At 38.1% G+C, this 72089-nt stretch overlaps 1 pseudogene; it reads right to left on the bottom strand.

Moving 5' to 3' along the window:
• Nucleotides 1–49456: 49456 nt before the first annotated feature.
• LOC111897942 (peroxisomal acyl-coenzyme A oxidase 1-like) lies at nucleotides 49457–54083 on the bottom strand (annotated as a pseudogene).
• Between the last annotated feature and the right edge of the window lie 18006 nt (nucleotides 54084–72089).

Raw genomic sequence — 72089 nt, 5'->3', positions numbered from 1 at the left:
AGGTACGGATAGATGTGGAAGGTAGTATGGGCACATACTACTGAAAGCAGAGGATCCGTACCCGAATTAAGGAAGGATGAGACAAGACCAGGGAACTTGTAGTGGATGTGATCCCTCTAGAGGTATCGATATCACTAACGGTTGGTATTATGTCTTGCAGAATGGTGGTACTACGACAGAGGCTAATAGTTGGCAGTTCAGGAGAGGAATCGGGCTCGGGATCAGGTTTCGAGCCAGCAGATGAGAGGCTATGTGAGTTCATTGCGTTAGAGATCACCAGAGGAATCCTTGAGTCGACCCCCATCACCTTCGGGTCGATCAAGGAAGGGATCGTTGAGCTGATGGAGGATCGCCTCAGGGCGTTCAGGAGTGATATGGCATCTGGCCAGTCAGGATCCCGTACACTGTCCTTTAAGGACTTTAGCGGCAGTGGTGTACTGAATTTCCATGGGGTGGAGAACCCGATTGCTGCCAGACGATGGATTACAGACATTGAGTCTGCGCAGTTGACCAGCTTCTGCCCCGAGGGGTCGAAAGTGAGATATGCAGCAGGGTGTTTGAGAGACAAAGCTAGAGACTGGTGGGAGTTTGTTGGTGAATCATTAGGAGCCTCGACTGTGGAGGCTATGACCTGGTCAGACTTTGTGACCAGATTCAGGGCGGAGTTTGCGCCAGCTGTAGAGCTTCAGCAGCTAGCCAGAGAGTTTTTGGACATGGGATAGACTTCGGAGACTGTGGCGGAGATCACCGCCAAGTTCCGGAAGAGGGCATTGCTGGTGCCCCAGTATGCAGGAGATGAGGATATGAGGAGGGCCCGCTACCATGATATGCTACGAGCCGACATTCAAGAGCATGTTAGTTTTTTAGCTTGCCCTACCCTGGATTCCATGATTGCCAGGGCTAGGGAGAGGGAGATTGATCTGGAGCATGTCCGGAAGAGGAAGACTGAGGAGGGTTAGACGACTGGGGATTCGGGGAAGAAGCCCAAGGGATCAGATGGTAGGCCGAAAGGCCAGTCAGGACCAGGCCGCTGCAGAAAATGCGGCAGGCCACATGAGGAAGCATGTAGATTGGGATCGTCGGGCTGTTACAAGTGCGGCAAGACGGGGCACTTCAGCAGGGACTGTACTACCCCTGCACCGGTTGTTCAGACGCCTGAGTTGCTATGTTTCCACTGCAACCAACGGGGCCACAAGAAGGCCAACTGCCCCCAGTTGACAGCAGCATCAGCGCCAGTGAAGGCGCCAGCTCCAGCAACCCTGTGGATCACTAACGCGCTGCACCCGATGTGGTGACAGGTATGACTTCTTATTTATGATATTATGATATGTTGTTGTGATTTTCATATGTTATGTATGTGCTCTATTTAGGATCGTTCCATGTGACGGTATCCCAATTCAGATATTATTTGATTCGAGGGCTACCCGATCATTTGTCTCTCTTGCGCTTAGCAAGAAGTTCCCTAAGTCCTCGGGCATGTTGGATTGCCCTTTAGAGGTAGAGATTGCAGATGACTGATCGGTGCGAGCATCGACGGTATTCCGAGACTTTGTGCAGAGAATATTCGAGGAGCGTTATCTGGTAGACCTGGTTCCTATTTCGTTGAGAGGGAACAAGGTGATTATAAGCATAGATTGGTTGAGCCCCAATAGGGCAGTGATAGATTGCGCATAGCAGTTGGTTCGGATCAGGACTCCAAGTGGGGGAGAGTTGGTAGTTCAGGGCAAAAGGCCACAGTACGGACCAGCGGTATGTTCAGCAGCAAGGGCTAAGCATTGCCTTCAGCAGGGTTGCGCATGATATGTCACTTATGTCATGGACACCCGGAAGACGGGTAGGGCGACAATGGATGATGTGCCCATGGTGCGAGAGTTTACGGATGTATTCACCGAGGAACCAGGGATACCTCTGGCGAGGCAGGTGGAGTTCAGGATCGACCTAGTCCCTGGTGCGGCTCCAATAGCCAAGGCACCGTATCGGTTGGCTCTTCCTGAGATGCAGGAGTTGTCTACACAGCTACAGGATCTGTTAGACAAGAGATTCATTAGACTGAGTAGTTCTCCCTGAGGAGCCCCGATTCTGTTTGTGAGGAAGAAGGACGGGTCACATCGAATGTGTATAGATTATCGGGAGCTGAACAAGGTAACTGTGAAGAACCGTTACCCACTCCCGAGGATTGATGACCTCTTTGACCAGCTGCAGGGAGCATCTTGGTTCTCCAAGATTGATTTACGCTTAGGATATCATCAGATGAGGGTCAGAGAGGAGGATGTACAGAAGACTGTGTTTCGGATGCGCTATGGCCACTACGAGTTTGTGGTGATGCCCTTCGGGCTCACCAATGCTCTTGCCGCGTTCATGGACCTCATGAACCGCATGTGTAAACCGATCTTAGACCGTTCGGTGATAGTATTTATTGATGATATATTGGTTTATTCCAAGACACGCGAGGAGCACCTGCGGGAGGTGCTGGAGACTTTGAGGAGGGAGAACTTGTATGTTAAGTTCTCTAAGTGTGAGTTTTGGTTGCGCGAGGTGCGGTTCCTTGGGCACCTCGTCAACCAGAATGGGATTTTGGTGGACCCGGCCAAAGTGGAGGCCGTGATGAGATGGGAGGTTCCGAAGTCTCCATCTGAAATTCGGAGTTTCCTAGGATTAGTCGGCTACTATCGGAGATTCATCCAGGATTTCTCCAAGATAGCCGTACCCCTGACCAGGCTAACAAGGAAGGCTGTGGTCTTTCGTTGGGGGCCTGAGCAGCAGGCTGCGTTCGAGACACTGAGACAGAGATTGTGCGAGGCACCAATCTTAGCCCTGCCAGAGGGCATGGAGGATCTTGTTGTGTACTGTGATGCGTCCATCTCAGGGTTGGGTGCAGTATTGATGCAGAGAGGGCATGTCATCGCCTACGCGTCGAGGCAGTTAAAGCCTCACGAGGCGAACTACCCGACACATGATTTGGAGCTGGGGGCTGTTGTATTCGCCCTCAAGATTTAGCCTCATTACCTCTATGGGGTTCGCTATACCATCTACATGGACCATAAGAGTTTGAGGTATCTCATGGATCAACCGAATCTAAACATGAGTTAGCGTTGGTGGATGGACGTGGTAAAGGATTACGATTTCGAGATCCTTTATCAATCGGGGAAGGTCAATGTGGTGGCTGACGCACTTAGCCACAAGGCAGCGCCGATCAGGGATATCTGCCTGAGGATGACAGTGGTGACTACGCTGTTGGAGCGGATTCGGGAGGCCCAACAGGAGGCCATGAAGGAGGAACATCGAAAGAGTGAGCGGATTGTGGGGCGAGTTTACTCCTTAAACTATGACAGCCGAGGATTACTGACACTACACCGTAGGGTGTGGGTGCCGTACCTCGGGGGTGTGTGCCAGGTTCTGATGGAGGAGGCGCACAAATCTCGATTCTCCATTCATCCCGGGGCAACGAAGATGTATAGGGATCTTTGTCTAGACTATTAGTGGCCCTGCATGAAGCGGAATGTAACATGGTACGTGGAGTGGTGCTTGACCTGCAGGAAGGTCAAGGCTGAGCACCAGAGGCCACATGGAAAGATGCAGCCGTTGGATATTCCACTGTGGAAATGGGAAGACATTACGATGGATTTTATCACAAAGCTTCCCAGGACCATGCAGGGAGTGGATTCGATTTGGGTCATCGTCGATCGATTGACCAAGAGCGCCCATTTTATCCCGATTCAGGAGAGTATTTCGGCCGAAAGGTTGGCCGATATCTATATTAGGGAGGTAGTGGCGAGGCACGGGGTGCTAGTATCGGTGATTTCAGACAGGTATGTGCGGTTCACTTCCAGGTTTTGGAAGAAGTTTTATGACGAGCTGGGTACTCGTCTACATTTTAACACCGCCTTTCACCCGCAGACGGATGGTCAGAGAGAGCGGACCATCCAGACCCTAAAGGATATGTTGCGAGCTTGCGTGTTAGACTTCGGAGGTAGCTGGGATACCTACCTTCCATTGGCAGAGTTCTCTTATAACAATAGTTATCATGCGAGCATTGATCGTCCTCCCTTCGAGATGCTATATGGGAGGAAGTGCAGGACCCCGATATGTTGGGGCGAGGTTGGCCAAAGGGTGATGAGGAGCATTGAGGTAGTGCTCAAGACGACATAGAAGATTCAGCAGGTCCGGAGCAGGCTTCAGACTGCTCATAGTCGACAGAAAAGCTATGCCGATAAGCAAATGTTTGAAGTTGTAGGAGAATCAGGTGAGAAAATGTTTGATCAATGAATTGCATATCACTAAATGTCCGTGGCATTGGGGTGGAGGCGAAAGTCAACTGGGTGAGGAAACTAATAAACCTACACAAGGCCGATTTTGTGGGTTTGCAGGAAACTCAATTAAAAGACCATGAAAGAATTGACATTCAGGGGTGTTGGGGTTCTCAAGATTTCGATCATGAAGGTGTAAATTCTAATGGACGATCTGGTGGCCTAGTATCAATGTGGAACACACTATGCTTTCAGAAAAAAGAAATTATAAAATCAAGACATTATATCATTGTTATAGGCAAATGGATCGGAATCGATGGCGATACAGTCTTCGCAAACATTTATGGCCCACACAATCTTGTTGATCAAAAGAACCTATGGCAAGAGCTACTATAAATCATGGGTATAAAACCAGGCAATTGGGTCGTATTTGGCGACTTTAATGTAGTAAGAAGACAGGAAGAGAGATTGAATTCACACTTTTTTCCGACAAGTGCATTTTGTTTTAATGAGTTCATTCAAGAGGCGGAACTACATGATTTCAGAATGGGTGGTGAAGCATACACGTATATGTCCAGAGTTAGCGCAAAACTTAGTAAACTAGATAGGTTTTTGACATGTTCAAACTTCCTATCTGCCTTTCCTTCCCTTGTTGTGACAGCACACCCCCGTGAAACCTCAGACCATTGTCCCATCACCCTAAAATCCTCCAACGCAGACTATGGCCCTCCCCCATTTAAACTATTCAATTCATGGCTTCTAAAAGATGGATTCGACTCCATTGTTAAGGAGGCGTGGGAGAAGTTCTCTGGGTGCGGTTACCCAGACGCATATCTTGCCAATAAGCTCAAATTCTTGAAAGATGAGATCAAGCAATGGAAGAAAAGGACCGCCTTAGAAGAACATCAAGATGTAACTAAAATCAAATGGGAAATTGCACAGATTGAGAAAGTGGCTGAAGTGAGATCCTTAATAAATCATGAAATAGAATCACGAAGTCAGGGCCTTCAAAAACTCTTCGAACTTGAGAAACTTTTCGTGTTAGATTTAAAACAGAAATCTAGGGTGAAATGGAATGTAGAAGGGGACGAGAACACAAAATTTTTTCATGGGCTTATCAATAGCAGGAATGGGAAGAATAGAATTAACGGCATAATGGTGAATGGTAAATGGACATGTGCAGTGGATGAAGTAAAAGGGGAAGCTCTCCGTTTCTTTAAAAGCAAGTTCACTGAGACTAAGACTTCGAGGCCTAAACTCATCAGCCCACTGTTCAAGTCTTTATCCATGATGGAGGCAATTAAACTTGAATTTCCATCTACGCTTGAAGAAGTAAAACCAGCGGTCTGGGCATGCGGCAGTGACAAGTCCCCTGGGCCCGACGGACTAACTTTTAAACTCATCAAGACCTACTGGGATTTATTTAAAGTAGATGTGATGAATTTTGTTATTCACTTCGACAAATGCGGGACTTTAGCGAAGGGGTACAATTCATCATTCATCACTCTTGCTCCAAAGATTAAAGATCCCATCTCGCTCACAGATTATTGACCAATTAGTCTCATCGGTTGTATGTATAAAATAATCTCCAAGATCCTAGCGTTGCGTCTCAAAAAGGTCATTGGTGGGCTTATAGGTGATGTGCAATCCGCATACGTGGAAGGTAGAAGTATTCTTGACAGACCATTGGTGATAAATGAGTTGCTGTCATGGGCTAAGAAAGTGCAAAAGAAGGTGTTGATGTTCAAAGTAGACTTCGATAAAGCATTCGATTCTTTAAACTGGCAGTACCTTGACTCCATTCTCGTCCAAATGGGTTTCGGCAACAAGTGGCGATCATGGATCCACGGGTGTCTTACTTCCATGCGTACATCGGTAATTATAAACGGATCTCCCACAGAAGAATTCGAAGTTTCCAAATGGGTCAGACAAGGTGATCCATTGTCGCCATTCCTCTTCATCATAGCAATGGAAGGTCTTAATGTTGCATTGGAGGCGGCTAGAGACAAAGGAATCTTCAAAGGTATTCAAATCCCGAACAACGGTCCTATTTTATCACATCTTTTCTATGCGGACGTTGCCTTAATTGTCGGTGAATGGTCTAGAACCAATCTTAAAAATTTATCAGGGATCCTCAAATGCTTCAACACCTCCTCAGGTCTCAAAGTCAATTTCCACAAATCTAGGGTATTCGGTATCGGGGATTCGGAGCGAGAGTCCGTAAATTGGGCTAGCATCCTTGTTTGTGAAGCAGGCACATTTCCATTCAATTATCTCGGTGTGCCGGTGAGTGCAAATATGAACTTAATAAAAAATTGGAAACCGATTTTAGATAAATTTCAGTCAAAACTTTCTGCCTGCAAAGCAAAGACGTTGTCCTTCGGTGGGCGGTTGACCCTAATTACCTCAGTTTTGGGGAATCTCCCGACCTATTTCTTCTCGTTGTTTAAGGCACCAATGGCAGTCACTGACGCTTTGGAGAAGATTCGTCGAAGGTTTTTATGGGGTGGTGATGAAAATAATAGAAAGATCCATTGGGTATCGTGGGATAAAATTGTGGACCCTAAATCTGAGGGTGGTCTAGGCGTGGGATCAATCTGTACCCTAAATACAAGCTTATTAGTTAAGTGGTGGTGGAGACTGAAAGTGGAAAAAAATTCAATCTGGAGCTGACTATAAAAGGGATTCATAATATCCATGACAAACCACACGACTATTTATCAAGCAGGAACGTTCCTGGTGTTTGGAAGAATATTGCTGCAGCAAGGACCGATCTCAAAAAACATGAGTTAGAGTTTGAAGACATCTTTAAAGTGCATATAAAATCAGGTGACAACTCTCTGTTCTGGTTTGATAGATGGCTAGGTACGGTGCCCTTAAAAGTCAAGTACCCATCACTGTATGAGCTTGAATTAAGAAAGAACTGTTTGGTGGCTGATAGATTTTTTGAGGGTACTTTTGAAGAGCACTTGTCCATTCGAGTAGATGACACAGGTGAATCCAACAACTTGATCAATTTACATAGGGATCTTGATCTAGTTAGGCTGGTACCAGGTGAGGATCAATGGCGTTGTATCCTAGGTAATAGCGGGACATTCTCGGTGAGTACCATGCGGAAAAAGATTGCTTCAAAATTGTCCCCATCCCCCTCTTGCGCCTCCACCAGCTTTGTCTTCAAATCGAATAAGGTATATCCTAATAAAGTCAACTGTATTATTTGGCAGGCATTACAAAAGAAGATCCCTTCAGCGGTGGCGTTACGATCTCGCGGTATTGATCTCACGACGATTACATGCGGTGCATGCATCAATGAATCCGAGTGTGCTGATCACATACTACTTCAATGCCCATTTGCTCGTTTTGTTACTGATAAAATCCTTTCTTGGTGTGGTGTGCAACATAACTCATTCACCTCGGTGGGTGAACTGTTGGAATATGCAAACGGATGGGGTCGGAATTTGAAGACAAGAAAGAGATTTGTCACCATATGTCACGGACTTATCTGGAACTTATGGAAACTCAGGAATGACCGTGTGTTTAAAGGAGTATTCGCAAAGCCGGGAACTAGTGTTGAAGCAGTAAAACAATGGTGTATTTTTGGTTAAAATGTTGGGATAAACAAGTAATGTGCACTTGGGAAGAATGGTCAACATATCCGTTTGGGTGATGTCTTTAATTTTCGTTTGTCGTTCAGTTCTATTTACTTTAGTTTGAATAATGTTTCCGTCTGTTGGTTTGCTCCTTTGCTAGTTTCTTGCTAGTTGTTGGTTCTTTTTATAAAAGTTGCCGTTTCCAATATATATATATATATATATATATATATATATATATATATATATATATATATATATATATATATATATATATATATATATATATATATATATATATATATATAACACTCATAAATCCTTTAAGAGAGACAAGAAAGGTTTGCAAACTTTAAAGTGCGTATTAAAGATACTTAAATTGACGTCTAGGGGGTGTTTGAAATTGATTATTTTAAGTTTATTTTAGTTGGTCACCGTTAATAAGGTTTTTTTTTTTTTTTTTTTTTTTTTTTTTTTTTTTTTTTTTGTTTTGTTTTGTGTTTGGCTAAGAAAATTTCATAAATATTTGTTGTACTTACTTATTGACTTATTTAAGGTGCTTTTGATAAATTTTTATTATTTCATATAAAATAAAAATTTGTCAAAACATTAAAGATAACTTATCAATTTATTTGGTTTTGATGCAGAATAAACTAATTCAAACATTTTTACAAAACAAAACAAAAAAAAAAAAAAAAAAAAAAAAAAAAAAAAAAAAAAAAAACTCTAATTTGACACATGATAAACTAATAAAAACTTTTACCAGTTGTTGTAAATAAACAATCTCAAAACCCACTAATTGGGATTATTATTACTTAAAACAACACACTTACAATTAAAAAAAGTTATCAAATAGAGTGTACCTCACATGAAATACAGCAAACAAATAATTTTCGAACACACATTATTATAAATAATAAAAATAAATTTGAATTGTAGGGATGATGCATTTAAACAACAAGAAGAGTAAACAGTAAACACAAGCAAACAAATAATTACAGCCTATGGTTAATTCGCAGTTTGTTTTGTTAAAATCAATGGATGATTCTTTCACATGTGGAGAATTTGTTGTTAGTTCCGTTGAAATCGGCAAAGGATTACATATTAACCCATGATCTTAACAATATTTAATTTTATGATATTTAAACATTGTTCCCATAATATAAACTTTCAAGGTCTTCCTTCATTTTACCGACTTATACATATTTTACACCTATATATGTATGTGTGTGTGAAGACTGAAGAGTAAAACTCCAAAATTTGATACAAACTTTTAAATATTTATACGTACGAATACGCAAACATCCGACAAAACATCAATGTATTGGCCATCATTTTTTGTGTTTTTTTTTTGCGAGTAACCTTTAACATACATATTAAACGTACTTAAACTGATGTTTAATTAGTCTTCTTTACAAAACAATATATATATATATATATATATATATATATATATATATATATATATATATATATATATATATATATATATATATATATATATATATATATATATATATAATTCACTACTAGAAACAAGGGTTTCAGAGACGGACCAATTCGTCGCTATTCCGTTGCTAATGGTTGTTTGCAACAGATCAGCGACATATAGACTCCATAGCTAGTTTAATGGTGGCTAATGTGTCAGTGAGGGATTTTGCGACAGACTAGTTTTTCCTAACGATGATTTAGCGACAGATTATCTATCGCAAATAATCACACACTACACTTATTTAGGACATCAGCGACAAAATGTAATAACAATATTCCGTCGCTGATCTGTCTCAAAGTTCCATATTTGTTTTTTTGTAGTTCGTTGCTGATCTGTTGCAAATGAATGATGCCAGATTTTTGTCGTCTGTCACTAATCTGTCGCAAAATTTATGATACCAGATTTTTGTAGTTTGTCGCTGATCCCTCGCAAATGTGTGATACCAAATTTTTTTTAGTCCCTTAATAATCCCCCGCAAATTTAATAACATAATAACAATTTTTTGTTTATTTATTACCAATCTAAAATAAAAATACCAAAAACCATCAAATATATTATATATTGCCAAAACAAAGATTAACATTTAACTATCCAAAGCATTAATAACTATACTCTTACGGTGATCATTTTCTTTAAAATATCAAAAGCATCAACTATCAAAGTTTACCAAAACATCCTAAAAACATCAAATATCAAAGTTTATCGTTAACCGATATTTGATTTGAAAGTTTATATTTTGCATTGCTACAACTTTTACATCAATTTTCACAATCTAAAGAGCTTCGTCGGTGAAGAACCATTACAGGTGTCCTCTGCAAAACTTTCTGCAACACCCAAGGAATTTACGGTTTAAAAATACAAGCAATAGCAACATACTTACATTTATTTTTTTTAATTGTTATAGTACCTTAGTATTTTATTTTAATTTTACAATGTTGTATTTTGAAAAATACATATAACTACAGGTACGTTACTAAAATACAAAACATGTTCCAATTATATAATTAGCTCAATTATTAAAAGTATAATGTGATAATAATAAAAACATATATAATGTTCATAAGTAATAATAGATATTTTCAAGGGCCCACATATAACTTACCAAGTCCTTGAGCAATGTCACAGCTTCCACATCATCATCACTAATAGGCCAGATATCCACACCAAAACAACATATTGTTTATGTTTCCAAAAGCATTTCACAAGAGGAAATACACATGTTTAGGGCTAAATACAAGAAATACCAATCTACTTTCATTTATTTGTTTATTATATTATAGCATCATACTTTCAAATTTTCATTTATTTGAATATGAAAGTATTTATTCATTTAAACTTAAGTATCAATTACCTGATTTTCTGCTTCTCCTTCACGCATTAAGCTTCATCCTTGACTCCTTACAACCTTGAGATGTCTTACTCTAACCTAGGTACACAATGTACTCAGTATAGATCCAATTGTTTAATGTTAGTCTATGAAAAAGACATAAATGCCCTCCTCAATCATTTCATACAAAACAACCCTAAAAAGTTTGTCCATTGTAACAGACACAACCTATTAAATCCAAATTAAGGTGAACTCACCAGGTTACTTTCCCAACTATTTATCTTGTTTTCCATTTCCTTGATGGATACTTCAGAAGGGACAAAACGGGTATTTTTTATCTCACCTGAAAAGTACATAACTTTCATGATCAGATAACCTTTTAGTGGAAAAAAAAAGTCTAAAAAATATACACTGAGTAAAAAATCTATATCCTCTCTCCCAGTAGCATGAAACTTGTAGCTATCACCATTACACATGAAGAATGTTCCCACCAATAAGGTCCTAAAAAGTTAGCCAATCTTTTTAACAATTAAAAAAAAATTAAAAATGACTTGTTTTGCAAAATGAAAATTAAGCGAATACTACCTCAACAGATGCCTCTCCCTTCCTTTCTTCATCAATTATCCAACAGGTTTGACTCATGTTTCATGAGAACTAATAAGAAAAAGGAGCAGACTTGTTAGTAATATTAAGTATGTATATCATTGAATTAAGTCAACAAACAACATTCACATGTAATCCAACACTTAGTGTAAATTAAAGGTCTTAGTAGTTTCCAGAATAATGTAAGAGTGTTCTTTATGCATCAACCTGTGATATAGTGAAAGTTCATGTAAAAAAGCATTTGGATATTTCTCAATATGAAAAATAAAAGATGAAAATGACAAATTTGTAATGGAGATAAGATACCTTGTCAGGGTTATTTTTTGGTAACTACAACACCAACTGCTCCACTAAAGACAACTATTTGAGAAGTGTCAATGTCTGTCCTCTTGATGAGATGATCTAGAGCAGCCTAGTTGAAATGAATGTGATTGAGTTTTAATAAATTAAATAATAAAAAGAAAACAGAAAAAGAAAATCATTTTAATGGATTATGGCTAGAATGAAACCTGAGCATCCCTAATGATCCCTTGTTGAGAAGGATAACCATCACTAGCACCATATCTATTTATTGCAACAAGATATAGATTAGAATTAATTGCATCTAGAATTGACTCCAATCTCTACAAGTGATTATCCATCTTTTTGTTTAAACGACTTCCTTTAGTTTTATGGTTAATTATTATTTAACACCATATTCAATTAATTTTGGATCCAAAACATGAAACTTACTTGACCTAAAACATAATTATTATCCCCGTGGATGAGATCCCTTTCTCAATACTGTACAGTTTAGTGTTCAAGTTGAATTTATAGGAACAAAATGAACTCTCATATGAATCATTTAGGTAAGTTAAAAATTAAATTACCTTCAAATATCGACCGCCAATAAAGTTAAGAGCCCTAGAACAAACCAGTGTCACCTGACAAGGTTGATCAACCTAAGAGAAAAGAGAATAAGATAAGATAATGTTTTCTAGTTGCCTCTCATGTTTATGAATATACAATCTAAAAAAGATATGACATTGTATTTTTAACTTAGTTAATTAAATTTATACCTTCTCTTCTAATCCAATAACTTCAAAAGCCAATAGCTTGGAACGTTCATCAATTGCACTACATTCTAACTGATGATTTCCATACCCTGCACTCATAGCCTCAAGTCCCAAGTCCCAACTAATCACATAAATAAATAAATAAATATTTCAAAATTCAATCACCAAGTTAATGTTTATTGCATCTTATTATATACGATACTAACCAGTTGAGCCTTAATTTCTTCCTACAATCTCACCATATCCAACTTTAACTAGTTCACAATGCCTCCCTGCAAAAGAAACAAAAAAGATTTAAAATAATTAAAATTTTCTTTATCTAAATGATTATCTTATAAAATCAACAACATGTTGGTTATAAATGTCAGTAAGTTCTCAATGGTTAAAGACTCTGCAAGAACCCTAAGGCCTCAAGAGCTCGTTGCAAAGAAAACTTTTATTGTGTCAGATCTTCAATATGTTGTTCCAAAGCAGCAAAATATTCATTTTTTTGTAGAAATAAAAATTGGTGTTCCTTTCCATAAAGAATTCACCAACAACATTAACAATAGAAGAAGGGTTAGGGTTGATGAAACCTTGAGTAACAGGAGAGATCATCAACAAGGTATTCATTCTGTTATTGCCTAAATACTGTTTGATTTTACTATGAGCATTATTTCCAGTTTAATGTTTAGTATAACTACAAAAATGACCTCTTGATGATGGATTTCAGACGACCATATCCTGAAAAGACTACTATATAAGTGGATAGAAACATGTGACAATACATACCAGTTACATCTTTCTATCTTGCATTTGCAACCATGCAACAAAGTCTTTGTATATATTTTATTTATTGGTTTGAAGTAGACTTGGCAATGGGGCAGGTTTGGAGCGAATCGACCTTGATCCAAACCCTTTTAACAAATTTTAAAATCCGATCCAAACCCGCTCCGTAACCCGCACGGTTTTGAATAATCAAACCCATACCCTTATCCACCGAATCAGTAGATATCAAAACCCGCCCCGTAACCCGTAGGATTTTTGAATAATCAAACACATTTTACTTAAATCATAAAATCACATTTATTAAGTAAAACTAAGTGTTGATTTAGAAAACGTATTATGTACTCGAGGACTTTCTATTGCAATTAAAATTATTATTTTAGTTACCTCTGATTAGTTTTTAACTGTCGATTGCATTGATAGGGAATACAAATTACAAACTTTCTTCCGGTTGATAAATGCCCTTATTGATTTATGTGACATCCCCTAATTTCTCGGCCAGAAAAGACCGATTTAATTTATGCCTTTTAAAATAAAATCAGAGAAATCTTTTTAAAAGATGTTGCGGAATTGGTCCCCAAACAAAATATGATAAAAGTTTATCAAAACCCTTCATTAAGAAGGTATATGTTTTCCATATATATATCAAAACCTCGGGATGTCATGTTCCGATACTGATCAAAAGTATAAACAAGACATTATAAGCCTTTCAACAGTTATTTACAACTACTGGCCTATAATCCAAAAATCTCTCGTTGTCCTCCGACTATGCTCGGGGTCCACTACCAGTAACATAAAAAGCTGAGTGGGTCAGGCTTGGGAGCCTGGTGAGCATATAGGGTTTTCAACCCACAATAATAATAAACTTACTAAGTTCATCAATCAACAATAACCCTGATTACCCATTCCTGTTATCCTCACTTTATGTCCCTAAACACTTGTCACAAGGGACCTAGCTTAAAGAATATCATCGGGATGGACACTACTGCTAAGGGGTTTCCCCAGCCATACATGTCCTAAAGGCAACCATGAGGAGGATGAAGTACAGCGAATGAACACCCAAGTTCATTAACACCTACAGGTTGCGGACCTGCTAATGTTTCCCACTGGACCATCTAGAACATCCGTGGTCGTCATCCAAACTCCGCTATATGACTTGATCTCAAAACACGTCGAGGCCTCTCCTCAATTTTATTTGATCACACATCACTATCTATCCATATTTTACCCAACATATTTGTAGATAAAAATACTTATATAGTTTAAAACTTGTATAAAATGTTAACTCAACAGTCACCTCAAATAAACAATTAATATATCTACACATAGCACGTATTATAAGGTAAATACTTTATATCTATGTGTAAAATGAAAGTGACTATACACTCACTTGATTTGATGATAATCGGGCAGCAATTCGTTTCCTAAAACGATCGTTTCTAATAAAACCGAGAGTTTTATTGAGAAACCGGGCTTTGCAAAAGTCGGGCTTCGAAACTGAAAAAATAAATTTTACGGGCTTCTCGGGAACTTCGTGGCGTATTCTGGGCTTTACAATCGATACCGGGGCTTTGCGGGATGTTAATATGAAAGAAATATGAGATTTAGGGTGAAAAGTGCCAAATTTCCAAAGTTAGCCGGGAAGGCTCGCAACCTTCTATTTATAGGGTAGAGCTTCTGATCGGATGGCTGAGAAGGAGCCACACCTCGCAGATCCGAGGGTTCGTAGGGAAGGCTCACACGAGGGTTGCGCGTGCAAAGGGCTCGGTGGTAGCTTCTGATTGGACCGCGGTCTACTGGTGCACATGCGAGGTTCGGAGGCTAGTTAGTGCGAGGCTCAGTCCAGCTACGAGCTTCGGATTGGGCCTCCCTTCGGTCGAATCAGAAGAGGACACGGGGCGACACGGGGCAGTCTCGCATGCGAGGGAAGGCAACACGTCTTTCTAGGTGGCTTCGGTGACTCAGCAGAATTCAGATACGTGGCACATGCGAGGTGAGGGTGATGTGGCACTTCTGGGTGAAGCCTATCTATGCGAAATTTCTCGAATTTTGTGCCAAAATCTTCTAAAATTCATAACTTTCGCATACGAGCTCCGTTTTTTACGTTCTTTATATGCATGCGTAGCTAAAATTACGCTCTACAACTTCCGTTTAGACTTCGTCGGCTAATTCTGAATTTACATTTTATATTATTATTTTTAACAGACCGGGACAGGAAATCCGTTAAAAATTCATAACTTCTTCATCTGAAGTCCGTTTTCGTCAGACTTTTTACCGTTGTGCTCCTAATGATGAGACCTTCAATTCTCATTTAGGTTGTGTCGGCTAAAGATCACTTGATCTAAAATTCGAGTTTTTAGCTGTCTACTGCTAAGCTGAAACTTCGAAAAATCATAACTTCCTCATACGAAGTCAGATTTGGGCGTTCTTTTTATCGAACTTCTCGGTTTAACGAATTCTATGACTTTTGCTTAGATTACTAAGGCTAAAAAGTAGTTTATCAAAAACTCACTTTTTACGACATTCAGCACCGTGCCGGTTTTGTCGTGAAACTTCGACAGGTCATAACTTGTTCGTTATAACTCGGATTTTGGTATTCTTTATATCCCTGAAATCCTTGTTTCGACCACTACAAATTTATGTAAAGATATCGGGCTTATCTTAAACTTTAATTTTGATGCTTATTTTTATTCTTAATTAATTAAGCCCTAATAATTAAGCATAAATCACATAATTCACATAATATTTACATAATTCCTTTTCATTTCTTCAAAATGAGTTACAAAGTTTAATCTAGACCATTATGTCAATATTAATGCCTAGCCTAGAAACACGGGCTTTACAATTTATAAATGAAATTAGTGATTACATGATGATATATAAATGAAATGAAATCGTGGCCATTTCTTTGGACTTTCGATTAGAATTTAATGTAAATTTTATGAAATATAAAATATAAATATATAATTCTAAAATCCATATGGGGCAGGTTATAAACGAAGCGGATTGGTGATGATCCATACCGACCCTTTTAATAAAAGGGTTAGCGGGTAAGGGTCGTTAACGGGTAAACGGATCAAAAACTATGCTCCAAACCCGTATAATTGTTAAGGGTTTGGATCGGATCAGGGTCAAAATCCTCTCCATTGCCAGGCCTAGTTTGAAGTATGCAGAGTATGCTCTGCTAAAAAAAAAAAGAAACAGTTGGTTGCTAAAGAGCCACATTCAACTTTTTTTTTTCAGCAACTATGTTCAACAAACAGTAAATTGCTACTTGTTTTCTTTTACGTACTATTTACTTCATCAATTGTAACATCAATTTGCAGCTAGTACTATCATCAAACACATAACATTGGCCTAAAATTATGCATATCATCAACAAGGTTCAAAATTACCTCTTAATTTAATCAATTTTGTAATAAGAAGATCTCGGATGGGATAACCACCACAGTTTTCAAGCAACCAATAGATCAAACTATGTTGGCAGGAAACATCGAGTCGACAGGAAAGGAAACAGACCAAGAGGAAAGCCAACGAGAATGTTCTTTAGCGTTCCTTTAAGTAAACTTCAAAGAGGGGAGACACAGGTAAGAGAGGCGATGCAGGAGGATGGTGGTGGAGGTTATTTCTAAGGGGAGGAGGGAATTGAGTCGACGTATTATGGTTTAGGGTTTTCGGAGGAAATCGTGTTTAGGGCTTTTGGGAGGAAATACCAGAGAGAATGAAAATAAAACGAGGGAACCAAGAGAAAAATAGTGCGGAACGAAAAAAAAAGGGAGTGGGCCTTTCAGCGACTGGTTGGCGAGGCCCAGGAAAAAAAATCCTCCGCTTTTAAGAAACCGGTCGCTGTTTTCTAGCTGAAGATCTTTAATTTTGCGACAGATTAGCAAGGGATTCCTTTTGTTGAAAAAAAAATAGATCAATCTTTCTCTAAGCCCTTGGTAACCCCTCACTAAAATTCTGAATTTAATTTTGTTGAAGTATTTGTGAAATCTGTCGCTGATTCCGTCACTGGAAGTCAGGTTTCTAGTAGTGTGTGTGTGTGTGTATATATATATATATATATATATATATATATATATATATATATATATATATATATATATATATATATATATATATATATATATATATATGGTTGAGATCGGTGAAGAACTCATAGTTTTCCGATAACTAAAAGTGGAGCGTTAGATCAAAACTAACTCATAAAGAGCATGATCGTCATCTTACCGAACTCATTTAATGTTTAATTATTTTGCTATTGGAAATATTATTAAAATGTTCTAAAAATTAACATAATAAATCAAATTTTGGATTTTTTTTAAAAAAACATAATTTTAGATTTTTCTAAAAAAATGGAGATTTTTTAATTTTTTTCAGAAAACATGAATTTAAAAAAAAATTTTGAAAAAATAGTTTTTTAAAAAAACCTACAACTTTTTTTTTTAAAAAAAAGTTGCATTTTTATTCAAAAAACTACATTTTTTTTTTCAAAAATCTAAAATTTTTTCAAAAAAACTGCGTTTTTTTTAATAAAACTGAATTTAAAAAAAACCGTAATTTTTTTAAAAACTGTATTTTTAAATAAAAATGCAATTTTTTTAAAGAAAACTGCATTAAAAAAAGCTGCAATTTTTTAAAAAAAAAAACTGCATTTAAAAAAACTATAATTTTCTAAAAAAACTACATTTTTTAAAAAGTAAATTTTTAAAAATCTATAAAAATACTATAATATTCGTAAATAAATCATAAAAAAATCTCATTTTTATTAATTAATCTATAAACATAATAGTATAAGTATTTCATTCAATACAAAATAAAATATAAAAATAAAAAATGCTACAAATTTTAAAGCGTTTTCACGTCTTTGTGTTAATATTTCCTTATTTTCTTCAATTTATCATTTTTCACCTCTTCAATATTCACCACAACTTCTTCCAAATCTACAAGAATATTGAAAAAAAATTGATTAATGAAACAACACTCACAAAAATACATATGTTATTTTCATGTGATTAACATATGAATCACATATGATTCATATAAAAATCACATGCGATTCCCATATAAATCACATTTACATATGACATCATATGTTAATCACATGTGATTCACATGTAAATCACATGTGAATCATATGATTTACATGTGAATCTCACATGATTTACATATGAATCACATGTGAATCAAATGTGATTAATAGTTGTAACGTCCGTAGATCCAGGCTAGTCAATTTAGAGACGATAAGCATCAATGACTTTTTGATGGAAGATTATTTATAAGGAATAATCTTAACTTAGTTGTAGTATATGTCACAAGGATTCCGTACATATAAAGAACGATGAAATTCGAGTTATAACGAAGAAGTTATGACATGCCGAAGTTTCGCGACAGAACCAACACGACACAGCGCGACATAAATAGTGAATTTACGTTAGAGAAATATTTGGCCTTAGCGATATAAATGTAAGTCGTATAATACGTTAAACTAAGAGCATGCATAAAAAGAATGTCTAAATCTGACTTCGTATGAGGAAGTTATGATTTTTCAAAGTTTCAGCATTAGCAGTATGCAGCCCGAAACTCGAGATTGAGGTCGAGTGATATTTAGCCAAAACTTTCTAAATGAGAATTGAAGATCTCATCAATAGTATTCCAACGATAAAAAGACAGACGAAAATGGAGTTCAGATGAAGGAGTTATGAATTTCGAATGGAGTTTCCTGTCCCGGCCTACTAAAAATAATATATTAATAATATATTGAAATTAAAGTCAAAATTTTCCAACGGAGTCTAAACGAGAGTTCTATATCATAATCTCACCTTCGCGTGGATATAAAGAACGTCGACAACGGAGTTGGTATGCGAAAGTTATGAATTTCTGAAGTTCGGGCGCGAAACCCCAAAACTGTCAGGGTTCACGACGTGAAAACAATGTTCACGACGTTTATTGACTTCTGACGCCTTCTGGAGCCTCCAGAGCAAGTGGACGAGTGACGAACGCAGTGACCTACTGTGCTCACGACGTGAACACTTAAAAATCACGACGTGAGTGCAGAAATTTCACCCTATAAATAGTATATCAAGGGTCAGTCGATTTTGGTTGCTTCGACTCTTCTCTCTCACTCCCAATACTCTCTCTAAGCCCTATTTTAACCCCCCGAAGCCCCAATATCATCCCGAGACCCGAATCGAGTCCCAAAGCCCCGAAGATCCCGAGGAGAAAGGAGTTTCCTAGCTGAAGCTCTGCGTGCGAGAAGCCATGTATTTGAAGATATTCTAGTTTCACCGAAGAATACTACTTCTACAAGCCGTAGTGCTGTCCGATCATCTTCTGATTAAGTGAGTGTGTGGTTACTTTTTTCTAACACATAAATATTAAGTATTTACTATGAAATACGTGTTATGTGTTTATATATTGTTGTTTATATGTGTGAGTGTATAGTGCCTTTCATAAACACGATTTTAATACGAAGTATTCTTTATAAAAAACTTGCTATGTGTTTATGCGTAATGGGTTATTTGAAATGAGTATTGATTGAATGTTTTATACATGTTTTATGTTGTGTGTGTGTGTGTGTGTGTGTATATATATATATATATATATATGTATAATCTACAAAGATTTTGGGTAGAACATGGGTAGATAGTGGATGTATGATGAAATAAAATGATGAGGTGCCTATTGTAACGCCCATAGATCCAGGCTAGTCAATTTAGAGATAATAAGCGTCAAAAATGACTTTTTGGTAGAAAATTATTTAGGGTGGATAATCTTAACTAATTTGTAGTGGTCGTGACAAAGATTCAGGAGATATAAAGAACGCCGAAATCCGAGTTATAACGAAGAAGTTATGACCTGCCGAAGTTTCGCGACAGAACCGGCACGACGCTGAATGACATAAAAAGTGAATTTACGTTAGAGTGATATTTATCCTTAGTGATCTACACAAAAGTCGTAGAGTTTGTTAAACTGAGAGCGTGCATAGAAAGAACGCCCAAATCTGACTTCGTATGAGGAAGTTATGATTTTCCGAAGTTTCGACTTAGCGGTATGCAGCCCGAATACTCGATTTGAGATCGAGCGGTTTTTTAGCCGAAAAAATCTAAACGAGATTCGAAGATCTCGTCGATAGTAGTCCAACTACCAAAAAGACAGACAAAAATGGAGTTCAAATGAAGGAGTTATGAATTTTGAACGGAGTTTTCCTGTCCCGGCCTACTAAAAATAATATATAAGTAATATATTTTTAATATACTAAAAATAACGCCAAAATTAGCCAACAGAGTCTAAACGAGAGTTGTAGAGCATAATCTCACCTACGTGTCGATATAAAGAACGTCGAAAACGGAGTTCGTATGCGAAAGTTATGAATTTCTGAAGTTCGGGGCGTGAAACCCCAAAACTGTCAGATACCACGACGTGGCAAGCAGTGCCACGACGTGGCAAGTCTTATGACACCTCCTGGAGTCCCCCAGACGCAACTTGCGATGAAACATGCAGTGACGACCAAGCCCACGATGTGGAAAACGTGCCACGACGTGGCAAGGGAAAATTTTGCCCTATAAATAGATTTGAAGGGCCAGCCAATTATGGTTGCTCCATCCCTTCTCTCCCACTTCTGATACACCCTCTAAGCCCTATTTTAACCCCCTGAAGCCTCGATATCATCCCAAGACCTGAAGCAAGTCCCGATGTCCGAAGATTCCGAGAAGAAAAGAGTTTCCGAGCCAAAGCTCTACCCGCGAGAAACGCGGTGTGTGACGTGATCCCGGTTTCACCGAAGAATACTACCATTGCAAGTCGTAGTGTTGTCCGATCATCTTCTGATCAAGTGAGTGTGTAGTTACTTTCTTCTAACACATTAATATTAAGTATCTGCTATGAAATACGTGCTATGTGTGTATATATATATTGTTGTTTATTTGAGATGTTTGTGGGATGGATAAATTATATAGGTTTTAATGAGTTAAACTGTATATGTATTTTGTATCTGCAAATATGTTGGGTATAACATGGGTAGATAAGATTGTTGGTATGTGATAAAAGATGACTTGGATCATAAGATAAAAGGATAAAGAGATAAACTTGTTTTAGATCTGGATGTATGGATCAGATCAGGAGGTTAGTTTTAGATCCAAGAGTATGGATCAGATCAAGAGGTTAGTTTTAGATCCGGGAATATGGATTAGGTAATGAGGAAAATATAAGATCCGGGATTAAGGATTATGTATTTTTAAACTACGTGTTCTTTCGATAAGGTATCATGAGTATAGTCCCTTTTAGGAACATGATTTTAATACGAGTATTGATTAAAGTATGAAATATACATATGTATGTGAAGTATTTGTTGTTGTCCGAAATACTTGTTAGATATATTTGATGATATACAACGTGCGAATCAGTTATGGCTCAATATGTGTTAAGATGTGAATATATGATATTATTACTTAAAACTCTGTGTTAAGTGTACACTAGTTAGCATTGCCTAAACGGAGTTAGTATCGAAAATTGATTATAAGCGTTGTAGGCTTGCCTAGTGATGGGTTAAGACTTAAATAGGGATGTTTAGTTCCATTAAGTTTGGACATTGGGTAGCCTCATATTAAGAGTACGTGTGTTGTGAGAATGATGATCGGTGGAGTACGTCCTACGTATAGAATTACATTTTATGTACGAAGTCCTTTTCAAAGCTCTATGTCTTGGGTGCTGCTTGTGCCAGGGTACTATTATGTTCTCGGGTACGAGTCTTTCGTATACTAGAGTACTATAATGTGCCAGAAGTACTTTCATGTACAATGACTTTTTGACAATTTTGTGTGTCGATTACGGAAGCATACGGGAGTACTCTAGTAGTATTTCCCCATACTTTTATTTTGAGAGAGCTTTGGAGTTAGCGTTTCTTTTATGAAGTGATCGACCGAGCTTCATATGTCAGCGTTTTCTTTCACGAAGTAATTAAGGGAACTTCATAGACTGGCTAATAAAGTGTGTCGGTAACAGGCCACTGCTAGGTATGTCTGGTGTTATATTGTTGGATAGGGTGCGTCTGGGGGTGAAATACCTCATGTATTCAGGCCACTTCTAGGCAAAGTTCGATGATGGGATAGGTAGAGTCTGGGGGTATAATACCTCAAGATAGTCAGATCACGCCTAGGCATTGTTATCTAGATAACTACCCCTGACTTAAAATGTCTTGTGGTTCTTTCTTTTATGAACGAAGTTTCGTGCTGAAACTTATTCCATTCCCCTCATTTGATGTCATTATAGATCCTCGTTTGCTGCAAGGGAATTTCCGAAGCAGCTTCGTCAGTTTGTGGTTCATATCGATTCTTAGGCTAGATCTCATAAGATCATTGTATAAGGTCAGTGTGAGGGGATCGACAAGATGGGATATATTGTTTTAGAAATATGATTTATATGTGTTTATAATATTAGTGGTTTTGCAGGATCGAGATGTAGATTATTATTACATTGTTTGAACTAAGAGCTTTTGTACTCTGTAATCCTTAGGTGATTGGGTTCACCAGGGATATTCGAACTAAGTTTTCATTAGATATTTGAACTTAGTGTTCATCAGAGATATTTGAACTAAGCGTTCATTAAGTGTTTTTGAACTAGGTGTTCATTGGGTAGTATTTGAACTAAGCGTTCATTAAGTGTTTTTGAACTACGTGTTCACTGGGTAATATTGGAACTAAGTGTCTATTAGGTGTTCTTAAACTAGGTATTCATTAATTATTGTGAACTGCGTGTTCACCAGAGGTAATCTAAGAACCTTGGCAGCAGTAGACTTTGTGCCAGTTCCTTAGGGCAATCCTTAGGAATGAATGGGAGAAGGGTAATCGGTTCTTAGGATAAATATTTAAGAAATAAATGGAGATAAATGGGGTGTGTAATTGGATTGATTATTTGATAATTAAATAAATTAGTTATATTATTGTGGATTGAAAACCCTATATGCTCACCAGGCTCCCAATCCTGACCCTCTCAGTTTTCTTTGTATTACAGGTTATGGCACGAGAGCATAGGTTGGCTGACATAACGAGAGATTTTGGATTATAGGCCAGTAGTTATGAATAAATGTTGTAACGTCTATTTTGTTCTCTTTATGATTTTGGTATGTATTGAACATGACATCCCGAGATTTTGTTATAAAATGAAAATACATTTCTTTAAAGAAATGCTTTGATAAATCTTTATCATATTTTGGGAACAAATTCTGCAACTGTTTTCTTTAAAAGATCACTCTGATTTTAAAAACAAAGCATAAACAAATCGGTCTTTTCTGGCCGTGAAATTGGGGATGTCACACCTATCGAGTAAACCTTGGAGACGATGTGACTTCGTGCCTATCAAGTAAACCTTGGTGACGATGTGACTTCGTGCCTATTGAGTAAACCCTGACGACTATGCGACTTAGTGCCTATTGAGTAAACCCTGGCGACTATGCGACTTAGTGCCTATCGAGTAAACCCTGGCGACCAGTACTAGAAAAACAGCCTTTTACAACGCTCATTGCGCGTCGTAAAAGGCTTAGACGACGCACAAATGCGTGTCAAGAAAGGCCCTGTCATAAAGAGAGATGACGTGCTTTTGCGCGTCGTCTATAGACGGCGCACATTTATGACGCTCATTTACGACGCGCAATTACGACGCGCGTTTACGACACGCAATGCGTATCAAGGAAGGCCCTGTCATAAAGGAAGACGACACACATTCGCGTGTCGTAACCTTACGACGCGTGTGTTAATGACACGCAATGCGTATCAAGAAAGCCCCTGTCAAGAAAGGCCATGTCATAAATGAAGATGACACACATTTTTGCGTATCATAAATTTAAATATTTAAAAAAAATAAGTTTATATATTTATTAATTTTTAAATTAAATTTGCATTTAATTTCTCATAATAGAAATAAAATACCATATACAAAAAATACAATCCATTGCATAATATAAAATAAAATTTCATACTCAAAAAATAAAATAAATTGCACAAATTATAATGTTATACAAAGAATCATTCAAATGTTAAACAAAAATAATACATTGCTAACATGGGTTATACATTCCTATAAAACTAACAAATAATCATAAAACTCTATTTCTTACTGGAAAGGAATGCCAAACATGATTACAAGTCTCCCTTAATCTTAATTACTCACCTGCTTAAGTAGAATGCTGTTGTTGAGAAGGTTACCTAGCAACAGAGAAAAACACAACACCTCTCCCACAATCACAACATCATTTACAGAGAAAGGGTTGTCAATTACTTTCATTAATACTTTCATTCAATCACAAAAGTATTAAATAAAAGGGTGAAAAAGTAACTTACTTTTGATAATTTGATCTCCCTTAGAGCAAACACAGCTAAAGCATCGAACAAGACCCTATTTCAAAATTTTATAAATACACAAATCATGATACCTGATATTGGAATACACACTTTGAGACATGAATTAATACGAGTAGATTAACCTGGATACATAGGAAGTAAAGATGGAAGGTTCCAGAACTCCGAGGGCATTGGGTTGGTTCCTTCCCACTCGCACACACCAAGCCAGAACTCCACTTAATCCAGCACCAAAATAAGTCTGCATTCAGAAAGCTGCAGGGGTGAGTCAAAATTCAAGAATCTGTTAAAATTTGAGGAATAACATGTTCAACCAAAACAATATTAGAAAACAGGGTTAAATGTGAAACATAGCAATGTAATAATTATCAAGGTGCTGGAATACTTGAAATCTAGATTATTTGCTTGTTTGTACATCCAGACGATTTTATCATGAACATAAGTCATGTTATCAACTTTCTGAAGAAGTATACCAAGACATTTGTAGGAGAAGAATACTCTCAATAAGATAATTTAATTAAAAAAAATGTAATGATAATGATAATGAGTTCATACCTATGAAGTAGTGCAGAATGCTCATCATCATATGTATAAAGCTCATACTGCATTGCAAAAGCATTTCCAAGAGAAATGACCCAATCAATGTCTTGAACAACATCCAAAGTTTCTACAAGAAACTGCAAACAAAAAAAGAAATAAATAATAATGACATGAAAAGTAAAATCGCTATCCATATGAATTATAACACATACATTGATTGTCTTATCATCCTACGTTTCTTGATAATTAAGGTCTTCTTTAAGGTCTTTAGTGTCACTGACAACTTGATGTAATGTTGGAAATCGTTATGAATGGTTCACAACTGCAAATAACCTCTTAAAATTAGGATTAAGAACACATTTAGAATTTGAAGAAAACAAAAGTGGGGAGAAGGGAATATAGGAATCACTGATCAGTTCTATATAGGCAAAGTCACCAAGAATGACATAAAGATAATATTAGAAACCAAAAGGACTATACTCAATCAAACCTTGCATTGGAGGTTGGATATTGTTAACCTCAATATTTGATCCCCAACAACCGATCTCAACTTCTTAATAAACTCTTCTCGACTCATTTTTTTCTCTTAAATATATCACCAAAAAAGATTTTAAACACTTCCGTTTGTATACAAAGTTTAAAAAACACAAAAATACAAAACATACCCTAAAAGATTCATAAAAAATATGCACCAATCTCACATGATCAGGTTCAACTTTAGCAGAAACTTCTTCAAACAACATAGAAAATGGCATCCATGGTGATTTAGGATCTTTACCTGCGCTTGAATCCACAATTGACAAGTTTATTATTATTATTTAATAGAAAAACAATACAAGTTTGAGACATAATGATACAAGGCAAAGAAACCTCAAAATCTGCAGAGTGAGGATTACAAAAAATAACTGCGGTTGATTTGTCAACTTTACGGTTTAACATAGCAAAATTTTCTTTGTATGAACATAGAATCCATGTTAGCACCTCCGAATAACCACTCAGTGCAATCTAAATACCAAAAAACATTTTAATTATTAAATATATCATCAATTTTCTTACAACCATACACAGTATACATATGTACCTCCATTCTGATAAGGTCAGTGAACTGATTTAGAGGCGAAGGCTTTATGGATTAAGGTTTCCTCTTTGGAATTTCATTGAAACAATAATAAACATTAAAAATGAGAGAGGAATATTATTATATACCGTATACTCAAGCATGTTTTTGTACGGTCTTTCAATCTCACGAAGCACAAAGGGCTTTCCATTAATGTAAATAACAGGTTCTTCTCTCATGTTGTACCAAAAGACGGGTCTACCCACACCACCTTTAGAGCTACCTATTCTTTGCATAACATATTTTATTTCCTTCCACAGTTGAAGAAACTTACAGCAAAAACAAGAAAAGGGATAAAAAATAGCACGACAAGCATTACTCCAGAAAGCCCAAGCAACAATTGGAATATACGAACATTTAATGGTTGAAATTTGAATAGTGATTATCATGAAAATACTATTAACTAATATCTGATTCAATTTCCTTCCCTGTTAAGATATGATTCAAATTCACTAGTTCAATCTAATTTTAGTGATTGTAGGGTTGTTAACTAAAAGAGGATGGCACATGTACATGGTGGTGCTGAGGCATATGTTGGATTTATCAGACAGAGTAAGTACGTTCCACCATTTTTGCAATAGATGCAAGAATCTTGATTCTTGGCCTGCAAACTACATAAAATCAGAAATAAAGACAAAGTGGAGCTTTAATTTTACCATGAAAATAAACCAAAAATCAAGAATATACCATTCAAACCCAAGCTCAACAAGAATAAGTGACATGAACTCCCAAAATTTTATTGGTTCCATATTTGTTATAAAGTAAGCCTGAAAATTTAAAAAATAATAAAAACTCCATATATTATATTATCTTAAGTAAAATTGAAAAGGTTTATTTAAATTACCTCTCCTGCGGCTCTCTTTGAGGCAGATCCATCTGAAGTTAGAGCTCTTTCAGCACATACATGAACATGTGCAACATTCTCAACATATGTGAAATCATACATGTTTGTTCCATCCCCTATAATAAACTGGTAATCCAAAAATCAACCAAAGAATGTAAAAATTAAAATCAATTTCAATTAAATAGAGATTCATTAAAAACTTATATAATCGAATTTCAGATTACCTTTGATTTCCAAGCCCTTGCTGCAACAACTAAAGAGGGAACAAGTAACTTATCACCAGGGCAAATAAATACTACTAGGACGAATGCAACATGTTAAAAGACCATAAACCCCATTGGCCTTGATAACTAGTGCCTCCCCTCAACTTTAGTTTCAGAATACGAATCATTATGCTTAGAAGGTTATGGCAATGATTCTTCTCCATTATGTATTTCGTGTATCCCATCAAAAACCACACTAGGAGAACTTGTATGGATAAGCCTCTTCACATTAAGTTTAGTACAAGCATCAATTATGTTCTTAGTACCTGTAAATCCAAAAACAAAAGTTAATACTCTCTTAGAAATTAACTAACTTTGTTTATTATCTTTCTTTTTACCTTCAACATTGATTGAATGATGCAGCTAGTAGTTATTAATGGAGGAATCAGGTGCAACCATATGGAAAACCAATTCTGCCCCTTCACAAGCTGCATAATGGCAAAATCACACATCAAACCATGTCAAATGCTAGAAACAATGACCATGTAGCTAAATGATCATAAAAAGTCTATATCTATAGGAAGGATAGATAAAGCTGAATTACAATTTATAAAACTAATTAAGTTACCTTTATACACATGTACACGGTGGTGCTGAGGCAAATGTTGGATTTAACAGACAAAGTAAGTACGTTCCACCATTTTTGCAATAGGCATCATCACAGATACATGAATCTTGATTCTTGGCCTGAAAACTACATAAAATAGTGTTAGGTCCAGTTTAGTGTTGCGTCTTTTGGGCTCGTTAGCTAGTCCAAGTTTTGTCTCCGGTATGGGCCTGTCCATCCGTGAGTTTTATGTAGGGTTTATTATAAATAAATGCTTGCATGCATCCTAGAACGTAACGATTAGAAAGATTTGATAGAGATTTTATAGCGTTCAAGTTCTTTTCTTTTGTAACCCTAGAATCCTCTACAGCGGAAGTTCTTCATCGAGCTCTGCTGAGGATTGAGTTAATCGAATCATTCGACTCATTCAGATCCATACTTGTGTTTTATCTCCTTGTTTTTACGTTCTTTATTTACCTGTTACAAAGATCTAATCGATCAAAGAGTTTTTATAACATATCAATTGGTATCAGAGCAGGAGGTTGTGTAATTCATACACATCTCTTATGTGAAAGAAACGATTAGGGTTATTCTGCATTAACTGATATTTATTGAGCCGTCATTCCATAATTGACGTAACTCAGCATTTATTTGTTTTGGCCTAATATTACATATTACAATTCTGATCTTTCAAATAGGTTAAACGATCAAACATGGACGAGTCTCAATCTAATCCTATCAACATCTCAAACAACATTGGATCAACGACAAAGATTCCTATTCTTTACACCCAGGATTACGAAGTTTAGGCGCATCATTTTGAAGACTATGTCATCGGATCTGAAGATAATGGGTATCTTATTTGGGAAGCAATTGTGTCTGGACCATTTGCTCACTCAGGAACATCTAAAATCATTAAAACTCAGAAAGAGTATAATGATCTGTTAAAAGATGTAAAAGACGTTGCTCAAGACGAAAAGGAAAAGTTTCAGTGCAACATTAAAGCATTGAGACTGATCTGATTCACTCTTCAATCTGATACATTTAGGTTGGAGAGTTCCTGCAGTACCGCTAAAGAAATCCGGGATAGGTTGTGAGAGCTATATTCCACAGAGGAAGATTTGGAGCATTCTATTCAGACCTTGCTTTTGTCTGAGTTTGGTGAATTTAAGCAGAATTCTGATGAAACTGTCACTCAGACGTTTGATCGCTTCAATCATCTTCTTAGCAAGATGATCAAACATGATACAGAAAGGAAGTTGATCGAACAGAAGGTCACCTTTTTGAATGGCCTAAGATCTGAATGGAGACCTGTTGTGTCTACAGTCAAAGCTCATGAGCAGTTCAAGTCTTATTCGCTGGCAAAGCTGGTGGGAATTTTGAAATCCCAAGAAAAGATTGTCATGCAAGAGAAGAATGTAGTCTTAAGTTTGGGGTCCTTGGCCCTCCTATCAAAAGGCAAGAATGCAGTGGAAGACGAAGATCTAAACCTAGAGGACTATGATTTTACGTCAGAAGATTATGCTATGATGGTATCCAATCCCAAGAGGTTCATCAAGAAGAGGTTTCCTACCAATAAAAACAGAAATTGGCAGGGGAGCTATAGTTCTGAAAAGGTAAGGGAGGAGCCGAAGACAGAGGAACCAAAGAAAGAGGTAAAAGTTGAAGGAGATTCTGGCGTTAGCTGCTATTATTGTGGAGGAAAGAACCATTATGCTAAAGATTGTGTTCTAAAGAAAATGGAAGAGAAAGATGAAGAAAAAGATGAAGAGGCTGTCTTAATGAAAAAGCTTGAAGAGATCAAGAGGAAGAAAGATGCTACTAACCCTTCTATGAATGCTCTTATTGTACAGGGTTCGGCAAAGGATGATGAGTTCGGTGGCGTGGAGGTGCGGTCTACCGACTTAGAGGATGATGAAATGAGAAAGCCTTCACATGGAAAGGCATATGTTGCAAGAGGTGACGAAAGCAATGGAAAGTGTTTGGTGGTGATTGATGTATCTCACATGAGGTGTACAATACTGATGGTGGAAACGAGGACACCAAGGAGCGAGAGGACTTATGCTTCACAGCAAAACCTCTCAGTGTCCAGATCAATGAGCTTGATGAATTGATCAAGAAGGTACAATCTCTTTTTATTTCATTCAAAGTCCCACAGAAATCATATGAAAAAGAATTATATAGCTTAAATTCAAGAATCTCAAATCTGGATAGTTGTTTAACTTAAACACGAGTCACCAATTCTAACCTAACTGACCAAATAAGCAGGGTGTCATCCAAGAGTGAGGAGCGAATGATATGGATAGAGCAAAAAGAGTCGGAGCTGATAAAGTCTAAGGATGAAAACATTTATTTACAAAGAGAAAATTTAAAACTTTTAAAACAGAGAAATGTTTTTTGTTTGATTGCTAAACGACTTTATGCTAACATCACTCAACTGCATCTGAATTGTGAAATAGGGCAGAAAATTCATCGCATGATTTTACCCTTCCTTAAGTTTAAGGAGGATGAAATCGATGCTGAAGCATATAACTGCGAAAGTGTTGTATCGTCGGATGATGTGAATCCCACTTATATGTATGGTCTGGACAAAATTGAATCTTTTATAAAGTCCAAGGACCATAAGGACATGCTGAAAAATCTTTTGGATGAAAACGATAAGCTGAAACTAAGGACCGAAACCATACAAAAATTTGACTCATTGAAAGCCAATTTAAGCTCAGAAAATAAAATTGATGTTGAAAACGCATCTGAACTTAATGAGGACGATGATATGAGTGAAATTTTTGTAGAGGATGAAGTCGACTGTTCTGAGTTTGTCAAAAGCGAACCTGAAAACCACAAAAATCTAATTTCTGAAAATTCTGTGGAGTTTGATCGTTTGTCCCAAAATCAGTCCCTGATTCTTGAAGAAAAGGTTGTTGTGTACCAAAAGGTGAGAACAACACCAAATCAGGTATATAAGGTCACAGGAGTAACCGAGCATCAAACTGCCGAACTCACTGCCATTGTGAACGAAGATAACGCAGATGGCTGTGATGAGTTTTTCTGGTCTGCTCCTATAGATAATGCCGACGAAACTGTTGGTCTATCTGAGCGGACCTCCTGGAAAACCAAAGGAAGATATGTACCAGAGCCACTGAACAAGCCTGACAACTTCGACGTGCCAAGCACTAGTGGTACAAAAGAAGTTCCTGTAGAGGAAGTCAATTGCACAAACGAAACATCATCTGTGAAAAGTGAACCGGCTAACAAGAAGCTGAAACAGAAGGCTAACATCCACCGACAGCCGAACCAAGTGAAGGATCAAAAGCAGCAAAGGAATCTAAGATACAAAAAGAGACTCTCAGAACAAAAGCAGTTTTGGGGATCTCAAAATGCTCATTTCTCGTATCATGTTAAAAATTCAAAACCAGAGAAAAGTGCTTTTAGGCCGCAAGAGAGCAATAACAACCGAAAGGGCAGGTTCGGTTCTGAGAACAACGACAACCGTAAGGACAGGTTGGTTCAGAGAACAATAACAACCGAAAGGACAAGTTCGGTCCCGAGAGCAACTGCTACCGAACATCCAGGTTCGGTCCCTCTAATGACCATAAAGACTCCCAGTCTAAATTCTCTCGTTCTCATTCCTCTCATTCTCAATCCTTTTCTAAACCTAATTCTGTTCCAACTCAAAATCCAAAATCATCAACGAACTTGAAAGGAAAATTGAAGGTTTCCTCAGTCAAGGATGATCGAAAGCAGTCCAAGGTCCAAACACCGAAACCTGAAACGAAAACGACTGTAACAAATCCTAACAAAATCAAAGTATTCACTATTAAGAAGAAAGATGAAACAACATTAATGAAAAGAACATATCTTTTTGATGTTTCTCTTACTATTCCTGTTCCTGTAAAAGGCTCACGTGGACCCAAGAAACTTTGGGTTCCTAAATCTGCTTAATTTTTGCAGGTTATCAGTGACGAGCAGTTCGACGAAGAATGGTACATTGACAGTGGCTGCTCACGTCACATGACAGGAAGGAAGGAAGAGCTAAGGGAATTTCGATCTCTTCCGAATGTGGAAATGTCAAGTTCGGTAACAACTCTTATGGAACGATAAAGGGTTATGGGATGATAACCAATGGAGACTTCACAATTAGAAAGGTAGCGTACGTTGAAGGGCTACAGCATAACCTCATCAGTGTATCTCAACTGGTAGGAGGTACCGGTCTCAAGGTTTCATTTGATGATGAAGGCTCAGAAATCATCGAGAAGAAATCAAATAGGGTGATTCTCAACTCAGAACGTAAAAGCGAAATGTTTCCTCTCAATCTCAAACCAATCAAAGGAAATCCAGCTATCTGTCTGTTATCCAAAGCTCATTCTGACGAAAGCTGGTTGTGGCACCGAAGGCTCTCACATCTTAACTTCAAGGACATCAACAAGCTTGTCACAGGAGGTCATGTCAGGGGTCTCCCATTGCTCAAGTTTGATCGACAACATTTGTGTGCTGCGTGTGAAATGGGGAAGCAGAGTCGTCAAAGTCACCCATCCATTATAAACACTAAAGTTGTTGAACCACTTGAGTTACTTCACATTAATTTGTGTGGTCCATCATCAATTGAAAGTATTGGCGGTAGCAAGTATATTCTTGTTATTGTTGATGACTTTTCACGGTTTACATGGGTGTTCTTTCTGAAGCACAAATCTGAGGCTACTCATAAGCTAAAGATGTTTATTAAGCAGGTTGAAGTGCAACTGAGAAAAGTCGTTCGCAACATCAGGAGCGACAATGGACTGGAGTTCAAGAACAAAGAATTTGAAGACTTTTTGGCAGAAAAAGGAAGCAGTCACAACTTCTCAGCCCCCTACACGCCTCAACAGAACGGAATTGTCGAAAGACGAAATCGATCCTTGTGTGAGGCGGCTCGAACCATGCTCAGTTTCGCTTCTCTACCTTTATATTTCTGGGCTGATGCTATTGCTGCAACATGTTTTACGCAGAACAGGTCTTATCTCAACAAGCGTTTCTCTCTTACTCCTTATCAGATCATCAACAACAGGAAGCCAAACGTAAAATTCTTCCATGTATTTGGCTCATGATGCTTCATCTTCAACTCCAAAGAACATTGTAACAAGTTCGACGTTAAATCTGATGAAGGAATTTTTCTGGGATACTCAATTACTTCAAAAGTATACCGAGTTTTAAATAAGTGTTCCAGAAAGATTGAAGAAACGTATTATGTGACTTTCGATGACAGCTACGTCAGGAAGATAAAGGCCACGGAAGAAACAGTTGGGGAGATTTTTTCTCACACAGGTCAAGTCACGGCCTCAATTGCTAATTTGTTTGAACAATTTGTAGAATTATTCGATGAACCTGAGAAAGCTACCCTCTCAGAAGCCAAGGCAACAGACAACAAAATTGACCATCTGAAGCAAATCATCGAAGATGCCGCCAAACGAATGGGTGAAGGAGAACAAGTTCCAAACGAACCTCTTCAGCAAGGCGCTTCAGTTGAGGGGGAGAATCCATCTTCTTCAAACCAGTCGAGCTCACAAGTTGAGGGGGAGAACTCTATTCCAGTTGCACCCGAAAGCTCTACTACACCCGAAGGTACTGTACCACCCGAAAGCTCTACTACACCCGAAGGTACTGTAGCACCCGAAAGCTCTACTGCACCCGAAGGTACTGTAGCACCCGAAAGCTCAACACCACCCGAAATCTCAACAGCACCCGAAAGTCCTGTAGCACCAAAAAGTCCAGCTACACCTGAAAGCTCATCAGTCGAGGGGGAGAATTCTGATATGTTTTATGATGACGATAGCCAATCTGAATTAGAAGAAATGGTGAATGCTGAATTGGATCCATCCTATGATCCAAATTACCCTCCTCTTGTTAAATGGACCAGAGATCATCCTGTATCCCAGGTAGTGGGTAACATCTCTGAAAAGGTCCTGACCCGATCTCAACTGAACGCAAAGCAAACATCTTTACTCGCCAAAGTAGAGTTCTGCATGTATAACTCTTTCGTATCAAAAGTTGAACCGAATACAGTTAATACTGCTCTTGACCATTATGACTGGGTTCAAGCTATGCAAGATGAACTTAACGAGTTCGAAAGAAATAAGGTGTGGCGCCTCATTCCAACTCCTAAAGATGTCTCAGTTGTTGGTCTCAAATGGGTATTCAGAAATAAAATGGACAAGGAAGGCAATGTGATTCGAAACAAATCTCGTCTCGTGGTGAAAGGATACTGCCAGGAGGAAGGAATTGATTATGAGGAAATTTTTACTCCGGTAGCGAGGTTGGAATCTGTTCGAATATTTCTGGCCTATGCTGCACACAAGAACTTTGAGGTCTACCAAATGGACGTGAAATGCGCCTTTCTGAATGGAGAACTTGAAGAAACAGTTTACGTGGAGCAACCTCCTGGATTTGTTAATGAAAAGTACCCCAATCACTGTTATATTCTGGACAAGGCGGTTTATGGTCTGCAACAAGCACCTAGGGCATGGTATGAAACGCTGACCAAGTTTTTAAAGATGTCAAAATTCAAACAAGGTTCGGTTGACCCAACCTTCTTTCGTAAGAAGGAAGGTAACCAACTTATGATTGTTCAAATCTATGTCGATGCTATCATCTTTGGCTCAATGAATCCTAGCTTAACAGCTGAATTCAGAAAGCTGATGGAGACTAAATTTGAAATGAGCTCAATGGGTCCGATTAACTTTTTCCTTGGTTTAAATATTAGACAGGGACCCGAAGGCATCTTTATCAACCAGGAAGCTTACACCAAGACTCTTCTTGCTAAATTTGGCATGATGGGAGACTCAAAGGTTAAAGTTCCAATGGCATTCGACACCAAGCTCACACCATCCTTGGAAAAACCGGCAGTCGACATTACATTATATCGCGAGATGATAGGTTCTTTAATGTACCTCACTGCTAGCAGGCCTGATATAATGTTTTCTGTGTGTTATTGTGCTAGATTTCAGGTGAATCCTCGTGAACCACATATGCTTGCAGTGAAAAACATACTCCAGTATCTGAAACAAACCACCTCTCTCGGTTTATGGTATCCATCAAACTCAGGTTTCTTCGTTCAAGCCTACTCAGATGCAAACCTTGGAGGTTGTGGTTTAGACAGGAAAAGCACCACTGGAGGCTGTCAATTCCTTGACGAGAAGTTGGTTAGCTGGCAATCAAAGAAACAGACATGTGTGTCTCTATCTACAGCCGAAGCAGAGTACATCGCAGCTGCCTCCTGTACATCTCAAGTGATTTGGATCCAAAGCCAGCTCCAGGACTATGGACTCAATATGAAAAAGATCCCACTATATTGCGATTCAGAAAGTGCAATTAGGATCTGTCATAACCCAGTGCAACATTCCAAGACCAAACATATAGCACTGAGGTATCACTTTATTAAGGATCATGTGGAAGATGGGAATGTCGAAATTCACTTTGTTCGAACCACTGATCAACTGGCTGACATCTTCACCAAAGCTCTTCCTGAAGCATCTTTCAACAAAATTCTACAAGGGCTAGGAATGATGGAATCGGAGTCAGTACCAAAGACTACTTCTCAAAATTAAAAGTTGGAAGCAAAATAGACCGAACGTTCGGGTTCGCGTCTCATGTGTGCCAAAATGAACCGAACGTTCGGGTTCGGGTCTTGTTCTGGTATACCGACATGAACCGAACGCTCGGGTTCGGTCGTATCATCTGATCTTTGCTTATCACTCAAATGTAGTTTCTTTTGTTGTAAACCTTTTGTATCTTTCTCAAATTTCATCTTATTTTTTTTAGCAACCGAAATAGACCGAACGCTCGGGTTCGGGTCCAACTTTTTTTTTCCGAAATAGACCGAACGCTCGGGTTCGGTTCCAAAATTTTTTAACCGAAATAGACCGAACGCTCGGGTTCAGTTCCAAATTTTTTTTAAATCAAAAATTCCAAAAGTATTTTTTTACTCTTTTTCTTATTTTCTTTTCGTGAATTCAAAAACTCCAAAAATATTTTTTTATTATTGTTTTGTTTTGTTTTGTGCCTTCTCTTTTTGTGTGTCTATTTGTGGGGAAATCATTTCACCAGTTAAGTGTCCCTAGAAGCATGCTATTGTATGTGTCCAAAGCCTCACCTGATTCTGAATAATAGCCTTACTGACTTGGTACAAACAAACCTTGTCTTCCCAATTAGGCTTTCATATTTGTTCTAATCATGAGCTACCTAACTCTCTTCTCACATGAGATAAGAGTTTTCTGCTTGGTCCCTATTTTCACAACAGAGGTATTTTGGTTTCTTTACACCATCTATACTACTTTTCTCCATCTCATTCGCTTCACAAACATAACCCTTGAGACTCTCAGAAATTACCACTGAGGTTTATGGTTACACAATTTCTGTGTTTATGATCTTAGCTTCGTGCCACTACGTGCTAAGTGAAACCCATAATTCAATACCGACTATGCATTGACGGTGAACAATAAATTTGCTCTAGCTTTCACGAATGAATTGACGGACTTATCCATGGATATGCAATATGAAATCTCTAATTTCCTTTTGTGTGATTCCTATGAAATTGTTAAATCCCATAACATTTCTTCCCTTAGAATCCAGTTTTAATTTTTCTTGAGATTTTGCATACACTATCTTACCTTGCCACTTAAATTATTTCAAACCTACTTGTTCAATAAACTACATTGGTCTCACAAGTACTTCGTTCGATTTATGTCTTATATCAAGATCAGGAATTCTGAATTGAAGCGAAAGCCACCCAAATAAGCCTAATTAAAAGAAGCCTTTCAACACTTCTCAATAAGTGTCTGATCGTTATTCAACGGGAAACCACACAAACACTTTAAAGTCTCTCTTGACTTTGAAAGAAGAGATTCGTGCCCGGGATCCATTGTTTCGTGTCTTTATTGACATCACAAAATCCCTCATATGTGTTGCTTTATTTCTTTTTCTTTTAACACACTAAGCACGAAGATCTTTTTGATTTTCCAACATTTTGGTTTCATCAGTTACAAGGCATATTTTTTAATGGGATGTGAAGTTATAAAAAGTGTTGTGGTTCAAATTAATCCACGTGGTTAATTTTGCTTTAAGATGACGATTACTCTAAATGGATAAGGTGCTGACTCAAGCAGGAGTCCAATCGATTTGATTTCAAACGGCGCTTGAAGGCAAGGCGTGCGAATTGGAACTGTTTCATTTAAAAACGGCGCCTGATGGGAAGGCGTGTGAATCGGGACTGACATTCTCTCTCATGCGTAATCATCGGTGAACCAACTATCACGCATCAATCACTTCCGGAAATCCCTTTGTATTTCCCTCGAAGATTTGGGAACGATTCTTCTCTCTCCTCAACCCACAGTATAAAAGGTATCTTCAACCATTGTTTACCTTTTTACTGCACCCAAATTTCAGAGAGCAAGAAAACCTTCAAGTATTCTACTGTTCATCATCTCTCCCAACCTCTTCACAACAATGACGGATTCATCATCAGTTCATGCTACTTCACACATCTTGCCGATTCGTCCCCAACAGAGTTTGATCATCGATCTTACTCCACATGCATACGATGCTTTCATGTTCGCGATCATCAAATGCCTCAAGTACTCGCCAATTGCTCCTGCTCTCACCAAAGCTGAAGCAGTTCCTATGGAGTTCTTATCTCAGATTTTCGCCACTGCTCACTACGACAAGGCCGTCGATCGGATTTTTTTCGACGTGTTTGATCACAAGGCGTCAATTTCCAAGCAGAGGTTCTGCTCACTATTAGGGTTTGAACCTGATTCATCTAGGGTTAACCCTGAAACCATTCCAATGGGTCATCTGTTTTCTATGTTCTACAACATGGGGTATACTGAGGTGCTGACAATTGTCACGAAGTTCAAGAAATCGTGCCTGTCTCCTTAGTGGAATGGGTTATTTACAGTGCTGTTCAAGGGGTTGTCTGAACATAGTGCTGGCTCAGACGGAGCAAGTCATCTGTTCATCTCGATTCTGTACGGGATCTACAACGGTATCAACTTGGACTACGGGTCGGTCCTATGGCAACAGCTCATTCAGAGTCTGTCTTCTACATCTCGGCATTCCGAGATTTCCTATGCTTGTTTCTGGACTCTCGTTACTAAATGGGTGATGGACAAGTACCACATCCCCATGGTTGCTGGTTCTCCAATGTCTTCGATTAGTACTTTCCATACCACGAAGATCATTGTCTCAGATGCCTCAAAATTTACATTCAACGGTTCAATCCCTGAATCGATGTACGGCGACGTTCCTACCGATAGCCGGATCCTTAAAACCTACAAGGAGTTTCGTCGCTCTGGTCCTAGAGAGCTTACTCCTGAGATGCTCAAGTCTATTCATGAGGCTGACAACCCTGCCCCAAGAGGAAAGAAGACTGACAAGGGCAAAGACAAGCAGGTTGCAAAGGGAGCGAAAGGCCCTTCTCCCAAGAAACGTAAACCTACCAGGGCTGTCCAATCCCCTCCGATGAAGAAGAGAAAAACCCAACCACGGCGAAAGCTGATCATCGCTTTGTCCTCAAGCGAATCTGAGGAAGAGGGTTCTGATTCTGATGAGTCCCCTCATGGTAACACACCTCCACGATCTCCTACCCCAGAAATTCACTTTTCTACTTCTCCAATCTCTTCTCCACTAGTTACCATTCCTATTTCTATTCCCCCCATAACTTCCACCACTCAAATACCACCTACTTGTTGGATAAGGTGTCTAAGTCCATAACTTATTTGGTATATACTTGGCCCGACCCGGCATGGTCCATTTGGGTTGCACTTCACCCGAACTATTTATGGATAATTTTATGAGAGTTATACACATATGTTTATTAATATATTATAAGTTATAATATATTAATATGAAGTTATGTAATTTAATTAGTCTTAATCTTAAATTAATTATGAATTAATTTAGAGATTAAATGGAAGACTAATTAGATTATGGGCTATTGGTTTTATATGGTGTGGGCTAACACTTATTTGTTAATGGACTAGGCTTGGATGGAAATCCATGGATGATCCATGGAGCTTTTAACCCATGGATCCTTGGAAAAGGAAAGGTCATGGGTTATTAGGGTTTCACCCTAACCATGTACACTATATAAACATGCTTATGTTGCATGAAATAGCCACTAGTGTGTGTGCTTGTGTGTGGCCGAAAATTACAAGTATGTGTACACTCTCTAAAGTTTTCCAAGTGTTTGTGGTGATTTGTGATTTCCATTTGAGGCATTCACACTATTGGTGCTTGGCTCTCAAACTCCAAAGAATCAATCTCATCAAAAGGTATGTAATCTCATCTAACTCTTTTATGTTTAAAAGTTCCCCATGCCATGTTAGATAGGTTATAAACCTTGGAAAATTATTATTTAGCATGTATTTAGACAAACATAGATCCAAGGTTTATTAGGGTTGCATTCACACTTAGGAAGTGTTAGATTGCTCAAAACCCAACAGTGGTATCAGAGCCTAGGCTTGCTTGTTTGATACTTGATGCAAAATAGTGAAAAAAGTTGAAATTGTTGCTGTCTGGCTGATGTACTCACCGAGTCCATGGGGGGAATCGCCGAGTACAAGGCAAAATTCATCCTACTCGCCGAGTAGGTTCGTGCACTCGGCGAGTAAAATGATCAGAATGCAGAATTTCGACTTTTGCTGCTAGAAATGGACTAGAAACAATACCCTAAACTGTTTTGGTGTTTTAAAACTTGTTTTAGTTGGTGTAATGGTTGTTCCAATCCATTTACAATAGCATATATCAAAATTCCATGATTTTATGTGTTCATATAATTCTTGAAATTTTGATGATCATGTTCATGTTCTTATGAATTTAGAAGATGATAGGAATTGTTTGTTGAATTGTTTAGAATTAATTCTTGATCAATTATGTGTTTTTAATGGAGTCCATAATTTGTCCTCAAGTTATGGATATCCAAAGGTCACTTTTCTTTAACATACATTTAAACACATAAGTTACATGAAAATGAAGAGTCTTCATTTTTATGAACCTTTAATTCATAAGTTATGAAATGAAAAGTCTTGGATAGTTACAAAACTTGCCCTCAAGTTTTGGAATTTGTAAAGTTTCACACACTTTAATAAACTTTAATTCCAACCCTTAGAGTTTTAATAGTTAAAATTCAACCCTTATACTATTTATAACATTAATGGTTAATTATTATATATATATATGTATAAGAATAAGTCGTTCTACCGTTAGTAGGCCTCATTCACGAAGCCTGTCTATAAGGGGGTATAAGGTTGTTGCCTATAAAATGGCAGCTTAATGGGTGTCCACTCTCACCCACCGCTTCCTTGATCGGTGGAGGGTCGTTAGCCGAACGGGTAGGACAATGACTTTAAATCCTCATTAAAAGTATAATGATTATTATAAAGTAACTTAACCTTTTTAATTCCCAATCTTAGTTACTTTAGGAAAAATGTGAACATGGTGCTAGTCCATGGAATTCACACTTTGTACCTTACCAAGTTGTTGGTGGAGCGTGTGTGGTTAACCGGCACACTAACTTGGACCACTAAGGATCACGAAGGGTGACTTAATGTTTTTCATAGATCAATGGAGCGTGTGTGGTTCACCGGCACCTTGATTAGGTGATAATATTAAGGGTACCAAGTGAATTAGCATGGTTATTCACACCTTGTTTTGTGATCCCCGGCATCCCAGTCACAAAACTTGAAGGGCACAATCGAGATTGAAACATGCCATTGAAAAGTTCAATAAATCTCAAAGGAATCTAGGAATTTCAAATCCAATTAAGACCTAATAACTCATTTTGTTTTTCAAGGTGGAAATTGGTGAATCGTCATTCACCTACCTTTCAAATATATTATTACTTAGATTACGGCATCCCTCTTCTAAGTATAATATATTGTGATTGGATCCTAACCTTAATATTACATTTTGGTGTCTTATTAAGGATTCTATATATCTAATCTAAACTTGCTTTCTTCTTTCAGATGTCTTCCAACACTAATGCTTTGGGCTCTAACCCAACTGGTTCTTTCTCTCTCATGAATCTTTGTGGGAGAGTCATCTTTGATGGTTCCAACTTCATGGATTGGATTAGGAAAATTAGGATGGTTACTCGTTATGAGGACAAGGAATATGTCCTCGATAAGGAGTTAAAAGAGCTTGATGAGTCTACTGCTACTCCTGAGGAGATCGCTGAATTTAGGACACATGAGAGAGATGCTACTAAGGTGGCATGCATCATGATGGCCACGATGACAGCCGAGCTCCAAAAGTCCTATGAGGACTTCTACCCTTTTGAGATGCACCAAGACCTGATGGAAAGGTACCATCAGAGTGCTCGTCAGGAGCGGTATGAAATAATCTCCTCCATAATAGCAACCCGCATGAAGGACGGTGAATCCGTCATGGCCCACATGCAAAAGATGCAAAGGTATGTGGACCGTTTGCTGAAGCTGAATGTAAACTTCCCTGAGGAGTTGGAAATTGACATCATTTTGCACTCCTTACCTTCTTGTTATGACCATTTTCGTATGACATATCATATGAACAAGGAGGAACTTACCCTCAGCAAGCTTCAAGGACTCTTGAAGACCGCTGAATCCAGTCTTAAGGGCAAGGCGGTTGTTACCTCTACTACTCCTACTCCAACATCTACCCCTGTTTTGGCTATCGGGCAAGGAAAAGGGAAAAAGAGGAAGCACCCTTCGAAGGCTACCAAGGGAAAGTCTCTTGAAGACTCCTCATCGAAGACCAAGAGCGGTTCTGCCACTCCTTCTGCCATTCCCAAGGATGCTGGTTGCTACTATTGCCTGGACAAGGGGCACTGGAAGCGAAACTGCCCTAAGTACTTGTAGGATCTAAAGGATGGGAAAGTGAAACGCACCCATGCAGGTATTTACACAATATTGTCTAATTACTCATCATATTCTAACTCTTGGGTGCTTGATACAGGATGTGGTATTCACATATGTTCTGATTTGCAGGGCCTAAGAAGAAGTGAGGATGTGGAGCACGGGAAGGTAAACTTGATCATGGGGAATAGGAAGGCTTCACCTGTTTCCAAGATTGGAGTTTATACTTTGTTGCTTAATAATGGGTTAAAATTAGATTTGAATAAATGTGTGTACTCGTCTGAAATGGCGAGGAATATTATTTCTTTTCATGCTTTGTACAAACAAGGTTTTACCTTTTCGTTTGATAATGAATGTGGTGGTATTAATGCTTTCTTTAAAAATGTGTTTTATTTTAAAGCATTACCTTGTGATGGTGTGTATGAAACTGTGTCGATTGTAGACAACTTAGGAAATAATGTGTTGTATATTGATTCTTCTACTAGCCTAGATAAAGCATCATTGTGGCATTGTCGTCTTGGACATGTAAACAAGAAACGCATAGGCCAACTCCAAAAGAGTGGAGTCTTGGAGTCATTCGACCTTAAATCGGAAGATAGTTGTGAATCTTGTCTACTTGGGACGATGACAAAATCACCCTTTACTGGAACTTGTGAAAGGGGTGAGGGTTTGTTGGACCTAATACATACTGATGTATGTGGGCCGTTCAAAACCGCCACAAGGGATACTAATCAGTATTATGTGACTTTTATTGATGATTTTAGTAGATATGGGTATGTCTACTTAATCAAACATAAGTCAGAAACCTTTGAAAGGTTTAAGGAATTCAAACAGGAAGTAGAAAATCAATTGGGCAGGAACATTAAGATGCTTCGATCCGACCGAGGTGGTGAGTATCTTAGTACCGAGTTCCTTGACTATCTTAAGGAGTGTGGGATTGTCTCACAATTGACTCCTCCCAGGACACCAAAGCTAAATTGTGTAGCTGAGAGGCGTAATCGAACCTTGTTAGACATGGTTCGCTCTATGATGAGTCGAGCTTCGCTACCAATCTCTTTTTGGGGGTATGCCTTAGAGACTGCCGCCCATATCCTTAATCTAGTCCCTACAAAGAAGGTTACCAAAACACCTCATGAGATGTGGACTGGGAAGGTTCCCAATTTAGACCACATCAAGATTTGGGGTTGCGAAGCTTTCGTGAGGCGTGAGACTCATGATAAGCTCGAACCCCGAAGTGAAAGGTGTATTTTCATCGGCTACCCACAGAAATCCTTCGGTTACCTCTTCTACAGACCCAGTGAGAATGTGGTCTTTGTAGCAAGAAGAGGGGTCTTTCGTGAGAGAGAATTTATAAGCCAAGGAGACAGTGGAAGGAAAACTGATCTTGATGAAATTCAAGAAGCAATTTGTGAAGGAACCTCAGACACTAGCAATCAACCTGAGGAGGAAACTCCTGTTGAGCAAGCTGACAAGTCTGTACCTCTGAGGCGTTCCACACGGGTTAGGAACACACCTTCGTTTTATTATGTCTTTCATATTACTACGGAAGGTGATATGTTTATCAGTGATAGTACACTAGTAAATTTAGATGAACCTAGCAGTGTTAAGGAAGCCATGGCAGGCTCGGAATCTGCTAAGTGGAAGGAGGCTATGGACAGCAAGATACAGTCCATGTATGACAATCAAGTTTGGAACTTGGTTGACAATGTACCAGGCCGTAAAACAGTCGGGTGCAAATGGATCTTCAAGAAGAAGACCGACATGGAAGGAAAAGTGCATACTTATAAGGCTCGACTAGTTGCGAAGGGTTTTACTATGACTCAAGGTATTGATTATGATGAAACCTTCTCGTCGGTAGCAAAGATTAAGTCTATTAGGGATATGCTAGCCATTGCTGCATTTCATGATTATGAAATATGGCAAATGGATGTCAAAACCGCCTCTCTTAATGGAAAGTTGGTTGAGGATGTGTACATGAATCAGCCAGAGGGTTTTGTCAGTGCAGAGTACCCTAATAGAGTATGCAAGCTTGAGAAATCCATTTATGGATTAAAACAAGCATCTCGTAGCTGGAATCTTTGTTTCGACGAGAAGGTCAAAGAGTTTGGCTTCTCGAGAAGTGAAGATGAGTCTTGCGTGTATGTCAGAGCTAGTGGGAGTATAGTTAGTTTGTTGGTACTGTATGTAGATGACATACTACTTATAGGAAATGACATCCCAACCTTGCAGCAGGTTAAGTCCTGGCTTGGGAAGTGCTTTGCTATGAAGGACCTGGGGGAAGCTGCCTATATCCTAGGGATAAGGATATTAAGAGAAAGGAGTAAAAGACTAATTGGACTTAGTCAGAGTACCTACTTGGATAAGGTGTTGAAAAGGTTCAACATGTAGAATTCCAAGAAAGGAGATTTACTGATCCAAAGCAATGCCAAACTGAGTAAGACTCAGAGTCCAAGTACAGAGGCAGAGATAGCTGAGATAAGCCAATTACCGTATGCTTCCGTTGTTGGCTCGATCATGTATATTATGATTTGTACCCGCCCTGATGTGGCCTTCGCTTTGAGCATGGTCAGCAGGTATCAGGGGAACCCTGGCAGGGCTCATTGGACCGCGGTAAAGAACATTCTCAAGTATTTGCGGAGGACTAAGGATTGGATCCTTACCCTTGGTGAGAGTGATGACTTGAGAGTATTAGGGTATAGTCATGCTAGTTTTCAGACTGATAGGGATAACTTCCGCTCTCAGTCGGGCTGGGTCTTTACCTTAAATGGAGGGGCAATGTCTTGGAAGAGTTCCAAGCAGGAGACGGTGGCTGATTCGACTTGTGAATCAGAGTATATAGCAGCGAGTGAAGCAGCAAAGGAGGCGATATGGCTGAAGAACTTCATCGGAGACCTTGGAGTTGTACTATCTATTAAGGAACCTATAGAGATTTTCTGTGACAGCAATAGTGCGGTTGCCTTAGCCAAGGAACCAACAGATCATGGCAGATCCCGACACATTAACAGAAAATATCACTTCATAAGACACAAGATTGAAGAAGGACTCCTCGTGGCAAAGAGGGTATCGTCAGATGAGAATCCTGCAGATCCCCTTACGAAGGGACTGACGAGGGTTAAGCATTTTCAGCATGCGAGGCGCATCGGGCTGAGGGACGATATTAGTTTTACATTTAGATAGCTTTTTATGAAACTTGTAAAATGTAATCGACGTTTGATGATGAATAAAATTTGTGATTTATTTATGATTAAAGTGTTACTGTTATTGTCAATTATTTACTATTGTTTCAGTTTTGCATGTTTTGACTTCCAGAATAATTAATTTATTCAAACCTCCACAATCGGTCATATGTCGGAAGTAGGTATGAATCAAGATTGTCATGAATTGGGTTTGTAGATGGCTAAAGGTGTTTAGACATGGCAATGGTTGCTGCAACGTTCATGAGTACTCATAAGTTATGAGTATTGGTATAAACCCACACTCACTTGTATCACTTCATGGAATTTATCTCGAGTGATCGTGAGACGATAATATCATATAAGTCTTCAAACCTAGAGATATGAGTTGTTACCTATGAATTGGTTGTGCATTGATTGCACATAAACGCATCAGTAACTTGATGTTATAAAACATGCCTTTGTGTACAATTCAACAAGTAGTAGAACAAGCATATGAGTCGAAGTTTATCTGTTCCTTCTAGAAATAGAAGCGATATCGGGGCCCCTCGATGATTTTGTGTTGACCCATGTACTGGGCCCGGTCAGAACTAGACTGATGTGTTCAGTAAAGTTCTTTGTCAAACAAATCAAAAATCGAAAAACAACTGCCAGACAATAAGCAAGACATAGTTCCATGTGTTTTTCCGGATGATATCATGAGAACCGAGGATTATATGATCACTTGTCTTAAAATGGCGCTTCATAGTTCAACAGATTTTTTGAGAGCTACGATTGTTGGTTGGTTCCTGAAGTTATATAGGCAAATACAGTTATTAGACTTATCCAAGTGGGAGTCTATTGGATAAGGTGTCTAAGTCCATAACTTATTTGGTATATACTTGACCCGACCCGGCATGGTCCATTTGGGTTGCACTTCACCCGAACTATTTATGGATAATTTTATGAGAGTTATACACATATGTTTATTAATATATTATAAGTTATAATATATTAATATGAAGTTATGTTATTTAATTAGTCTTAGTCTTAAATTAATTATTAATTAATTTAGAGATTAAAAGGAAGACTAATTAGATTATGGGCTATTGGTTTTATATGGTGTGGGCTAACACTCATTTGTTAATGGGCTAGGCTTGGATGGAAATCCATGGATGATCCATGGAGCTTTTAACCCATGGATCCTTGGAAAAGGAAAGGTCATGGGTTATTAGGGTTTCACCCTAACCATGTACACTATATAAGCATGCTTATGTTGCATGAAATAGCCACTAGTGTGTGTGCTTGTGTGTGGCCGAAAATTACAAGTGTGTGTACACTCTCTAAAGTTTTCCAAGTGTTTTTGGTGATTTGTAATTTCCATTTGAGTCATTCACACTATTGGTGCTTGGCTCTCAAACTCCAAAGAATCAATCTCATCAAAAGGTATGTAATCTCATCTAACTCTTTTATGTTTAAAAGTTCCCCATGCCATGTTAGATAGGTTATAAACCTTGGAAAATTATTATTTAGCATGTATTTAGACAAACATAGATCCAAGGTTTATTAGGGTTGCATGCACACTTAGGAAGTGTTAGATTGCTCAAAACCCAACACTACTTCCATCCCAATACCTCCTCCCATCTTTACAGATGCAACCACCACCGCAGAAGTAAGAACCAATGTATCTTATACAGGGGTTCCTAATGACGCACCCAAACCCCCACCAACTACCGAACATACTACCCAACCCGAACCTACATTCACTACCGAGCCTCCACCCTCATCTCCTGCTCACCCAGCAGAGAGTGAAGAACCATTCATTGGAGGAGAGGACATGACCTTTGATTCGGTCTATTATAGTCCATATCAAGTTTAGAGTGATGACGATGATGATGCTCCTGTCACAAAGCGACATCTCAAGGAGCTTCATGATAAAATAGATTCGCTCATCGCCTCCTCTTCATCATCCCAGTCTACCATCTCTGAAGTTGCCATTCAGAAGATTGTTGATGCTTTTTCCAAACCTCATCAAGTCTCTCTAGACTCCGCCACTACAGCCATTGATGCCTCAACCAAAGCCTGTGAGGCAGCGACCGAAAAAGTCGATAAACTATTCACTGATGCTTCTTCTTTGTTACAGTCATTACAGGAAAATGCTGAAGCCACCAAAATAAAGCTGGAACCCATTGTCAACCAGCTGGCTACCTCAGTTGCATCAGAACTGAAGTCTTTTGCTTCTCTTCGTCAGACTCTCTCAGACGACAACTCAGCGTTTAAGGCGACAATTGAGGAACGATTGACTAAGCTCCATGAGGACCTTGCTGCTGAAAACTCACTCATGAATGCTCTTGCTAGGAAGACCACCGCTCTGAAGGTCAAGAGTATTCAACTCTCCAATTCTCAAAAGGAGATTGAGTCTCTTCGATCTGAAAGAGAGGTGATTTCATTGTGTATTTCGGATGTCCACGCATCCATTTCCAACATCCTGGAAGTACATGAACCGATAATCAACTATTCTGTGAGGCGTGATCTTGCAGAAAAACTTGCTCCTGCCCTCTCTCTCCTGAGCAAGATTGAAGGGCTCCTTGATTTCATGTCCATTCCGAAACAAGGGGGAGAAAAAGATAATGTGTTTCAACCTCCTCCTACTTCAACAGCAACACACACAACCGAACCTCCTCCTACAGGCCAAGCCTCAGGTTCGGGTGTAAAAGACAAGGGCAAGAAAATTGCTGAGGAGAGCGATGAAGATAAGGAGACCATTGCCGACCTTTTGAAGAAGCAAGGTCGAGATAAAGATGCTGACATCAGCGCTCGTGTAGCTAGAGAGGCTGAAGAAGCCGAAAGAAGACAAAAAGAAGCTCACGACCTTCTCGAGAGCAGGAAAACTCTTTTTCCTCCTTGGACTCTTGAGAAGTTGTTGAATGAAGCCATCAAAACACCCAGCATCTTGTGGCTAGAACCGGTGATCTCTTTAGATCGTTCTAATATTATCGATTCTCAGCTCGATATGTCACTGACCCGAAAGGCGTTCATCTTTCATGCCTTTGCCAACATTGCTGAGTTCCCTCATCCTCATCTAAAGGTTGACAGGGACTTAGTCGATTTCTATCTGAGGGCCGCTCAACCACAGTACCAAACATGGAGCGCTCAGAAGATTATCAATGTTCGGGTTCTAAAGCCGTACAGGGAAGGAAACTTCACCAACGTTCGGTTCAAGATACTAAGAGGATCTGCCAAGACCGAACATGCCATTTCGCTTGCGGATCTTCCCAACTTAAATCCACATGACTGGATCATCTTGCACAACATCCTTCTTACAAAGGAAGCAGAATATGGTCCGATCATTGACCACTTTAAGAGGATGCTTGTATGCTATGTCATGGAAGTTGCCCAGATGGATCAGGAGATAGCGAGTGTATTCAAGAAAAAGCCTACTATATCTCCTGTTGGCTCTACCAGTGATCTCAACATGATGCAGATGGGAAAGATAGACCCGAAGAGAAACTCTGTTTTGTTTACCAGAAACGAAGGCCAAAAATGTCTGTTCGCTTTGGTAGACAAACATCTCTATACCACTGCATGTCTGGAACATGTCTTAGGGATCATTCACCGGTGCAAGCAAAACACAGCGGATGACAAGAAGTACTTTGATGATATGATTCAATGGTACATTCGTTTCAGACAGATAATCCTCGCCCTTATCCCGCGTCTGTTTGATACAACCAAGAAGGTTCCAGCAGTTGGTCCAAGCAAGAAGAAATGATAGTCTCGCTCCAAATTGACGCAAAGGGGGAGATTGTTAGGTCCAGTTTAGTGTTGCGTCTTTTGGGCTCGTTAGCTAGTCCAAGTTTTGTCTCCGGTATGGGCCTGTCCATCCGTGAGTTTTATGTAGAGTTTATTATAAGTAGATGCTTGCATGCATCCTAGAACGTAACGATTAGAAAGATTTGATAGAGATTTTATAGCGTTCAAGTTTTTTTCTTTTGTAACCCTAGAATCCTCTACAGCGGAAGTTCTTCATCGAGCTCTACTGAGGATTGAGTTAATCGAATCATTCGACTCATTCAGATCCATACTTGTGTTTTATCTCCTTGTTTTTACGTTCTTTATTTACCTGTTACAAAGATCTAATCGATCAAAGAGTTTTTATAACACATCAAATAGAAATAAAGACAAAGTGGAGCTTAATCTTTCCATGAAAACAAACCAATAAGAAGAATATACATTTCATACCCAAGCCCTACAAGAATAAGTGACATGAACTCCCAAAATTGTATTGGTTCCATATTCGTTATAAAGTAAGCCTGAAAAATTAAAAAAATAATAAAAACTTCATATATTATCTCAAGTAAAATTGAAAAGGTTTATTTAAATTACCTCTCCTTCAGCTCCCTTTGATGCAGATCCATCTAAAGTAGAGCTCTTTCAGCATATACATAAGCATGTGCAACATTCTCAACATAAGTGAAATCATACATGTTTGTTCCATCCCCTATAATAAACTGGTGATCCAAAAATCAACCACAAAATGTAAAAATTAAAATCAATTCCAATTAAATAAAGATTCATTAAACTTATAGCCGGATTTCAGATTAGCTTTGATTTCCCTGCCCTTGTTGCAGCAGCTAATGATGAACAAGCAACTTACCACCAGGGCCAAAATATTATTGGATAGTCAGCCTTTGAATATTATTAGTGGTGTTGTAGATGATATCTTGACACTTTCCCCAATCCACCAGGCCACCACGAAAGAAAAGATTAAGAGAGTGGAAACAAAGTTGAATTAGAAAATAAGAAAAAATATCAAAAAGTGGAAAAACAAAGAGAAAAGGGGGGATCTTTATATAAGAACAATCCATTTCATGTTACTTACTTTGCTTGAAGTTAAAGTAGGACTGTGAAGGACAAACTCATCCGTTTGGGGATCAAATGTTGCAGTTGTTTCAAGACCTTGAACATTGGATCCTTGACCAAGTTATGTTTGTGCATAACAACCAATAATTTGCATATTTTGGGCCAATGGCAACCATTTATGTTTTTGTTCCTCAATGCCTTGTCCTTCTATGGCCGGGATGAACAATCCCTAGGAAATCATAGAGCACAATCTTTTTGTTAATCATTGAAGATAAAAGTAATCATTTGTATAGTTTCAGAAGGGACATAGATCCATTCCATTGTATGTGCAAAGTTATCACTTGTGGTTGATAAGAAAATGAAAATCTCCAAACCAACATCCATAAGCATGTTCATATCTAAGACTTGGGAGTTGAGAAGCACAAGAAATTACCCAGTGAAGATCAGTATAAGTTGGCTCATTAATATAAAATCGCAACCATTTGGATTCTTCTTCTGAGATTAACGAAAAGTGCATAGCCAAGTGAAAATGGTGAAAGTGTTATATGAGAAAATAGTCAACTTTGCTTCATTAAAGTAAAGATTACCAGATAGTCGAAGATTAACAATCAACTTCCATGCATTTGCAGCTTTTTTAAGCGTGTTCTTGAGCAGCTCTTTCCTACCAAGCATAGGTCTGGTAAACTTTTCAAAGGCCTGCAAATGACAAGATGTAATATAAATGTATATTTAAAGAAAATGTACAGACTTGACTACTGCTTAGCCTAAGGAGACAAGGTGAATAAATAATTTTTCTTTAAATGAATATGAATCTATAGAATGCACAATCAATTTTCTACACTTTTTAAAGGGGATCATATAACAAGTAAAAATATCCAGATAACCCCTGAAAATAACAAGCTTAAAACCCTAAATCTCATCTATAAATCAACTTTGCAATTCAACATGAATTGAAGTGAATTTGGACCATACATGGTCATCTACATGTCTATTCAGCCTAAGCAGAGTAGCAGACAATTTGAACAGATCATTGTTTTCGTTAAGGGAACACGAATCTGAAGAAAAAATAATCAACTCTCTACACTTAGTTAATGGGAATCATATAATACAAGTAAAAAAACCATATAACCCCTGAAGTCAACACAATTAAGATATATACAGGACGTCTCCGTGTGTGCTTAGCCTACGCAGACAAGGTGAAGAGTTCAATTTTCTTTAAAACAACATGAATCCGAAGATTGAAAATAAACTTTCTAGACTTAGTTAAAGGGGATCATATAAGACAAGTAAAAACAACCCCTAATAACAACACGATTAAAACCCTAAATCTCATCAACAAATAAACGAATAATGCAATTTTACATAAAGCCTAATTTAAAGTGCAAACAGGGCAAGCAAAAAGGATTCATAGAACGCATTAAATCTACGAAAGAATACGACCTATGAGGTTCAAGAAAACCCCATCCGTTTACCTTCAATCACCAAAGACCACCACAGCTTCATTCTTCTTCCTTCGATCTATCCAAACCCCAGAGGTCCTCCCCTTCGTTCTCAACGACCACTGGAGATGGAGTAGCATCCGGTGAGACCAAGAGGCTCCCACTGTTTTCATTGATCAGACCTCCACCCAAACCTTTCCTCAATCCATTTATTTCATCGAAATCAGACAAGAACCCGACTCGTTTACCCCGATTTCTACTGATGACGGAGTCTAAGAAGCCAAGGAAGGCTCACCGGGAACCGATAATTTCCTCCTCCTCCTCATGAATAGATCGATCGTCCCGATCTACCAGTCGCTACTTGCCTTGCTCCATCGGACTAGTTGAGTCCCCTCCCTACATGTAATCTGTTGGCGACAAGGAAGAACAGCCAAGGAAACCGCCGGAGCACCCCCCCCCCCCCAAGCTGCGACAGACAAGAGAAGCGTCGCTGCTTCTCCCTTCTCCTTTTGTCAAATCGATCCCGCACCAGAGGTGCTTCCCCTTTCTTGATTGATTTCCATCATCGAGCCACCATGGCTGCTTGTGTTCCCATCTTCCTTTCTCGATAGATGAACCACGACCACCAGACCAAAACTCCCGCTACCTTCGTCATTCTAATTCCCCTTTTTCGATTTATCTGTGGGGAATAAGAAACAAACGAGAATCGATATTTGCATTCAAATATTGAGACTTGAGAGTATAATACTGAATTAGGGCTTTTTCTGACAATTTCAACATCGAGTGAGAGATATAGTGGTTCCAGTGGGTAGAAGTAAATGAGCCTTTATCGATGTCAATGAATGGGGAAGAATCGATGGCGACGGTCGGAGTGCAAGAGAAAGAAGTAAGCAACACTAGATGTAGGGAGGCGGAGGAAGACCGGAGAAGATTTTTTGTGGTCAAAGAACACACCCATAGCTAAAGAGGGGAAACAAGGAAGGAAGGCGGGTTTTCTAATTTTTTTTTATTTCCTTTTTCCCGCTGCTAGTTGCTGAAGAGCGCGTTTATAAAATTATAAAGCGACATTTCTAGACGGCACGCCTTTAAGATAAGCGCCCTCCGTGTTTTTTTTTTGTGAGACACTAATTCTAGGCACGCAAAAATGCGCGTCCAGAATTCTTTAAATTTCTAAAGATCTGACATTATTTTTAGGGCACGTCCTTTTGCGTATCATTAATCAATGCGTGTCGTAAAAAGTGTGTCATTAAAGGTCTATTTTCTAGTAGTGGACTATGCAACTTAGTGCCTATTGTATAAACCTTGGTGACTATGGAGTTAGCCCCTGATAGCCATGGATTTAGTACCTGAGAGATAAATGTTGGTAACTATGGATTTAGTACCTGATAGATAAACTTTGGCAGCAATGGACTTCGTGCTGATTCCTTAGGTCAATCCTTAGGAATGAATGAATGAAGGATAGTTGATTCTTAGGGTAAAACCTTAAGAGTAAAGAAGATAATGGGGATGGGTAATTGGGTTGATTGTTTGATAATTGAATATAATAATTATATTATTGTCGGTTGAAAACCTTATATGCTCTCCAGACTCCCAAGCCTGACCCACTCAGTTTTCTTTGTATCACAGGTATCAATACGAAGACATATTTCACTGAGAGATTAAAGGAGATGTAAATCATTAGTGTAAATGAATGTATGTTCTGTTTATGCTTATGTGTCTGTATCGGAACATGACATCCCGAGATTTTGTTATATAATGAAAATACATTTCTTTAAGAAATGCTTTGATAAATTCTTATCATATTTTATTTTGGGAACAAATTCCGCAACCGTTTTCTTTGAAAGATTACTCTGAATTTTTAAAACAAAGCATAAACAAATCAGACTTTTATGGCCGTGAAATGGGGGATATCACAATAGTTTCATTCAAAACATGAGTATATAAGAAATGATGATAAATAGTTTAATAAAATAGAAATTAAAAGATAATTTGGAGTTTGATGTTTATTTACCTCCATGTGTGTGAATATTGACAACAGATCTTTGCACTGATTAATCTTGAAACCTTCGTTTGTTGTTGTGTTTGCTAGTTCAGATGCTAAAGCATTCACATGCTTCACCTGATGAGATTTAGATGTAAAATAAAAATATTAAAATTGAATTTTATATAATTTTCATCATCTAAGTAATACCATGTGGTCAACAGCATCACTAAAATTGAATTTTCTATAATTTTCATCATCTAAGTAATACCATGTGGTCAATAGCATCACAGGTTGTGGACTCAAGCAACTTATCACCATATGATTTGAAAATATTAGAAGTAGCCATGATAGAAGATTTGCACAAAGCATTTCTTGGATTCTTCATCGCCTTCACTAAAACCAACAAAACCTTTTCCCTGTATTCATATAAAAACACCACATATTAGTAAACTCAACAAAATCGTTTTCTGGTGTTTAATACAGAAAAAGAAGTATTGGTTTCTACATATAAGATCGGAAGCAATAAAGTGGAGTGAAACAACGCCATCCGCCTCACATCATTTAACGAATCATAAATCTTCAACGAATCCTTGGATTCTAGTCCTTCAATTAGGCATTGAGTTCATAAAAATCAGAAAAAATGAATCAATTTACATGATATCAAACTAAAAGCAAACCATATAAGCTTTAAAAATGTTATCAAAACACATATGTATAGTTTCAGATCCAGATACATCAAAAAAGTACAAAAAGAAGATAAGTTTAACAAATTGTGAACCTTCATGTCGATTTCCCTCAAACATCAAGACCAACTTATAGTTTACAAGTAAAAAATGTCACAAATCTAGAATGATAAAAAGATAGGGAAAAATCTTAAATCAACTTGATACAAATTAAACGAGGACATTAAATTTTATTCATAAAGAATGCGATTCTATTGTAAAGCAACTGAACGGAATTCCTTATGATAGCAAGATAATTAGATTTGAAAGGTCACTTACCGATTTATCATTGAATGAACCTCTTTTTGTTCAGCCGCCATACTCAACAAATAAACACTATGATCGACCAATTCTCCGGTAGATGACGATGAAAAAAAAAAAACAATGTTCTAGGGCTTTTATACAGTGGCGATGCGAGAGAATGTGGAGAGAAAGAGAGAGAGTCGGTGAAAAGAGACGTGTGAGAGGATGATTTAAGTCTAAATCTTGACGGAATTGTGGAGTAGCGGACGTTGTGGATTCCAAATCGGTCGGACACGAAATCGAGAGATCGGACGACAGTGAAGTAGACGTTGATTTCTTCTCCGGTTGGAATGATGATGGAAGAAAATGATAGACTTGAGAGTACTAATAAAGTGAAGAAGATGATGATTTCCTTCTCTCCAGCGTTGCTTTTTTCTCGATCAGTGGCACCACCACCTGGATCTAGGAAGCGGTGGCGAGAGAGGAAGTGAGAGAGAGCGTCCATAGATTTCTGAATTCTAGTATCGACTGTGAGAGAGAAAGAGGGAATAAAGAGAGTTTTTAAAAAATCTAATTTGTCAGTAATTTTATTAAAGAAATTATAATTATAAATTTGAGTCCTAAAATATCCCTTGCTAATTTTATTAAGATACCCCTCCATCTCTACTTTTCTATCTATATACAAATATGCCACCAAGCATCTCAGCCATTTAATTTTTTAATCTAACGCTCCACTTTTAGTTCTCGGGTTCTCGGGAAACTTTGAGTTCTCAAATGATCATTGCTCTCTCTCTCTCTCTCTCAATATCTATATATATATATATATATATATATATATATATATATATATATGTATATATATATATATATATGTATATATATATATATATATATATATATATATATATATATATATTAGGTGTGAGACTCATGTATTAATGAGCTTATTTAAAAAAAAAAAACTAAATACAAAATTCTAAATATTTGAGAAATAAGAATATATAAGAAAAGTGAGAAAATATTGAATTATAAAATTAAAGTGTTTTCTTTTTTTCTTTTTTGAATTTAAACAAATAATTTAGATAAATAAAGAAAAAAATTTATTGAAACTTTAATTTAGTAATTTTGAAATTAAAAAGAAAATTCATTAATGAAATTGATATGCATCTATTATTGTATTTAAATACTATCTATAATTTAATAAAATGAAAAAAAAAACCATAAAATGACATACGAAATAAACATTAATTTAAAATAACCACAAAATTACATGTGACAAAATAAATGAGAATGTGACATGTGGCAAAAAAAATTATTTATTAAGGAGGTACGAATAGTTAAACACACTATAATAATTATTATAAACAATGATAATAACAATCTCTAATAATAATAATTACAAAAACAAAGAACATTAAAATATTAGTATCTCTATATATTTATACATTCATCTCTAATATGCCACTCTCTATTTAAATTTTTTTTAAACTGATGAATTTCTTTAATTACTTTTAACTAAAAACTAAAGTTTTTATTAAATTCTATTGTCAATCATTTTTTCTATTTCTTCCTATTTCATCTCTCCAATCCTTGAATTCATGGAAATAATTATCTTTCATATCCCTCTCATATCTCATATTTTTGTACTAATAAAAAAAAACACAAAGTACAAGACCAAGAAGAAGAAAAGGGAGAGGATACTAAGACACTCGGGGTTTTGTTCCCTTAGGTACCTCCCATCACTCAACCGTTCTATTTCATAGTTGTTGTACTTGATATGGCTCAACAAGCTCCTTCGTAAAATGATGAGAAACAGATTGGTCTTTTGCCAACATGCGAGATTGTTTGTGGATAGCCAGAAATGAAAGAATTTTTAACAAAATTGAAAGTGAACCGGAGAGAATAATTTCTACTATAAAAGCTCAAACTTTTTGTTGGATAAAATATCAAGTAGTGATAAAATAGAATGGAGGGTATGGATTACAAACCTTCTTCTATGTAACTAAAACAATATACAACACCACCTAACTAGTTTCTTGGTAGTTAGGTTAAGGTTATTAATAAAAAATTCTATTTGCCGGTTCAGAAAAAAGTTGCTCTTTCATCTAGCTCCACCTTTTTCTATGTGATTAAAATTTGTGTTGCTTTTCTAAGATTCAAGTTCAATGTATGTATGTATATATGTATATATATATATATATATATATATATATATATGTGTGTGTGTGTGTGTGTGTGTGTGAAGTCTAAGATTGTTTTTTTAAAAGAATTATAATGAAGAGAGGGGAGACTACAACATATATACAGACATAAGGGACCATGTCGCACCAATGTGAGATACACTATCACTTATTCTTAGATTCGGAGGCTCGATGAGCATATACATGGATGTGTTCAGCCACGAGGGTGCAAGATTGTTAGCATATTATTATTATTATTATTATTATTATTATTATTATTATTATTATGTATTTGTGTATTTTAGCATATTGTCCGACCCATCCTGTCTGGCCCGTTTGATGTAATATGTATACATATATATATATATATATATATATATATATATATATATATATATATATATATATATATATATATATATATTGAGGGTATTGAATGTAATACAGGGAACGGAAAATTATTGACGATTACATGGTATCAGAGCTACCTTCATGTTCAGATCGTCTTAAACCCTAGTAGGCCAACTTTCTTCCTCTTGATCCTATGTCTTTCTCTTGATCTTCTATCTTTCTTCTCTGTCTCTTCAATCCCTTAACGGCAAGCAACTTATTTGATAAGCCTTCCTCTACCATAAATATAAAACATGATGTTCCTTTTGTGTTGGATTTGGATCAGATGAATTATGACATCTGTAGAGAACTGTTTGAAATTCATTGCATTGGCTATGGTGTCGTTCATCATCATAAACATCCCTCACCTCCGTCTGACAAAGAAAAAGAGAAAGACAAAGCAACTACCGTGTCTGACAAATAAAAAGAAAAAGAAAAAGACACTTGGTTACGCATGGATTCAATCGTAAAATCATGGTTATATATTACACTCTCTACTTTCTCTTCTAAACATGATATTCAAAAGACAGGCACTGCGTTTTAAGTATGGGAAAACCTTGAAAAGGTTTTTTGTGACAATAAGGCATCTAAAATCATCCAACTCGACAGAGAACTAAGAACCATTACGCTTGGAAATTCCTCCATCTCGAAGTATTGCAATAAAATTAAGTCAATTGCTGATCGATTAGAGCATATGGAAGCAAAAGTACCTGAATTGAATCTCGTTGCTTACATGATAAATGGATTGTCTCAAAAATCCCGATACATTGCAATAAACCTTCGACACAGAGAACCGCCCCCTTCTTTCTGGGATGCTCGATCCAACCTGATTTATGAGGAACAACAAATGCTTCTTGATGAACAACGAGATGTCGCTCTCACCCATGTCGACCATTCATCATCACCGAATGCCCTAACTGTTCAATCCTCCAATAATAACAATGGTGGCGGCATAGGAGGTTATCGTGGGGGTTGTGTCGGTCGTAACAATCACGGTGGCCGAGGAGGTGGACTCTATGGTGGCAGGTTTAATAATAACGACAGTGGAAGTTTTTCTGGAAATTACAATGTTGGCCTATGGTTACTTTCCAACTCAATAGCCCATAAATGTATTGCCTCAACAAGGCCTCTTATCAAGCCTAAATGGAGTTCCTACACTTCCAAGTCCAAATGGCATTGGGCCCAGACCACAGCCAGCCCAACAAGCAGATTAGTTTTTGCATCACCTAAGTCAAATAGCCTATATCCGCAGCAGCAAGCTTACCAGATTTCTCAACAAGGTTTCGAGACCACAACGCTTCCTCATATGTTCAATACCATTTCATTAAATGATCCAAGCCAATTGGTATATGGACACAGGTGCCACCTCCCATCTACAGTTGAATGCAGGCGTCACACCCCCAAACTGGAACGACGAAAACGTTCGGGGGCGGAGGACGTCATGTATAGTATCACAACAATTGAATAATAGTAATCAAAGCAACAACAACCATTGTATTAATAGAATAAAGTTTACATTGTTTTCGAATCATATCTAACTGACTCCAAAAGTAAATAACAAGTAAAGACTCAAAGCTACTGTGCTCCATCTTCTTGAACCCTGTGCGTGTACCTGTCTACTAGTGTCCTGAGAATACAAGTAGGTTTTGAAAGAGTATCAACATTTAAGCTGGTGAGTTCATAAGTGTTTTGTTTTAGAAAACAACTTCTATGTTCTTGAAAAATACGTTGTGTTTCTCCAGAAAACCTTATAATTTCTGATGTAATGAATATTAAGTAAAAAGATTTGTAGTAGTATACTTCTGTGAGTACTTAGTGTATACAAATCATATACAATCCAGATCGAACAAACAATCGATTGTGTGGTTCTGCCTCAAGCCCACAACCAAACAAGGAATAGGAAATAAGGCGGAGGCCATACTTTCCACTAGTTTTCGGATCCTCATGTACATAACCCTGAAGTATTCACTAGATACTTACAAAATTGATTGTATTGGTCCTTTGAAATCTGTTGAAAGTGTTCCTCAAGAAAATCCAATATTTTCTTAGTAAAAGTATGATAATACCAATTCCTTCTATAACCACTTAGCTCACACTAGCAATGTATAAACCAATATCGAACAGACAGTTAATTGTGTGGATCTGTCCTAAACCCACAACCAAACAAGGGACAGGGAATGAGGCGGAAACCACACATTCCACGGCCTATCGGATATTCTTCATACGTAACCCGGATGCATAAACTAAGGAATTATAGAATTATTAATGAATATTTGTTAGTTGAATGATAAACCGATTGTTTGTAAAGTACTGATATTTGACCTGGAAAATCCTATATTTTCCCTAAGTGCAAGTTGTTGTCTTAGCTGTTCCAAAAATTGAAAAGTAGAAATATCTTCCATACATATGTTATTAAAGCATTGTTTTGAATGAAAACCTTGGCTACTACCAGTAAAGTATAGTAGTTTTATTACATAAAATAAAATTAGTTGAAAACGTATTGCTCTGTATACTGAAAGTGTTGTTAATACCCTCCTGTGATCACTTAGTACATACGAGTTATAGAAATCTAGATCGAACGGACAGTCGATTGGGTGATTCTGCCCGAAGCGCACAACCAAACAAGGAACAGGGAATGAGGCGGAAGTCACACATCTCACTGCATGTCGGATGTTAATTTCATGTCACCCTGATGTATATACTAAGTAATCCCTTAGTTATTAACCCTGATGATTGTTTGTTAAGTATATTATTACGTGAACGAGTCGTTGTTTCCCCTATGACTTCTTATAACCATGCTAATGGATGATAAACACTACGACATACTTCGGACGTCGTAAACTGAAATGACATTTGTCACCCTCGGTTAACTATAGCTAATAGTCAGGGTGTCGGATTGTCAGTCCTGTATAGATCTATACACAAACTCACGCTCTCCCTCCAGAAGACTCTGGTTCCTAAGGAGTGGATTTCCCATAAGTCGTGTCTCACAATGTAGTTCACTCAACGAATTCACAAATAATACTATGAAAGCCCCTTTTTGTTATTAACATGTATCCTTGTTAGAAACTATGTTTTTAAAGTTTGTATCCTTCGTGACTGTAAAATTGTTCGTAAATCTAGTAGTAACAACGTTTGTCATGTTTAGTAGTTTTACGCTTAAATGTGTGTTAACGATAAGAAAATATAATAAACCAAATTATATTTTTAAACACCAATATCCTGTGTTTTACTTGTATCCTCCCCCCCCCCCCCTTAAAACATTAAAAGCTTGGAAAAATATGGGGGTATGAACTCACCATTTCTTTATGTGCACAAGCTTGATAGCAAAACTGGAAGGATGACTCTCGAGTTGTTGTATGCAAAGTTAACGGAATCCTAATAATGATTAAACACATATTTGCATTTAAATTAGCGAGACCATAAATTAAAGTGTTAGAAAACACTTGCTTTTAGTATGGGAATGTTACCGAGAATCGATCGAAATGGAACAAGTGGGTTTTCAGCCTAGATTCCAATTGAGGCTGATTGCGGCCGTGAACTGTTCTCAGCCGCGAACATTATTTGAAGGGTTTACGGTCTTTGAAGGGTTCATGGTCTGTTCTTGGTGTTCTTGGTAAAATATGAAGATTTGAAGGGTTTACGGCCATGAACTTGAGAACATCAATGCTTGATTTGATGAAAAGATGGATGTTCGATGCTCCAAAACGAGTTCTAAAGTGGATTTGAGTGATAGATAAAGAGAAAACTTGAGTTTTTCGGGTGATGATTTTAGAGAGAGAGAGAAAGGGTGTTCGTGGCCAGAAAAATATAAATGAGGGTAGGAGTCATGTATATATAGGCTGGGTGTATGGTCGGTGGTGGGGTCCCCAACCGTGAACGGGTTTACGACTGTGATCGGGTTCAAGGCCGTGAACACCACTCAGGCCGGAATCTGCTGATTTTTGAAGGAAACTCGGGTTTTCGCGCGATTTTGGTTCTGATTGTTATATAAAATTCAATTATATAACTTAAATGATTTTCTAAACCATAGGAAATTAACGGAAGTAGATAAAAATTCAATATTTATTTAACATAATCGGGCTAACGTTAACGGAAATAGGTTCAAGTTGTCACATCATCCCCCCGATAGAGGGAATTTCGTCCCGAAATTCAGATTCCGAGTGGTTGGTTAAGGATAAGGAAAAGAGGAGGGTACTTTGGTTCTAATTAATCCTTGCGTTCTTCAGTGAATTCAGATCCTTGTTAGGTGCTTCAACGGATCATCACTATTAGATTTGTTGTTCTGATCTATGGAGAGTATGTGGATTTGACTTGCTTGGTTATGTTCATCCAACTGGTAGGATGTCCATTCATAGTCCTAAGTAGCTTTTTCCATGAAGTTCATGGTAGGACTCATACCTGGTTCATCTATCATCGCCTTGTGTACACAAGTCGTATATAATTAAGATTGATAAGACTGTCGGATGGATGGCTCTGCCACAGGTCCACAGCCAGACAAGGAACAGGAGATAGGGAGGAAACACATATCCTAAGTCCATAGAATCTTAATTATATACCACCCTCGCGTGTACACTTAGCATTAATAGGCTAACCGTATATGTCCCTAGCCTCTGTGCTTGAACTTGACTTGTTGTGTGAGTGGTATTTACAAAAGGTCTGTTGGGAATACTTAAGGAAGATTATGGGAGGATACCATACTCCTCGCATAAGTACTTCGGAGGTTTGAAGCGAGAGACAATTTCTAGGTTTATATCTAGTTTGCCGTTATGAGTGATGAGAGTTTTGTTATTCGTTCGGTTTAAGGTGAAGGGTCATCTCGGTGACACATGGGTTTAGTATAGCGTGGGCCCAACCAATCTAGGCGGGATGACGTAGTCGAAATGCGCGTAAGGTTGGTTCGAAAGGAGTGTTTGTTAGAACATTAGTTCATTTGCGTGTGTATGTTTCTAGTGTTTTCTGTTTTGATCTTGATATTACTAACTAGAGAATTGTTCTGATGAATGATACTTGATATTATGATCCCTATCCGGTCCCTCTATAATCACGTCGTGTCTACAAGTCATATATAATTAAGATTGAGAAGACAGTCGACTGAGTGACTCTGCCCTAAATCAACAACCAAACACGGAACAAGAATTAGGGGGGAATCACGTACTCTAAGTCTATAGGTTCTTAATTATATATGACCCTAATGTTTACACCAAGTCATTATAGATTACCAGAAAGGGTATTTAGTTTTTATATAGACTATGTGCTTTGTTTGGATGAGGAAGAAATTTCTATAGTTAGGATCTAGCGGGGAAACATACCGCTTTTCTCAGGTGGTTCCGGGGTAGACTCTCCTGCAGTGATCATCAGCACTCTTCCCTCTTCACCGGGGTTTCTAGCCAATGGACAATCTCTCCTGTAGTGCCCCATTTCGCCACATTCGTAGCAGGTCTGACTCACTTCCTCAAATGGAACCTGATAGATTGGTCGTATTGGTGCCCTATAGAAATGGATGGTGTGTCCCCTTCTAAGACAATTCTTGCAACACATCTTCCGACACCTTCCAGGATGATGAAAGTTGCACTTATTACATTTAGGGAGGGTTCCAGCATAACGATTGTCGGGTGCTGGTATGGCTAGGGTCGTGGAAGCATAGGTCGAACCCCTCTGTTGTCCATCAGAGGGCTCTTGTGTTGATTGTCTTTTCTTCCCGCTCTTGGACTTTGGTTTATAATCACCTCCTTTGGTTGACTCAGGAACGGGGTCCATTATGCCTTGGTGGATTCCATAGTCCACCAATGTTCGAGCCAGACATTTGGCACTGTTAAACGTAAGGGGTTTCGCTACTAACACATTTCCTTGGATTAGAGAAGGTAGTCCCCAAATGTATCTCTCTACCTTCTTGCTCTCTGGGGTAACCATCCCAGGGCATAGTGTACCTAAATCGCTGAATCTATCCGTGTAGGCTACTATGTATGAGCCTGCCATGGTAAGATTCTACAACTCTTGCTCTAGTTTCTATATTTCTCCCATCGGACAATATTCTTCCAGCATCATCTCTTTTAGATTTTCCCAGCCCACTGCGTTTGCCACTGGTAGAGTTAGTGAATTGACATGGCTATTCCACCATGTAAGGGCACTGTCAAAGAATGTGCAGGCAGAAAACTTCACTTTGCTCCCTTCTGGGCACGCACATAATTCAAAAATTGACTTTGTCTTCTCGAACCATCGCATTAGGGCGATGACTCCCCCACTTCCATCGAAGGATTTGGGTCCACAAGTTATGAAGTCTTTGTATGAACACACCCTTGTGTGGTCGTGGTTAGAGCTGTTGGTACCACTACCTGATTCACCGGTACCACTTGCACGAATTTAAGTCGTGACAAATGTCACTACGGGTGTTACTGCCGCCTGAAAGACAACCGGGTAATACTGAGGAGGTGGCAGCGGTGGTGCGTTGTTTTTGTTTTTGTTCGACTTCTTCGGTGGCATCTTTCTTCCATAAGGTTTAAAAGATGAAAAGAAGGTAAGTCCCTAGTGGTTACAAGTCAAGTGTTATATGAATCGAAGTTATCTTAGTTTGGAGTGTATCATGTTCTGACTCTTGAAGCAATTCATAACAGAGGTCTATCCAAAATTAGGCTTACAAATTTTTTATAATGACCACCCTCTTTGTGAAGTTATGTGACCTGGTTTACTCTTACTCGTTGTTATGATAAAGGCGATAAGCCTAACACATAGTGTGAGCAGTGTAATCACTAACTCACTAGATTACATTAGTTAGTTAATTATTAGTGTGACGTATAGGGTGCTCTACCACCTTATGTGCCTCGAGAGTGGTTTCCTGTGTTTTTTGTCATAGTTATGATGGCCCTGAATTCAGTTGTGGGCATTTGTTGTCTCTGGACTTTCTTATGGTTTTCCTATTCTTAATAGTTTATGCTTCGGGTTCTATCACCGATCTCACCACTTCCTGATGGAAAATTGTCTCCTTGTATGATTCCTTCTCAGAATCCACTTTATGAATCCTCTTTTAATCCTCATTGACTTCCCTGTTGGTGGTTGTAGTGGAGTGGCTATATCTATCTAGGTTGTTCGTGCGAGAATAGGGATGTCTAGAGAATATTATGAGATTAAGTAAAACCTTTCTTCTGAAGTTATTAATGATCCAAACTGGGTCCTCCTATAATCAAGCAGTGCATGCAAGTTGTATATAACCAAGATCAAATAGACCTTCGAATAGGTGATCCTACTCTAAAACCACAACCAAACAAGGAACAGGTAGTAGAGCGAAGATCACCAATTCTAAGTCAATAAGATCCCAATTATATATAACCCTTGAAGCATGCACTTCGCAATGATAGACCTGCCAGTAAGGGTCTATTAGTTTTCGTATAAGTTTGTTATAGTGCCTAAAATAGTCCTATAGTATCTTATCTTTATGTTTTGTTCTAGAGATCCTTTGTATATAGAGTTAGGTAAGTTTTAGACTCGTTGCAACACCCCTATCACTCCCAAATACATGTCGGTCGTATCTCAAATAAATATACTTGATCAGGTTATATTTATTCCAAATATGATTACATAACTGCGTACGTTTGACTATAGTGCCCAACATCTAAAAACTTTTGTTTTGTTCTTCTTGTGATACTTGTTCTTAGTATGTATGTTTGTTCGTATACTTCTCATAAAATACTTATATTTTTAAAAGTATACTTTTATTCAGAGCACTACGGCCCCATTGTATTTATAGTTGTATATCTTTTACTGGTTGATATACTGAGTTCACTATAAACAATGCTTTGATACCAATCTGTCACACCCCCAAACCGGAACGGCGAAAACATTCGAGGGCAAAGGACGTCATGTATAGTATCATAACAATTGAATAATAGTAATGAAAGAAACAACAACCATTGTATTAATAGAATAAAGTTTACATTGTTTTCGAATCATATCTAACTAACTCCAAAAGTAAATAACAAGTAAAGACTCGAAGCTACTATCCTCCATCTTCTTGAACCCTGTGTGTGTACCTGTCTACTAGTGTCTTGAGAATACAAGTAGGTTTTGAAAGAGTATCAGTATTTAAGCAGGTGAGTTCATAAGCGTTTTGTTTTAGAAAACAAGTTCTATGTTCTTGAAAAATACGTTGTGTTTCTCTAGAAAACCTTATAATTTATGATGTAGTGAATGTTAAGTAAAAAGATTTGTACCAATATCCTTCTGCGAGTACTTAGTGTATATAAATCATATATAATCCAGATCGAACAAACAATCGATTGTGTGGTTCTGCCTCAAGCCCACAACCAAACAAGGAAGAAGAAATAAGGTGGAGGCTACACATTCCACTAGTTGTCGGATCCTCATGTACATAACCCTAAAGTATTCACTATATACTTACAAAATTGACTGTATTGGTCCTTTGAAATCTGTTGAAAGTGTTCCTCAAGAAAATCCAATATTTTCTTAGTAAAAGTATGATAATACCAATTCCTTCTATAACCACTTAGCTCACACTAGCTATGTATAAACCAATATTGAACAGACAGTTAATTGTGTGGATCTGTCCTAAACCCACAACCAAACAAGGAACAGGGAATCCTAATAATGACTAATCACATATTTGCATTTAAATTAGCGAGGTCATTAATTATAGTGTTAGAAAACACTTGCTTTTGGTTTAGGAATGTTACCGAGACTCGATCGAAGTGGAACAAGTGGGTTTTCAGCCTAGATAAAGAGTTTGGAAACCGTTCTTTGTAATGTGCGGTGTGTTACCAAGAAAAATCCAATATTTTCCTTATAAAAGTTATGTGGTCCTAAATACCGGGACCGAGAATGAACAAGTATTTTTCATACTTAACGATATAAAAGTGGTTTTAAATTGGCGTAAAACCCTTTCTGATTTGAGAAAAATCCCATAATGAATGGTGTGTAGTCTTAAATACCAAGAGGGAAAGTATACAATAATATTTGTAATTATTAATATAAAAAGTGATTTTAAATCGACATAAAACCCCTTTTGATTTATGAAAATCATCGTAAACTTTATGTGTTGTTAACTCCCTAAGTCAGCCGCTATAACCATACTATGACTGAATGAACCTGCCACGATGTTTCTCGGGCGTCGCGAAACTGAAATGACACTTGTCACCACAGACCTGCCGGTCTAGCTGTTGCATGCAGCTCAGGTGTGGGGTGTCTAACCCAATATAGATCCATACACAACTATCACGTTCTCCCAACAAGAGACTCTGATTATAGCTACCAGGAATTTAAATCCCGCACTCGGACGTACGCAAAGAGAATGTCTCGCAATTTAGGTTAACTAGTTTACGTGTGGTGTACGTGAGTGTAAAACCTTTTTCTGTGGGAATAAAACCTTTCGAAATGTGTTTGTTGTGTTAATGGAAACATAAAACATACCTATTATAGTTTATCAAAACAAGGGTAGAAGTGGTAATGTACATGAACTATACTTTAACATAGTTTATTCAAATGTTTGTATGTAATAGATGTGCTATGATCATATGTCTATGCTTTATCTAGCAAACTCCATTTGTTAACTAATGTATGACTATATACTAAGTCAAAATTTCATTTATTTTCAAAAGCATATATTCACATAATGATATACACCTTGCTCAACATGTTACAAGGTGAAATGAAATTGATAGCATTTTTCTGTGATTAATATTTTCATTTACTGTTCTTAGAAAATTTATAGAAACATCATCAAAGGTCCAAATCAGAATCCGTAAGTTCTGAGAGTTGGGAAATGAGTCTAATTTGTTCATAATTTTTATTATGAATTTTAATGACCTCTAACTTGTGTGAACAAGTCCATAATCACAGACTGGTCTGGATTGATGTTTGAAATGATAGGCAGTTTTGTAAAAATCACCATAAATTGTAGAAAAATCATATAGAGATGTGTAAGTAGTCATTTTAAAGCTACGAACTGGAACTACTTGCACCTAAAACAGTTTTGAAAACTAAAATGTTTGAGTTGTCCAAAACAGTTCATGAATGGAGTCCAACTTTTCTGATGAAAGCTGTTAGTAAAGTTCAGTTATATTCTTGGTGTTTTAACTTGTATTCTCCCCCTAAAAACTTAAGAGAACATGAAAATATAGGGGTATGAAGTCACCTTATATGATTTAAGTGGCTGGATGTTGAAAGAGAGAAGTGTTCAACTCAAGAACACTTGAAGATCCTTGAAGATTTTCGAGAATCAACCACCAAAGTGATGGACTTTGTGTAAGCATTCTATGATATGAGTAAAGGGGAGTGTAATAATCATAGAGAGGATGAATTATACTTACCAAGAGTGTGAGAAAGCTTGAAAATCAGCCTTGAATCTTGAATTTGAGGGAGAATGTTTGAGAGAAAAGGTTGTTTGATCTTCTTGGTGAAAATGAGGAAAATGTGTGAAGTGAAGAGTGAAAGAGAGTTCTCCAGCTCTTTTGGACGTGGGTTGCTGGGAAAAGAGAGGTGTAGTGTCTTGAAGTGACTAGGAGTACAAGGATTGGTCAAAGGAATGGGCATGGGGTGGTGGTTTGTATCAAATATTATGGCAAGATTCACACTCCACCTCAAGATCTCACTTAAAAGATTTTATTCTTAAATATATTTCCATAAAAATATGCCCAAATTATGAATATTTAGAGCCTTATATTGTTAAAATATGATTTCTGGAGAAAATCTCGCGTTAAAATAATTAAAAACGGACTTAAAATGGAGAATTAGTCAAAAACCGGGTGAAAAACGTGAAATCCGAAGTTCAAGACGAGGTCTCGGGCTCAACAGTCAAGAACCGAAGTGGCTTAGTCGCCTGGGTGCGGTCCGAGGAGGAGGGAAGCTTAGCCGCGGATGAAGAAAGGAGGCGCTGCGGTCCGAAGTCAGGAGAACCGGAAGCGAACCTCGGATGCGGGCTGCTCCATGCGGCTGCGGTCGGTGGCTGCGGCTTGCTGGCTGCGGCTGCGGCTAGGTGACCGCGGATCCTCAAGGAGACTCCGGTTCAAGGAGGGTTTTGGACCCTATAGAGAGGCTTCGGCCCTAAGTGGCTAATTTCCAAGGATTCTCCCCGTATCGAGTGGTTTTTCACCAAGTCAAGTGTCGGAATGCCCTAAATGATCAGAATAAATCCAAAAGAGGTTTTGAGAGAGATTTCACCTTCTTGGAGAGATTTGGGAGAGATTTCACATTCTTGGAGAGATTTCTCATACAAAGAGAGATTTGGGAGAGATTTCACATTCTTGGAGAGATTTCTCATACAAAGAGAGATTTGGGAGAGATTTCACATTCTTGGAGAGATTTCTCATACAAATAGAGATTTGGGAGAGATTTCACATTCTTGTAGAGATTTCTCATACAAAGAGAGATTTGGGAGAGATTTCACATTCTTGGAGAGATTAGGGAGAGATTTCACATTCTTGGAGAGATTTCTCATACAAAGAGAGATTTGGGAGAGATTTCACATTATTGGAGAGATTTCTCATACAAAGAGAGATTTGGGAGAGATTTCACATTCTTGGAGAGATTTCTCATACAAAGAGAGATTTGGGAGAGATTTCACATATGGAGAGAGATCTGGGAAAGATTCCGCATTTTTGGAGAGATTTCTCATACAAAGAGAGATTTGGGAGAGATTTCACATTCTTGGAGAGGTTTCTCATACAAAGAGATAGAGTGAAAACGATTGAGGGAGGTTTCGTTTGTGACAATTGTGAGTGTCCGGCTTCGCAACGCAAGGTCCATAATCCCCATGATGTCATGTTTAAGGATCTTACACACTCCCAATGAGTATGCACAATGTTTTATCGGTTTGGTTTGTTACTTACCATAATTTTAGGTTAAGGAAATCTAGATGTACGAACTTTCGATTTATGATCTCTCATTAGAATAGCTAGTTGTTTAGTAATTACATAACATAAACCCTAGTACCTATGGGCTAATTGAGTCGGCCGGTTTGACTTGTTGACTTTGACTTGACCGAAACTTGACGGTTGTCACGTCATCCCCCCGTTAGAGGGAATTTCGTCCCGAAATTTGAATTTAGGTAAGGAGTAGGCATGAATAATCGAGCCAAGAAGTGGGATACTTCCTAATCGACTGATTCTCACGCTCCCAAGTGAATCTAAGTCCTTGGTTAGTATTCCAGCGAACCTGCACTAATGGGAAGCGGCGTTGCTTCGTCCGCTTGGCCTCTCGGTCCATGGTCACTACGGTTCTTCCACGAAGGTGAGGCTCTTGTGGAACTCGATCTCGTCGAGGGGGATTACAAGAGTCTCGTCGGATAGATACTTCTGTAAGTTTGAGATGTGGCGGGTAGAATGTACTTTACCAAGCTCGCGGGGTAGATTGAAGTTGCGAGTTATAGGGCTGATTCTAACAAGAATCTAGGAGGGCCTAATTATCTTGGGTTTTAGCTTTCCATGCTTTCCGAAGTGTACTAAGCCTTCCCAGAGCGAGGCTTCCAGAGGAATTTGGTCTCTTACTCTGAAGTTCTAAAGGTTTCTCCCTCTTGCTTCTCTTCCCAGAAAAGGGTTGCTCCCTTCAGGGTCAAATTCGTAAGAGGGTTCCGTAATTTGCGAGAAATTCTAAAGGAACTAAGACGGTAGGTCAGCGAGACCTAGAATTTCGGCGAATTCCCATCGACGCCTTTGGTGCTGACAATTTTTCCGTGGTTTTGATTAATTGAAAGGGTCCTCAGGAATTCCCACATCACTAATAGTGTGTCTTAGGAATTTGACTCTTCAATTCCAAAACTCGTATCTAAAGAACTTCAGGTAAGGCTTATCTGATCGAATTGTTCCCATGGTTTGTTGTAGCTGCTCTTTTTGGTTTTCTTCTTACTACTAGGGTAGATAAGCAAGTCATTTTCAAGGACAATGACCAACTGATCCTAGTAAGAATGGCATACCCTATTCATTAAGTTCATGAAGACCACGAGCGGGTTGGTCCTATCCGAGAGGTATCACTATAGACTTGCAGCGTCCGCATCGAATTTGGAGGATTGTCCTCGGGCATCCTTCTCCAATACTCGCGACCGGTGATATTCAGATCTCAGGTTCAATTCCTGAAAGGTACCTCATTCCTTGCGATTTATCGGCCTATTCGTCTATACGAGGCAGATAGTAATGGTTTCTACTAGAAATATTATCGGGACCTCTGAAGTCGATGGACCTACGAGTAATTTGCCTTTCTATTTGAAGAACAAGACCGGAGCTCTCCATGGTGAGAAGCTTGGTTCTTCAATTCCATTGTCGAGTAGTTCGATAGGTTTGACCTGACAGTTCTTTAAGCTCGGTAGGGAGGTTAGACTGTAGGGTGATCTGGTTACTGGAGTTGTATAAAATTAAGATTGAAAAAGTAATTGAATAAATGATTCTTCTTTAAGCTCACACCCCAACGAGGAAAAGAATAAAAGGGGAACCATTAATTCTAAACCTGTAGAACCTTGGTTATATACCGCCCTTGTGTATATATTCTTTAGCGATAGATTAACCATACGGGTCTTTAGGTTGAACTTGACGTACTGCCCGAGCGGTACTTCAGGGAGGCTTGTTCAGGTTTCTTCGGAAAAGGATAAGAAACCTGAGGTACTCTACGCATGAGTACTTCGGAGTTCTGGAATGACGGCTTCGCCAGAAAGATGATTTCGGAGGAAGAGATTTACGCATGAAACTGGTATTGTGAGGATCGAATGGACTCCATTCGTATGATAAAAATCGGAGTCACTTGAAATAAAGGCACTAAATTTGATTGCAAAGGCGTTACAGACAACACAACTATGCAACTTTTAACAGAGTTACAGTGCTATATATTTACTACAAGGCTATTGTTGCGAACTAGGTATACTGACTGGGTCTTGCAAAAGATAAGACTCTTGTTGCACTAGTTTTAAACAGTTTACGAGTCTGTTACCACGAATGTCTTAGATATTTTTAACGGGGTCCGGAGTAGTTTCTCCTGCGGCAGTGATCCTTAGTATCTTCCTGTCCATGCCGGAGTTCTTTATTATTGGACAGTCCTTTTTGAGGTGTCCTATCTCGCCGCATTGGTGACATATATGGCTTGTACTAGCATTTGTGGTGGAAGGGAGGTGTTTAGTCAGAGTTACGTGGACACGGGTTCCTTCCTCGTTCATCTACTTCGAAAATTTCCTTTTATGGGGTCCGGTTTTACCACCACCTTGGTGTGCAGGGTTGGTCCCGATGCCAGGGACTTGAGGAATGGGTCGTGCTAGTGCTGAAGGGGGCAGGAGTTGCCACTCACTGTTGTTGTATGGCAAGTCTTCGGGATCGTTGGCGCTCTTTTCGAGCTCGGCGATTTTGTCTCCTCCTCTCGGTTTACAACTTTATACACCCGTGACTGTTGCCCTTTCGTGGTTTCCTAGATTGATACATCGATCGGAATTTTTTTAATTCCTTTGGTAGTCGTGATTGCGTTTTCAGCATTAAGGTTTGCAAGGACAGTTGTTACTGTGGCTTGGAATGCGGCGGCGTTGATATGAAGGATAGGGGCTTTGTTGATCGGCTGACAAGGAGTTTGTGAGTGACCAAGGTTGACTCTATATTATTTTGAGTCTGACTAAGAGATGAGTCATTATACATGAAGACTTAACTTATACCCATTATGATATAACCAAGACTGGGCGGATAGTGAAATGTGTGATTCTACTTTAGTTTCACATCCCAACGAGGAAAAGAAACTAAGTTAGAAATCTCACATTCTATTGTCTACCAGGTCTTTGTTATATATAACTGTGGAATGTATAAGGGATGAAGTCATATTAATAACATTCTTATCGATCCCTCTTAATGAACTAGAATTCCTAGCAAAGTCCATCATTGAACTAAGATGTCTTTCAACCGTTCACCTATAGAGTAGTAGTATGTTCTCGAAGGTTTGACCTACATCCCTATGATGCAGTCCTATTACAGGGTAGAAATGAGTTCGTAGAATGGTCTCATGACGTTTTGTCGTTCAAAATGGGTTCCATTGGTTTGTGAGTAACATGATCCAACCTTTGAAATAGTATTGGGAACGATCTCGGAGCTAAATTACCCTAGTCTAATAACTTGACTAGAGTGGGTTTCAGATAGACTCCTATGATAGTAGGATGGAAGTATTTAAACAAGGAGTGACACATAATTTAGCCGACTGACAATGTCATTGATGTTTAAGATGTAACAGGCTAGGGAAAATTGACCTTGTAGGGGGGGGGGGGGGGGTCTTACATCACATCCAGAGTAGGAGAGTTTTGGCCGCCTAAAGGCCTAACTAAAAGTACCCATAGTACAAGATAGTTTCATAGAAAAAAAAAATACCACATAGGACATAGATAGGAAAACGATTTCTTTTTAGCAGGGAAAGAAAGTAAGGCATCTACTACTGGTGGTTGCCTCTTGGTGAAGACATAGCTCTGTTTCACGATGAAAAACGACTTTGTTTGTGGAAATAATTATCTCAAGTGCATCCTTACGATTTATATTCACGCATATAAAGTTTTGC

The sequence above is a fragment of the Lactuca sativa genome, chromosome 5, assembly GCF_002870075.4.
Source record: "Lactuca sativa cultivar Salinas chromosome 5, Lsat_Salinas_v11, whole genome shotgun sequence".
Taxonomy (NCBI): Eukaryota; Viridiplantae; Streptophyta; class Magnoliopsida; order Asterales; family Asteraceae; genus Lactuca; species Lactuca sativa.
Note: the sequence above shows the minus strand (reverse complement) of the source record. Positions and strands in the feature narration are given on the sequence as shown.